This window comes from Taudactylus pleione, unplaced genomic scaffold, assembly GCF_031769625.1.
Source record: "Taudactylus pleione unplaced genomic scaffold, aTauple2 ptg000715l, whole genome shotgun sequence".
Lineage (NCBI taxonomy): Eukaryota > Metazoa > Chordata > Amphibia > Anura > Myobatrachidae > Taudactylus > Taudactylus pleione.
The window spans coordinates 551327-623415 of record NW_028285117.1 but is presented as its reverse complement, the minus strand read 5'-3'; the positions used below and the strand labels follow the sequence as shown (position 1 = coordinate 623415).

The 72089-nt window shown below is 48.1% G+C and overlaps 1 protein-coding gene across 1 annotated transcript; it reads right to left on the bottom strand.

Moving 5' to 3' along the window:
- Positions 1-30028: 30028 nt before the first annotated feature.
- On the bottom strand, positions 30029-60005 carry LOC148477425 (uncharacterized). The gene is made up of 2 exons (XM_088456767.1): positions 59567-60005; positions 30029-30457 (listed from the first exon to the last, which is right to left on the bottom strand). The coding sequence occupies exons 1-2, from the start codon at positions 60003-60005 to the stop codon at positions 30216-30218; spliced, it is 681 nt and encodes a 226-aa protein (XP_088312893.1). The 3' UTR covers positions 30029-30215.
- Between the last annotated feature and the right edge of the window lie 12084 nt (positions 60006-72089).

Genomic DNA, 72089 nt, shown 5'->3' with positions numbered 1-72089 from the left:
ATGGTTATCAATGTACAGCACTGACGGTTATCATTATACAGCACTGACGGTTATCATTGTACAGCACTGACGGTTATCATTGTACAGCACTGACGGTTATCATTGTGCAGCACTGACGGTTATCAATGTACAGCACTGACGGTTATCAATGTACAGCACTGACGGTTATCATTATACAGCACTGACGGTTATCAACGTGCAGCACTGACGGTTATCATTGTACAGCACTGACGGTTATCATTGTACAGCACTGACGGTTATCATTATACAGCACTGACGGTTATCAACGTGCAGCACTGACGGTTATCATTGTACAGCACTGACGGTTATCATTGCACAGCACTGACGGTTATCATTGTACAGCACTGACGGTTATCATTACACAGCACTGACGGTTATCATTATACAGCACTGACGGTTATCATTGTACAGCACAGACGGTTATCATTATACAGCACTGACGGTTATCAACGTGCAGCACTGACGGTTATCATTATACAGCACTGACGGTTATCATTGTACAGCACTGACGGTTATTATTGTACAGCACTGACGGTTATCATTATACAGCACTGACGGTTATCATTATACAGCACTGACGGTTATCGTTGTACAGCACTGACGGTTATCATTATACAGCACTGACGGTTATCATTGTACAGCACTGACGGTTATCAATGTGCAGCACTGACGGTTATCATTATAGAGCACTGATGGTTATCATTATACAGCACTGACGGTTATCATTATACAGCACTGACGGTTATCATTGTGCAGCACTGATGGTTATCATTATACAGCACTGACGGTTATCATTATACAGCACTGACGGTTATCATTGTACAGCACTGACGGTTATCATTATACAGCACTGACGGTTATCATTGTACAGCACTGACGGTTATCAATGTACAGCACTGACGGATATCATTATACAGCACTGACGGTTATCAATGTGCAGCACTGACGGTTATCATTACAGAGCACTGACGGTTATCATTGTACAGCACTGACGGTTATCATTGTACAGCACTGACGGTTATCATTGTACAGCACTGACGGTTATCATTGTACAGCACTGAAGGTTATCATTATACAGCACTGACGGTTATCATTGTACAGCACTGACGGTTATCAATGTGCAGCACTGACGGTTATCATTATAGAGCACTGACGGTTATCAATGTGCAGCACTGAAGGTTATCATTATAGAGCACTGACGGTTATCATTGTACAGCACTGACGGTTATCATTATACAGCACTGACGGTTATCATTGTACAGCACTGTCGGTTATCATTGTACAGCACTGACGGTTATCATTGTACAGCACTGACGGTTATCATTATACAGCACTGACGGTTATCAATGTGCAGCACTGACGGTTATCATTGTACAGCACTGACGGTTATCATTGTACAGCACTGACGGTTATCAATGTGAAGCTCTGACGGTTATCATTATAGAGCACTGACGGTTATTAATGTGCAGCACTGACGGTTATCATTATACAGCACTGACGGTTATCATTATACAACTCTGACGGTTATCAATGTGCAGCACTGACGGTTATCATTATACAGTACTGACGGTTATCAACGTGCAGCACTGACGGTTATCATTGTACAGCACTGACGGTTATCAACGTGCAGCACTGACGGTTATCATTATACAGCACTGATGGTTATCATTGTACAGCACTGACAGTTAACATTATACAGCACTGACGGTTATCATTATACAGCACTGACGGTTATCATTATACAGCACTGACGGTTATCAATGTGCAGCACTGACGGTTATCATTATAGAGCACTGACGGTTATCATTATACAGCACTGACGGTTATCATTATACAGCACTGACGGTTATCATTGTGCAGCACTGATGGTTATCATTATACAGCACTGACGGTTATCATTATACAGCACTGACGGTTATCATTGTACAGCACTGACGGTTATCATTGTACAGCACTGACGGTTATCAATGTACAGCACTGACGGTTATCATTATACAGCACTGACGGTTATCATTATACAGCACTGACGGTTATCATTGTACAGCACTGACGGTTATCATTGTACAGCACTGACGGTTATCATTGTACAGCACTGAAGGTTATCATTATACAGCACTGACGGTTATCATTGTACAGCACTGACGGTTATCAATGTGCAGCACTGACGGTTATCATTATAGAGCACTGACGGTTATCAATGTACAGCACTGACGGTTATCATTATACAGCACTGACGGTTATCATTGTACAGCACTGACGGTTATCATTATACAGAACTGACGGTTATCATTATACAGCACTGACGGTTATCAATGTGCAGCACTGACGGTTATCATTGTACAGCACTGACGGTTATCATTGTACAGCACTGACGGGTATCATTATACAGCACTGACGGTTATCATTGTACAGCACTGACGGTTATCATTATACAGCACTGACGGTTATCAATGTGCAGCACTGACGGTTATCATTGTACAGCACTGACGGTTATCATTGTACAGCACTGACGGTTATCATTGTACAGCACTGACGGTTATCAATGTACAGCTCTGACGGTTATCAATGTGCAGCATTGACGGTTATCATTGGACAGCACTGACGGTTATCATTGTACAGCACTGACGGTTATCAATGTGCAGCACTGACGGTTATCAATGTGCAGCACTGACGGTTATCATTATAGAGCACTGACGGTTATTAATGTGCAGCACTGACGGTTATCATTATACAGCACTGACGGTTATCATTATACAACACTGACGGTTATCAATGTGCAGCACTGACGGTTATCATTATACAGTACTGACGGTTATCAACGTGCAGCACTGACGGTTATCATTGTACAGCACTGACGGTTATCATTGTACAGCACTGACGGTTATCATTGTACAGCACTGACGGTTATTATTATACAGCACTGACGGTTATCAACGTGCAGCACTGACGGTTATCATTGTACTGCACTGACGGTTATCATTGTACAGCACTGACGGTTATCATTATACAGGACTGACGGTTATCAACGTGCAGCACTGACGGTTATCATTGTACAGCACTGACGGTTATCATTGCACTGCACTGACGGTTATCATTATACAGCACTGACGGTTATCAACGTGCGGCACTGACGGTTATCATTATACAGCACTGACGGTTATCATTGTGCAGAACTGACGGTTATCAATGTGCAGCACTGACGGTTTTCATTCTGCAGAACTGACGTTTATCAATGTGCAGCACTGACGGTTATCATTGTGCAGAACTGACGGTTATCAATGTACAGCACTGACGGTTATCAATGTGCAGCACTGACGGTTATCAATGTGCAGCACTGACGGTTTTCATTCTGCAGAACTGACAGTTATCAATGTGCAGCACTGACGGTTATCATTGTGCAGAACTGACGGTTATCAATGTGCTGCACTGACGGTTATCATTGTGGAGCACTGACAGTTATCAATGTGCAGCACTGACAGTTATCAATGTACAGCACTGACGGTTATCATTGTGTAGCACTGACGGTTATCATTGTACAGCACTGACGGTTATCATTGTGTAGCACTGACGGTTATCAATGTACAGCACTGACGGTTATCAATGTACAGCACTGACGGTTATCATTGTACAGCACTGACGGTTATCATTGTGCAGCACTGACGGTTATCAATGTACAGCACTGACGGTTATCATTGTACAGCACTGACGGTTATCATTGTGCAGCACTGACGGTTATCAATGTACAGCACTGACGGTTATCAATGTACATCACTGACGGTTATCAATGTGCAGCACTGACGGTTATCATTATACAGCACTGACGGTTATCAACGTGCAGCACTGACGGTTATCATTGTACAGCACTGACGGTTATCATTGTGCAGCACTGACGGTTATCATTGTGCAGCACTGACGGTTATCAATGTGCAGCACTGACGGTTATCATTATAGAGCACTGACGGTTATTAATGTGCAGCACTGACGGTTATCATTATACAGCACTGACGGTTATCATTATACAACACTGACGGTTATCAATGTGCAGCACTGACGGTTATCATTATACAGCACTGACGGTTATCAACGTGCAGCACTGACGGTTATCATTATACAGCAGTGACGGTTATCATTGTACAGCACTGACGGTTATCATTGTACAGCACTGACGGTTATCATTGTACAGCACTGACGGTTATCATTATACAACACTGACGGTTATCAATGTGCAGCACTGACGGTTATCATTATACAGTACTGACGGTTATCAACGTGCAGCACTGACGGTTATCATTGTACAGCACTGACGGTTATCATTGTACAGCACTGACGGTTATCATTGTACAGCACTGACGGTTATTATTATACAGCACTGACGGTTATCAACGTGCAGCACTGACGGTTATCATTGTACTGCACTGATGGTTATCATTGTACAGCACTGACGGTTATCATTATACAGCACTGACGGTTATCAACGTGCAGCACTGACGGTTATCATTGTACAGCACTGACGGTTATCATTGCACTGCACTGACGGTTATCATTATACAGCACTGACGGTTATCAACGTGCGGCACTGACGGTTATCATTATACAGCACTGACGGTTATCATTGTGCAGAACTGACGGTTATCAATGTGCAGCACTGACGGTTTTCATTCTGCAGAACTGACGTTTATCAATGTGCAGCACTGACGGTTATCATTGTGCAGAACTGACGGTTATCAATGTACAGCACTGACGGTTATCAATGTGCAGCACTGACGGTTATCAATGTGCAGACTGACGGTTTTCATTCTGCAGAACTGACAGTTATCAATGTGCAGCACTGACGGTTATCATTGTGCAGAACTGACGGTTATCAATGTGCTGCACTGACGGTTATCATTGTGGAGCACTGACAGTTATCAATGTGCAGCACTGACAGTTATCAATGTACAGCACTGACGGTTATCATTGTGTAGCACTGACGGTTATCATTGTACAGCACTGACGGTTATCATTGTGTAGCACTGACGGTTATCAATGTACAGCACTGACGGTTATCAATGTACAGCACTGACGGTTATCATTGTACAGCACTGACGGTTATCATTGTGCAGCACTGACGGTTATCAATGTACAGCACTGACGGTTATCATTGTACAGCACTGACGGTTATCATTGTGCAGCACTGACGGTTATCAATGTACAGCACTGACGGTTATCAATGTACATCACTGACGGTTATCAATGTGCAGCACTGACGGTTATCATTATACAGCACTGACGGTTATCAACGTGCAGCACTGACGGTTATCATTGTACAGCACTGACGGTTATCATTGTGCAGCACTGACGGTTATCATTGTGCAGCACTGACGGTTATCAATGTGCAGCACTGACGGTTATCATTATAGAGCACTGACGGTTATTAATGTGCAGCACTGACGGTTATCATTATACAGCACTGACGGTTATCATTATACAACACTGACGGTTATCAATGTGCAGCACTGACGGTTATCATTATACAGCACTGACGGTTATCAACGTGCAGCACTGACGGTTATCATTATACAGCAGTGACGGTTATCATTGTACAGCACTGACGGTTATCATTGTACAGCACTGACGGTTATCATTGTACAGCACTGACGGTTATCATTATACAGCACTGACGGTTATCAACGTGCAGCATTGACGGTTATCATTGTACAGCACTGACGGTTATCATTGTACAGCACTGACGGTTATCATTATACAGCACTGACGGTTATCAACGTGCAGCACTGACGGTTATCATTCTACAGCACTGACGGTTATCATTGCACAGCACTGACGGTTATCATTGTACAGCACTGACGGTTATCATTGTACAGCACTGACGGTTATCATTATACAGCACTGACGGTTATCAACGTGCAGCACTGACGGTTATCATTCTGCAGAACTGACGTTTATCAATGTGCAGCACTGACGGTTATCATTGTGCTGAACTGACGGTTATCAATGTACAGCACTGACGGTTATCAATGTGCAGCACTGACGGTTATCAATGTGCAGCACTGACGGTTTTCATTCTGCAGAACTGACAGTTATCAATGTGCAGCACTGACGGTTATCATTGTGCAGAACTGACGGTTATCAATGTGCTGCACTGACGGTTATCATTGTGGAGCACTGACAGTTATCAATGTGCAGCACTGACAGTTATCAATGTACAGCACTGACGGTTATCAATGTGCAGCACTGACGGTTATCATTGTACAGCACTGACGGTTATCATTGTGCAGCACTGACGGTTATCAATGTACAGCACTGACGGTTATCAATGTACAGCACTGACGGTTATCATTGTACAGCACTGACGGTTATCATTGTACAGCACTGACGGTTATCATTGTGCAGCACTGACGGTTATCAATGTACAGCACTGACGGTTATCAATGTACAGCACTGACGGTTATCAATGTGCAGCACTGACGGTTATCATTATACAGCACTGACGGTTATCAACGTGCAGCACTGACGGTTATCATTGTACAGCACTGACGGTTATCATTATACAGCACTGACGGTTATCAATGTGCAGCACTGACGGTTATCATTATAGAGCACTGACGGTTATCATTATACAGCACTGACGGTTATCATTATACAGCACTGACGGTTATCATTGTGCAGCACTGATGGTTATCATTATACAGCACTGACGGTTATCATTATACAGCACTGACGGTTATCATTGTACAGCACTGACGGTTATCATTATACAGCACTGACGGTTATCATTGTACAGCACTGACGGTTATCAATGTACAGCACTGACGGTTATCATTATACAGCACTGACGGTTATCAATGTGCAGCACTGACGGTTATCATTATAGAGCACTGACGGTTATCATTGTACAGCACTGACGGTTATCATTGTACAGCACTGACGGTTATCATTGTACAGCACTGACGGTTATCAATGTGCAGCACTGACGGTTATCATTATAGAGCACTGACGGTTATCAATGTACAGCACTGACGGTTATCATTATACAGCACTGACGGTTATCATTATACAGCACTGACGGTTATCATTATACAGAACTGACGGTTATCATTATACAGCACTGACGGTTATCAATGTGCAGCACTGACGGTTATCATTGTACAGCACTGACGGTTATCATTGTACAGCACTGACGGGTATCATTATACAGCACTGACGGTTATCATTGTACAGCACTGACGGTTATCATTATACAGCACTGACGGTTATCAATGTGCAGCACTGACGGTTATCATTGTACAGCACTGACGGTTATCATTGTACAGCACTGACGGTTATCATTGTACAGCACTGACGGTTATCATTATACAGCACTGACGGTTATCAATGTGCAGCATTGACGGTTATCATTGTACATCACTGACGGTTATCATTGTACAGCACTGACGGTTATCAATGTGCAGCACTGACGGTTATCAATGTGCAGCACTGACGGTTATCATTATAGAGCACTGACGGTTATTAATGTGCAGCACTGACGGTTATCATTATACAGCACTGACGGTTATCATTATACAACACTGACGGTTATCAATGTGCAGCACTGACGGTTATCATTATACAGTACTGACGGTTATCAACGTGCAGCACTGACGGTTATCATTATACCGCACTGACGGTTATCATTGTACAGCACTGACGGTTATCATTGTACAGCACTGACGGTTATCATTATACAGCACTGACGGTTATCAACGTGCAGCACTGACGGTTATCATTGTACTGCACTGACGGTTATCATTGTACAGCACTGACGGTTATCATTATACAGCACTGACGGTTATCAACGTGCAGCACTGACGGTTATCATTGTACAGCACTGACGGTTATCATTGCACTGCACTGACGGTTATCATTATACAGCACTGACGGTTATCATTGTGCAGAACTGACGGTTATCAATGTGCAGCACTGACGGTTTTCATTCTGCAGAACTGACGTTTATCAATGTGCAGCACTGACGGTTATCATTGTGCAGAACTGACGGTTATCAATGTACAGCACTGACAGTTATCAATGTGCAGCACTGACGGTTATCAATGTGCAGCACTGACGGTTTTCATTCTGCAGAACTGACAGTTATCAATGTGCAGCACTGACGGTTATCATTGTGCAGAACTGACGGTTATCAATGTGCTGCACTGACGGTTATCATTGTGGAGCACTGACGGTTATCAATGTGCAGCACTGACGGTTATCAATGTGCAGCACTGACGGTTATCATTGTGCAGCCCTGACGGTTATCATTGTGTAGCACTGACGGTTATCAATGTACAGCACTGACGGTTATCAATGTACAGCACTGACGGTTATCATTGTACAGCACTGACGGTTATCATTGTGCAGCACTGACGGTTATTAATGTACAGCACTGACGGTTATCATTGTACAGCACTGACGGTTATCATTGTGCAGCACTGACGGTTATCAATGTACAGCACTGACGGTTATCAATGTACAGCACTGACGGTTATCAATGTGCAGCACTGACGGTTATCATTATACAGCACTGACGGTTATCAACGTGCAGCACTGACGGTTATCATTGTACAGCACTGACGGTTATCATTGTACAGCACTGACGGTTATCATTATACAGCACTGACGGTTATCAACGTGCAGCACTGACGGTTATCATTGTACAGCACTGACGGTTATCATTGCACAGCACTGACGGTTATCATTATACAGCACTGACGGTTATCAACGTGCAGCACTGACGGTTATCATTACACAGCACTGACGGTTATCATTATACAGCACTGATGGTTATCATTGTACAGCACAGACGGTTATCATTATACAGCACTGACGGTTATCAACGTGCAGCACTGACGGTTATCATTATACAGCACTGACGGTTATCATTGTACAGCACTGACGGTTATTATTGTACAGCACTGACGGTTATCATTATACAGCACTGACGGTTATCATTATACAGCACTGACGGTTATCGTTGTACAGCACTGACGGTTATCATTATACAGCACTGACGGTTATCATTGTACAGCACTGACGGTTATCAATGTGCAGCACTGACAGTTATCATTATAGAGCACTGACGGTTATCATTATACAGCACTGACGGTTATCATTATACAGCACTGACGGTTATCATTGTACAGCACTGACGGTTATCATTATACAGCACTGACAGTTATCATTGTACAGCACTGACGGTTATCAATGTGCAGCACTGACGGTTATCATTATAGAGCACTGTCGGTTATCAATGTGCAGCACTGACGGTTATCATTATAGAGCACTGACGGTTATCAATGTGCAGCACTGACGGTTATCATTATAGAGCACTGACGGTTATCATTGTACAGCACTGACGGTTATCATTATACAGCACTGACGGTTATCATTGTACAGCACTGACGGTTATCATTATACAGCACTGACGGTTATCAATGTGCAGCACTGACGGTTATCATTGTACAGCACTGACGGTTATCATTGTACAGCACTGACGGTTATCATTATACAGCACTGACGGTTATCAATGTGCAGCACTGACGGTTATCATTATACAGCACTGACGGTTATCATTGTACAGCACTGACGGTTATCATTGTACAGCACTGACGGTTATCATTGTGCAGCACTGACGGTTATCAATGTGCAGCACTGACGGTTATCATTATAGAGCACTGACGGTTATTAATGTGCAGCACTGACGGTTATCATTATACAGCACTGAGGGTTATCATTATACAACACTGACGGTTATCAATGTGCAGCACTGACGGTTATCATTATACAGTACTGACGGTTATCAACGTGCAGCACTGACGGTTATCAACGTGCAGCACTGACGGTTATCATTATACAGCAGTGACGGTTATCATTGTACAGCACTGACGGTTATCATTGTACAGCACTGACGGTTATCATTGTACAGCACTGACGGTTATCATTATACAGCACTGACGGTTATCAACGTGCAGCATTGACGGTTATCATTGTACAGCACTGACGGTTATCATTGTACAGCACTGACGGTTATCATTATACAGCACTGACGGTTATCAATCTGCAGCACTGACGGTTATCATTGTACAGCACTGACTGTTATCAATGTGCAGCACTGACGTTTATCATTATACAGCACTGACGGTTATCAATGTGCAGCACTGACTGTTATCATTATACAGCACTGACGGTTATCAATGTGTAGCACTGACTGTTATCATTGTACAGCACTGACGGTTATCATTGTGCAGCACTGACGGTTATCATTATACAGCACTGACGGTCGGTCATCAATGTGCAGCACTGACGGTTTCAATGTGCAGCACTGACGTTTATCATTATACAGCACTGACGGTTATCATTGTGCAGCACTGACGGTTATCATTGTGCAGCACTGACAGTTATCATTGCACAGCCCTGACGGTTATCATTATACAGCACTGACGGTTATCAATGTGCAGCACTGACGGTTATCATTGTACTGCACTGACGGTTATCATTGTACAGCGCTGACGGTTATCATTGTACAGCACTGACGGTTTCATTGTGCAGCACTGACGGTGATCATTATACAGCACTGACGGTTATCAATGTGCAGCACTGACGGTTATCAATGTACAGCACTGACGGTTATCAATTTACAGCACTGACGGTTATCATTGAACAGCACTGACGGTTATCATTGAACAGCACTGACGGTTATCATTGTACAGCACTGACGGTTATGAATGTGCAGCACTGACGGTTATCAATGTGCAGCACTGACGGTTATCAATTTACAGCACTGACGGTTATCATTGAACAGCTCTGACGGTTATCATTGTACAGCACTGACGGAGATCATTGTACAGCACTGACGGTTATCATTGTACAGCACTGACGGTTATCATTGTACAGCACTGACGGTTATCAATGTGCAGCACTGACGGTTATCAATGTGCAGCACTGACGGTTATCATTGTACAGCACTGACGGTTATCATTATACAGCACTGACGGTTATCATTGTGCAGCACTGACGGTTATCAATGTACAGCACTGACGGTTATCAATGTACAGCACTGACGGTTATTATTATACAGCACTGACGGATATTAAAGTACAGCACTGACGGTTATCAATGTACAGCACTGACGGTTATTAATGTACAGCACTGACGGTTATCAATGTGCAGCACTGACTGTTATCATTGTACAGCACTGACGGTTATCATTGTGCAGCACTGACGGTTATTATTGTACAGCACTGACGGTTATCATTATACAGCACTGACGGTTATCATTGTACAGCCCTGACGGTTATCATTGTACAGCACTGACGGTTAGTATTGTACAGCACTGACGGTTATCAATGTACAGCAGTGACGGTTATCATTGTACAGCACTGATGGTTATCAATGTGGTGCACTGACGGTTATCATTGTACAGCACTGACGGTTATCAATGTACAGCACTGATGGTTATCAATGTGGTGCACTGACGGTTATCATTGTACAGCACTGACGGTTATCAATGTACAGCAGTGACGGTTATCATTGTACAGCACTGATGGTTATCAATGTGGTGCACTGACGGTTATCATTGTACAGCACTGACGGTTTTCAATGTGCAGCACTGATGGTTATCAATGTGGTGCACTGACGGTTATCATTGTACAGCACTGACGGTTATCAATGTACAGCAGTGACGGTTATCATTATACATCACTGACGGTTATCATTGTACAGCACTGACGGTTATCATTATAGAGCACTGACGGTTATCATTGTACAGCACTGACGGTTATCATTATAGAGCACTGACGGTTATCATTGTACAGCACTGACGGTTATCAATGTACAGCACTGACGGTTATCATTGTACAGCACTGACGGTTATCAATGTACAGCACTGACGGTTATCATTGTACAGCACTGACGGTTATCATTGTTCTGCACTGACGGTTATCATTGTACAGCACTGACGGTTATCAATGTACAGCACTGACGGTTATCATTGTTCTGCACTGACGGTTATCATTGTACAGCACTGACGGTTATCAATGTGCAGCACTGACGGTTATCATTGTACAGCACTGACGGGTATCATTGTACAGCACTGACGGTTATCATTGCACTGCACTGACGGTTATCATTGTACAGCACTGACGGTTATCATTGTGCAGCACTGACGGTTATCAATGTAGTGCACTGACGGTTATCATTGTACAGCACTGACGGTTATCAATGTAGTGCACTGATGGTTATCATTGTACAGTACTGACGGTTATCATTGTACAGCGCTGACGGTTATCAATGTAGTGCACTGACGGATATCATTATACAGCACTGACGGTTATCATTGTACAGCTCTGACGGTTATCAATGCACAGCTCTGACGGTTATCAATGTGCAGCACTGACGGTTATCAATGTAGTGCACTGACGGTTATCATTGTACAGCACTGACGGTTATCAATGTGCAGCACTGATGGTTATCAATGTAGTGCACTGACGGATATCATTGTACTGCACTGACGGTTATCAATGTGCTGCTCTGACGGTTATCATTGTACAGCACTGACAGTTATCATTGTTCTGCACTGACGGTTATCATTGTTCTGCACTGACGGTTATCAATGTGCTGCTCTGACGGTTATCAATGTGCAGCACTGCCTGTTATCATTGTGCACCACTGACGGTCATCATTGTTCAGCACTGACGGTCATCAATGTACAGCATTGACGGTTAACAATGTGCAGCACTGACGGTTATCATTGTACAGCACTGACGGTTATCATTGTACAGCACTGACGGTCATCAATGTGCAGCACTGACGGTCATCATTGTGCAGCACTGATGGTTATCATTGTGCAGCACTGACGGTTATCATTGCACAGCACTGACGGTTATCATTATACAGCACTGACGGTTATCAACGTGCGGCACTGACGGTTATCATTATACAGCACTGACGGTTATCATTGTGGAGCACTGACAGTTATCAATGTGCAGCACTGACAGTTATCAATGTACAGCACTGACGGTTATCAATGTGCAGCACTGACGGTTATCATTGTACAGCACTGACGGTTATCATTGTGCAGCACTGACGGTTATCAATGTACAGCACTGACGGTTATCAATGTACAGCACTGACGGTTATCATTGTACAGCACTGACGGTTATCATTGTACAGCACTGACGGTTATCATTGTGCAGCACTGACGGTTATCAATGTACAGCACTGACAGTTATCAATGTACAGCACTGACGGTTATCAATGTGCAGCACTGACGGTCATCATTGTACAGCACTGACGGTTATCATTGTGCAGCACTGACGGTTATCAATGTACAGCACTGACGGTTATCATTGTACAGCACTGACAGTTATCAATGTGCAGCACTGACGGTTATCATTATACAGCACTGACGGTTATCATTGAACAGCACTGACGGTTATCATTATAATGCACTGACGGTTATCATTATACAGCACTGACGGTTATCAATGTGCAGCACTGACAGTTATCAATGTACAGCACTGACGGTTATCAATGTGCAGCACTGACGGTTATCATTGTACAGCACTGACGGTTATCATTGTGCAGCACTGACGGTTATCAATGTACAGCACTGACGGTTATCAATGTACAGCACTGACGGTTATCATTGTACAGCACTGACGGTTATCATTGTACAGCACTGACGGTTATCATTGTGCAGCACTGACGGTTATCAATGTACAGCACTGACGGTTATCATTGTACAGCACTGACAGTTATCAATGTGCAGCACTGACGGTTATCATTATACAGCACTGACGGTTATCATTGAACAGCACTGACGGTTATCATTATAATGCACTGACGGTTATCATTATACAGCACTGACGGTTATCAATCTGCAGCACTGACGGTTATCATTGTACAGCACTGACTGTTATCAATGTGCAGCACTGACTGTTATCATTGTACAGCACTGATGGTTATCATTGTGCAGCACTGACGGTTATCATTGTACAGCCCTGACGGTTATCATTATGCAGTACTGACGGTCGGTCATCAATGTGCAGCACTGACGGTTTCAATGTGCAGCACTGACGGTTATCATTATACAGCACTGACGGTTATCATTGAGCAGCACTGACGGTTATCATTATACAGCACTGACGGTTATCATTATACAGCACTGACGGTTATCATTGTACAGCACTGACGGTTATCATTATACAGCACTGACGGTTATCATTGTAAAGCCCTGACGGTTATCATTATACAGCACTGCCGGTTATCATTATATATCACTGACGGTTATCAATGTGCAGCACTGACGGTTATCAATGTACAGCACTGACGGTTATCATTATACAGCACTGACGGTTATCAATGTGCAGCACTGACGGTTATCATTGTACTGCACTGACGGTTAATATTGTACAGCGCTGACGGTTATCATTGTACAGCACTGACGGTTATCATTGTGCAGCACTGACGATTATTATTGTGCAGCACTGACGGTTATGAATGTGCAGCACTGACGGTTATCAATGTGCAGCACTGACGGTTATCAATGTACAGCACTGACGGTTATCAATTTACAGCACTGACGGTTATCATTGAACAGCACTGACGGTTATCATTGTACAGCACTGACGGTGATCATTGTACAGCACTGACGGTTATCATTGTACAGCACTGACGGTTATCATTGTACAGCACTGACGGTTATCATTATACAGCACTGACGGTTATCATTATACAGCACTGACGGTTATCATTGTACAGCACTGACGGTTATCAATGTGCAGCACTGACGGTTATCAATGTGCAGCACTGACGGTTATCATTGTGCAGCACTGACGGTTATCATTATACAGCACTGACGGTTATCATTGTGCAGCACTGACGGTTATCAATGTACAGCACTGACGGTTATCAATGTACAGCACTGACGGTTATTATTATACAGCACTGACGGTTATCAATGTACAGCACTAGCGGTTATCAATGTGCAGCACTGACTGTTATCATTGTACAGCACTGACGGTTATCATTGTGCAGCACTGACGGTTATCATTGTACAGCACTGACGGTTATCATTATACAGCACTGACGGTTATCATTGTACAGCCCTGACGGTTATCATTGTACAGCACTGACGGTTAGTATTGTACAGCACTGACGGTTATCAATGTACAGCAGTGACGGTTATCATTGTACAGCACTGACGGTTTTCAATGTGCAGCACTGATGGTTATCAATGTGGTGCACTGACGGTTATCATTGTACAGCACTAGCGGTTATCAATGTGCAGCACTGACTGTTATCATTGTACAGCACTGACGGTGATCATTGTGCAGCACTGACGGTTATCATTGTACAGCACTGACGGTTATCATTATAGAGCACTGACGGTTATCATTGTACAGCACTGACGGTTATCAATGTACAGCACTGACGGTTATCATTGTACAGCACTGACGGTTATCATTGTACAGCACTGACGGTTATCATTGTGCAGCACTGACAGTTATCAATGTACAGCACTGACAGTTATCAATGTACAGCACTGACGGTTATCAATGTGCAGCACTGACGGTCATCATTGTACAGCACTGACGGTTATCATTGTGCAGCACTGACGGTTATCAATGTACAGCACTGACGGTTATCATTGTACAGCACTGCCAGTTATCAATGTGCAGCACTGACGGTTATCATTATACAGCACTGACGGTTATCATTGAACAGCACTGACGGTTATCATTATAATGCACTGACGGTTATCATTATACAGCACTGACGGTTATCAATGTGCAGCACTGACAGTTATCAATGTACAGCACTGACGGTTATCAATGTGCAGCACTGACGGTTATCATTGTACAGCACTGACGGTTATCATTGTGCAGCACTGACGGTTATCAATGTACAGCACTGACGGTTATCAATGTACAGCACTGACGGTTATCATTGTACAGCACTGACGGTTATCATTGTACAGCACTGACGGTTATCATTGTGCAGCACTGACGGTTATCAATGTACAGCACTGACGGTTATCATTGTACAGCACTGACAGTTATCAATGTGCAGCACTGACGGTTATCATTATACAGCACTGACGGTTATCATTGAACAGCACTGACGGTTATCATTATAATGCACTGACGGTTATCATTATACAGCACTGACGGTTATCAATCTGCAGCACTGACGGTTATCATTGTACAGCACTGACTGTTATCAATGTGCAGCACTGACTGTTATCATTGTACAGCACTGATGGTTATCATTGTGCAGCACTGACGGTTATCATTGTACAGCCCTGACGGTTATCATTATGCAGTACTGACGGTCGGTCATCAATGTGCAGCACTGACGGTTTCAATGTGCAGCACTGACGGTTATCATTATACAGCACTGACGGTTATCATTGAGCAGCACTGACGGTTATCATTATACAGCACTGACGGTTATCATTATACAGCACTGACGGTTATCATTGTACAGCACTGACGGTTATCATTATACAGCACTGACGGTTATCATTGTAAAGCCCTGACGGTTATCATTATACAGCACTGCCGGTTATCATTATATATCACTGACGGTTATCAATGTGCAGCACTGACGGTTATCAATGTACAGCACTGACGGTTATCATTATACAGCACTGACGGTTATCAATGTGCAGCACTGACGGTTATCATTGTACTGCACTGACGGTTAATATTGTACAGCGCTGACGGTTATCATTGTACAGCACTGACGGTTATCATTGTGCAGCACTGACGATTATTATTGTGCAGCACTGACGGTTATGAATGTGCAGCACTGACGGTTATCAATGTGCAGCACTGACGGTTATCAATGTACAGCACTGACGGTTATCAATTTACAGCACTGACGGTTATCATTGAACAGCACTGACGGTTATCATTGTACAGCACTGACGGTGATCATTGTACAGCACTGACCGTTATCATTGTACAGCACTGACGGTTATCATTGTACAGCACTGACGGTTATCATTATACAGCACTGACGGTTATCATTATACAGCACTGACGGTTATCATTGTACAGCACTGACGGTTATCAATGTGCAGCACTGACGGTTATCAATGTGCAGCACTGACGGTTATCATTGTGCAGCACTGACGGTTATCATTATACAGCACTGACGGTTATCATTGTGCAGCACTGACGGTTATCAATGTACAGCACTGACGGTTATCAATGTAGAGCACTGACGGTTATCATTATACAGCACTGACGGTTATCATTGTACAGCACTGACGGTTATCATTGTGCAGCACTGACGGTTATCATTGTACAGCACTGACGGTTATCATTATACAGCACTGACGGTTATCATTGTACAGCCCTGACGGTTATCATTGTACAGCACTGACGGTTAGTATTGTACAGCACTGACGGTTATCAATGTACAGCAGTGACGGTTATCATTGTACAGCACTGACGGTTTTCAATGTGCAGCACTGATGGTTATCAATGTGGTGCACTGACGGTTATCATTGTACAGCACTAGCGGTTATCAATGTGCAGCACTGACTGTTATCATTGTACAGCACTGACGGTTATCATTGTGCAGCACTGACGGTTATCATTGTACAGCACTGACGGTTATCATTATAGAGCACTGACGGTTATCATTGTACAGCACTGACGGTTATCATTGTACAGCACTGACGGTTATCAATGTACAGCACTGACAGTTATCATTGTACAGCACTGACGGTTATCAATGTACAGCACTGACGGTTATCATTGTACAGCACTGACGATTATCATTGTTCTGCACTGACGGTTATCATTGTACAGCACTGACGGTTATCATTGTTCTGCACTGACGGTTATCATTGTACAGCACTGACGGTTATCAATGTGCAGCACTGACGGTTATCATTGTACAGCACTGACGGGTATCATTGTACAGCACTGACGGTTATCATTGCACTGCACTGACGGTTATCATTGTACAGCACTGACGTTTATCATTGTGCAGCACTGACAGTTATCAATGTAGTGCACTGACGGTTATCATTGTACAGCACTGACGGTTATCAATGTAGTGCACTGACGGTTATCATTGTACAGTACTGACGTTTATCATTGTACAGCGCTGACGGTTATCAATGTAGTGCACTGACGGTTATCATTGTACAGCACTGACGGTTATCATTGTACAGCTCTGACGGTTATCAATGCACAGCTCTGACGGTTATCAATGTGCAGCACTGACGGTTATCAATGTAGTGCACTGACGGTTATCATTGTACAGCACTGACGGTTATCAATGTGCAGCACTGATGGTTATCAATGTAGTGCACTGACGGTTATCATTGTACAGCACTGACGGTTATCATTGTACAGCACTGACGGTTATCATTGTTCTGCACTGACGGTTATCATTGTTCTGCACTGACGGTTATCAATGTGCTGCTCTGACGGTTATCAATGTGCAGCACTGCCTGTTATCATTGTGCACCACTGACGGTCATCATTGTTCAGCACTGACGGTCATCAATGTACAGCATTGACGGTTATCAATGTGCAGCACTGACGGTTATCATTGTACAGCACTGACGGTCATCAATGTACAGCATTGACGGTCATCATCGTACAGCACTGACGGTTATCATTGTGCAGCACTGACGGTTATCATTGTACAGCACTGACGGTCATCAATGTGCAGCACTGACGGTCATCATTGTGCAGCACTGACGGTTATCATTGTGCAGCACTGACGCTTATTGTACAGCACTGACGGTTATCAATGTTCAGCTGACGGTTATCATTGTGCAGCACTGTCTGTTATCATTGTACAGCACTGACGGTTGTCATTGTACAGCACTGACGGTTATCATTGTACTGCACTGACGGTCATCAATGTGCAGCACTGACGGATATCATTGTGCAGCACTGACGGTTATCATTTTACAGCACTGACGGTTATCAATGTGCAGCACTGACGGTTATCATTGTGCACCCCTGACGGTCATCAATGTACAGCATTGACGGTTATCAATGTGCAGCACTGACGGTCATCATTGTACAGCACTGACGATTATCATTTATCAGCACTGACGGTTATCATTGTACAGCACTGATGGTCATCAATGTGCAGCACTGACGGTCATCATTGTGCAGCACTGACGGTCATCATTGTGCAGCACTGACGGTCATCATTGTGCAGCACTGACGGTTATCAATGTTCAGCTGACGGTTATCATTGTGCAGCACTGACGGTTATCATTGTGCAGCACTGTCTGTTATCATTGTGCAGCACTGACAGTTGTCATTGTACAGCACTGACGGTTATCAATGTACAGCACTGACGGATATTATTATACAGCACTGACGGTTATCATTATACAGCACTGACGGTTATTAAAGTACATCACTGACGGTTATCAATGTGCAGCACTGACTGTTATCATTGTACAGCACTGACGGTTATCATTGTGCAGCACTGACGGTTATCATTGTGCAGCACTGACGGTTATCATTATACAGCCCTGACGGTTATCATTGTACAGCCCTGACGGTTATCATTGTACAGCACTGACGGTTAGTATTGTACAGCACAGGATGGTTTTCAATGTGCAGCACTGATGGTTATCAATGTGGTGCACTGACGGTTATCATTGTACAGCACTGACGGTTATCAATGTACAGCTCTGACGGTTATCATTGTACAGCAGTGACGGTTATCATTGTACAGCACGGACGGTTATCATTGTACAGCACTGACGGTTATCAATGTACAGCACTGACGGTTATCATTGCACAGCACTGACGGTTATCATTGTTCTGCACTGACGGTCATCATTGTACAGCACTGACGGTTATCAATGTTCAGCTGACGGTTATCATTGTGCAGCACTGACGGTTATCATTGTGCAGCACTGTCTGTTATCATTGTACAGCACTGACGGTTGTCAATGTACAGCACTGTCTGTTATCATTGTACAGCACTGACGGTCATCATTGTGCAGCACTGACGGTTATCAATGTTCAGCTGACGGTTATCATTGTGCAGCACTGACGGTTATCATTGTGCAGCACTGACGGTTATCATTGTGGAGCACTGACGGTTATTAATGTTCAGCACTGATGGTTAACATTGTACAGCACTGACGGGTATCATTGTACAGCACTGACGGGTATCATTTTACAGCACTGACGGTTATCATTGTACAGCACCTGACAGTTATCATTGTACATCCCTGATGGTTATCATTGTACAGCACTGACGGTTATCATTGTACAGCACTGACGGTTATCATTATACAGCACTGACGGTTAACATTGTACAGCACTGACGGTTATCAGTGTACAGCACTGTCGGTTATCATTGTACAGCACTGACGGTTATCAATGTACAGCACTGACGGTTATCAATGTTCAGCACTGACGGTTATCATTGTACAGCACTGACGGTTATCAATGTACAGCACTGACGGTTATCAATGTTCAGCACTGACGGTTATCATTGTACAGCACTGACGGTTATCAATGTGCAGCACTGACGGTTATTATTGTACAGCACTGACGGTTATAATTGTACAGTACTGACGGTTATCATTGTACAGCACTGACGGTTAACATTGTACAGCACTGACGGTTTTCATTGTACAGCACTGACGGTTATCAATGTACAGCGCTGACGGTTATCATTGTACAGTGCTGACGGTTATCATTGTACATCGCTGACGGTTATCATTGTACAGCGCTGACGGTTATCAATGTACAGCACTGACGGTTATCAATGTACAGCACTGATGGTTATCATTTTACAGCAGCTTCACTTAAACCAAAACTTTTACCAAATGTCACTATTATGAAACTTGTTGGGTCAGTACTGGGTTCTAATCAATACATCTACACTAAAAAGTTTGACAATGTCTAGATGGAATCGGTATGTTTTACCACTAGACCCATGCCCGGCGGTTCAAATCCTGACTGCGGCAGCCAGACAAGTATGAAAATCCCGATCGTCCCCAGGTATGTATTCACTAACCTATTCTACTCCCTAAGACAGCCTTTGGGAAGATAGACAACGTCTTCATCCCTTCTGGGATAAAAATCCACTCCCAGCAGCCGCAGCAGCAGGCATAGTGCTCAAGGATTTTAATGAAAGTCTCAACATAAGACTTAAACTTTAAATCTTGCATTTGCTCTGTTCAGCTTGTCCACATATCTGTGGTTAAGGGGACAGTGGGTACAACTGCATTTTGGAGGCCACTAATTAAGTTTTTTTAATGTCCCTGTACAGGTTGGGAAATGCTTTGTTAGTGAAGTGGAATCTTTGCAAAGGATTGTTTAACAGTCAATTGTTTATTTAAAGCACTACTAGTAGTCTTCCTGGTCCCCTTCTGGGATAAAAATCCACTCCAAGCTGCAGTAGGCATAGCACTCAAGGATCCTTGTGGGGCAAGAACTGATGTGAAAGAGTAAAATATTTTTTATAATGCCTCCTCCCCTCCTCCCTCATAAATTTGCTTCAGAATAAAGAAAAAAAAATGTACTACTAATCAAATCTTTCTTTCCCTGCTTTCAACTACATACATACTCCAACTCCCTAAGGCCTCTTGAATAATAAAAACATTTGTTTCCTGATGTGCCATGTTGGGGGTTGAACTGCCACTTGTTTGTGCCGCCCACTGCTGCCACTTATCTTAGTCAGCCAGCTAGCCTGGTACAAAGTTTGGGCCTAAACCAGATTAAAACAATATTGTGAGCTGTGAGGTGATCAAAATTGACTGGAAACTAGTGGAAATTAATGTTATTGAGGTTATTAATACTGTAGGAACAAAAAAAAACAAGTTATGTGATTTTATCAATTTTTTTACATAAAATACAGATCCAAAACCAAAACATAGAAGGGGCGGTTTTGGCAAAACCAAATCCAGATCCAAAAAACAAGGAGATAAAGATCCAAAAACAAACTAAAACCAAAACATGGGTGTCGGTGCTTATCCCTACACAAAACACATTTACTTCCAGTCTTTGGCATTAGGTGATTTATTCATTAGTCAGACCACATGGAATCACCAAAAATTATAATGAGCATGATGATTGTGTCTAGCACTCCTGTCCTGGCTGATAATGATGATGGCTATGATCAGGACCATATTAAGCGTTCGGTGGGGCCTTCAGACAGGACGGCTGGTCCCCCGGCTCTCCCCCTCTTCTCAGTAGATTAAAACAAAAAAAGGAAACACAAACGCTTCCTAGAAATAATCCATCTGGCACTGTGGCATCATCATTGTGATGTGACCACAAGAGGTTATAACCCAGCGGACACTAATGGGCACGATGAAGGGAGGGACGCAGCGCCAATGATTACGTAGCTGAGCGATTTTTGCTACTGCGTATGCACAAAAAATCTGGGAAACCTTTACTGCTTACGCATTACCCCAAGTTTTACACTTACGTACAACATCGCTAACACTTTAGGGTTTCTAAGTGGGAACTGGGAGGTGACCTAAAGTCATTGTGAAAAGTGGGCAATTTATGGGCGTGTTATGGGAGTGATAAGAGCTTATCTTGCTGCGATCTCAGTCAGAAAACCAATGCCTCAGGGACCATAGGTAGTTGTATATGAGGAGAGTAGATAGAGTAGTCCCTGGGCTACCACAAATGGTCATGGTGGCACCAATGTTGCATCAATGTTTTTGTTTACAATCTCCATAGAAAAGGCGCAGATGGCGCAGCCTGAAAGTGGCCGTCTCAGCGCTCGTACGCTCCATCACACAGGGAAGGCTGAGATTATCCATATTCCTGTAACCGGTATAGGGAGAGCGGCTGTGACCGGGGCTCCATTACCAACCATCCTGAGTGAGACCATCGGGTCTGTGTACAGCTCTGAAACAGGCCCATACTTACAATCACTTGTCTCCATTTTCTTCCTAAGTAATTTTATTTTGACTGTATTTTATCAACTACACTACATAGATCCATATCAGGCGTAAACAGGACCGGCGCCAGGGGTAGCCGCACCCTGTGGCAGATCAGGATAAACAGCCCTAAGTGACATTATTTGGGGGCATGCCTGCATGGCACACCTCCCGTGTAACGTCAGGCTGGAGGAGAACCCAGCACTCCGTCACTAGCTGGGCTACCCCAGCAGCATCCATTCAGCTACTCTGGGCTCTGGCACCACCACACAGCTGCGGCGGTGGGGGTGTCCAACCTCCCGACTAAACCACCCACGGGATACTACGGACAGTACCGTCCCGCTGAAATCCGGATGTTGGGAGGGGTGCGCCCTCTACGGGGTCTAACCCTAACCTCTACCCTAGTGTCTGACCCTAACCTCCCCCCTAGTGTCTGACCCTAACCTCCCCCCTAGTGTCTGACCCTAACCTCCCCCCTAGTGTCTGACCCTAACCTCCCCCCTAGTGTCTGACCCTAACCTCCCCACTAGTGTCTGACCCTAACCTCCCTCCTAGTGACTGACCCTAACCTCCCCCCTAGTGTCTGACCCTAACCTCCCCCCTAGTGTCTGACCCTAACCTCCCCCCTAGTGACTGACCCTAACCTCCCCCCTAGTTTCTGACCCTAACATCACCCCTAGTGTCTGACCCTAACCTCCCTCCTAGTGTCTGAATCTAACCTCCCCCTAGTGTCTGACCCTAACCTCCCCCCTAGTGTCTGACCCTAACCTCCCCCCTAGTGTCTGACCCTAACCTCCCCCCTAGTGTCTGACCCTAACCATCCCCCTTAGTGTCTGACCCTAACCTTCCCCCTAGTGTCTGACCCTAACCTCCCCCCTAATGTCTGACCCTAACATCCCCCCTAGTGTCTGACCCTAACCTTCCCCCTAGTGTCTGACCCTAACCTCCCCCCTAGTGTCTGACCCTAACATCCCCCCTAGTGTCTGACCCTAACCTCCCCCCTAGTGTCTGACCCTAACCTCCCCCTTAGTGTCTGACCCTAACCTCCCCCCTAGTGTCTGACCCTAACATCCCCCCTAGTGTCTGACCCTAACCTCCCTCCTAGTGTCTGACTCTAACCTCCCCCCTAGTGTCTGACCCTAACCTTCCCCCTAGTGTCTGACCCTAACCTTCCCCCTAGTGTCTGACCCTAACCTCCCCCCTAGTGTCTGACCTTAACTTCCCCACTAGTGTCTGACCCTAACCTCCCCCCTAGTGTCTAACCCTAACCTCCCCCCTAGTGTCTGACCCTAACCACCCCCCTAGTGTCTGACCCTAACATCCACCTAGTGTCTGACCCTAACCTCCCCCCTAGTGTCTGACCCTAACCTCCCCCCTAGTTTCTGACCCTAACCACTCCCTCCACATGCCCTAAACCTGACCCTCCCCCCTTAGTGTCTAACCCTAACCATCCCTCTGGTGCCTAACCTCCCCCCACCCCGCTACTTACCTTCGGTATTCCAGCGGTCAGGATGTCGGTGCCGGGATTGGGATGAGCATCATGATTCTGGTACCAGTAATATCAGTGTCCACATCGCGGCCGCCGGGATACTGACTGTCCCCCATTTACTCTTCTTGCTTCCCTGTTGGGTGAATTTCTGTCCATGCCAGGAATCGCTGACATCTGCTGGCTCAGTGCTTCTTCTTGACAACCAAGATTAAATCACATCTTCTGATTCCATATTTGACTCACAGTAAACACGCTGCATGGCGTCGTTCATCCCATCATCCCATCTGCTGTGCTGCGACCCGTGGGCATGCGCAATCGGGCATACACGGTATGCAATCCGCGCAATATATCGTTCTGATCTGCGTCGGTATGATATAAAGTGCAATAGTTCCTGTAGCGTGTACCCAGCTTTGATCATTTGTGTCCCAGATCAAAGGGATACTACAGAAGCCCTAATTACACTTCTTTTAGTGTAACAGAAGTGGGACTGATATATTCTCTGTACAGCGCTGTGGAATGTGTGTGCGCTATATACAAAATGGTTTCTAAATAGTGATCTGATTGGGTCCAGTTCTGATTGGCTCTAATGCTCTAATGTTCTGATTGGCTACAAGTTTGTCTAGCCCAGATAATATTCTGACTCTGTGATTGGCTACAGGTTGGTCTACGCAAATGACTGTTGCAATGCTGTCTGGTTGGTACTTTATCTCTCCCCAAGGCTTAGGGCCTTATTCAGGATGGTTCGCACACAGCCGGTCAATGTTCGTGTTCTACGCATGCATATACATCGCAGTGCACGTACGCGAACCGGCCGCTGCGATTGGCAAGCGATCACAGTGAGCAGGCAGTCCAATAGCATAGTGATTGACATGAAGTGACCGTTTAGGGGTGGTGTGAGGAGGTTGGTCAGCGGAACGCAGGTGTGTCTGTGTGTTTAAACGCCGTTACAGGGGCATGCATAATTAGTCCCTGTGATTGTATACGCTGGCAGAGGTCTAGATGGCGGTGAAAAAAGGGAGAGTGATTAAATATCATTCTGGCCAGAGTATAAGGCCAAAAAATATACTGGTAGGTTAATTGGGTCCCAACAAAATTAACCCTAGTGTGTAAGTGTGTGAGAATGTGGTAGGGAACATAGGCCCTCATTCAGAGCCGTACGCTCTGAGCAGAGCGCACGCTCTGATTGAGGGCCGGCCTCCATGAAAATGGAGCGTCCTTCTGGACGCTCGTATAGCTGTGGTCACCACCCACAGGCTATACGAGCGTGCATTTTGATGGCCGTGATGGTCGAGACCATCGCGACCATCGAAATTGCGAGCCGGAGCCTGCGGTTGAGGTTTTCAACCGCAAGCTCCAGAGTGATTTTGGCTCTATCAGACCCAAAATCACTCCCACTGACATCACTAGTGATGTCAGTGGGCCGGCTTTTGACGGGAGGTGTTCCTGTGGGAACGCCCCCGTCAGGGAGGCACGCCCCCGGCACGCCTACCAAAGGGGGCGTGCTGTCAATCAACATTGACAGCACGCCCCCTTTGATCGGACACAACGAGCGAAGGACTTTCCTTCGCTAGTCGCGTCTGGCGCATGCGCACGACGGAGCTCCCCTAGAGTTTGTATACAATGTAGTAGAAAAGAGGACAGAAAAGTATTTTTTCTGGGGACACAAACTTAGGCCCTCATTCAGAGCCGTACGCTCTGAGCAGAGCGCACGCTCTGAATGAGGGCCGGGCTCCATTTTCATGGAGCGTCCTCCTGGACGCTCGTATAGCTGTGGGTCACCACCCACAGCTATACGAGCGTGCATTGTGATGGTCGCGATGGTCGAGACCATCGCGACCATCGAATTTGCGAGCCGGAGCCTGCGGTTGAGGTTTTCAACCACAAGCTCCGGAGTGATTTTGGCTCTATCAGAGCCAAAATCACTCCCACTGACATCACTAGTGATGTCAGTGGGCCGGCTTCTGACGGGAGGCGTTCCCGTGGGAACGCCCCCGTCAGGGAGGCACGCCCCCGGCACGCCCACCAAAGGGGGCGTGCTGTCAATCAACATTGACAGCACGCCCCCTTTGATCGGACACAACGAGCGAAGGACTTTCCTTCGCTCGTCGCGTCTGGCGCATGCGCACGACGGAGCTCCCTCCGTCGTGCGCATGCTCAGTCCATAACATCGACCCACTTGCGAGCGGACAGCCGCTCGCGAGTGGGTCTGAATCAGGCCCTTAATTATAACTGTTAAAAACTATTTTTATTATATTGCATTTGAAAATGAAACATATATTTTCAAAGATTTTAAGCACACAGAATGTCTCATAGGAGAAAAATTATATCATCAAAAATAATCATCGCAAATCTCCACATTGCTATCATTATTCATTTCCTATTCATCATATATACATTTGTCCCTAGAGATTATTCGTCAGCGTGATCACAGTAATTGTCAAAGGGCGAGATCTAGATGGCGACAGGAAGTTTAGCAGTTTGTGAGGTAGAGTCAGGACAACCACAACTGTGCGAATGGTTCCGATGTTACTCGATGGTACTGATGTTTTTGATGACTTGCGAATGGCTGTCATGGGAAGTGGGCAGCTTTATACAGTGATGGGCGTCTTGGTATAGTGCTGCAGTTGCCGTGCGATTGCATTCATTAGCATATTTTCACAGCAGCGGGTGCATGCGAACGCAGCCGTGTGATCCGTGCTGAATTAGGCTCTTAGTACATAGGGCCTCATTCAGACCTGGTCGCAAGCGCTGAGCGCTCGCAACCGGGTCGATGTTATGGCCCTGCGCACGCGCAGCGGCCGCACTGCACATGCGCAAGCCCCGGAGTGAGAGAGAAAATCTCTCGCTCCGGAGCTCTCAACAAAAGGGGTGGCTGTCGATGGTTTTGTAGGCGGGGCGGGGGGGTGGCTACACAAACGGAGGCGTTCCTTGCGGAACGCCTGCCGTTTTGTGGGCGGCCACACTGACATCAGCAGTGATGTCAGTGGGGAGCTTCCTGCTCGATCAGAGCGGGAAGCTCCCTGGGGCTTGCGGTTGTCGAGACCCAACCTTAGGGTCTCGTCGCAAGCACCGATGGTCGCGATGGTCTTGACCATCGCGACCATCACACTGGTCGGTCGCTAAGCTGTGGGTGGTAACCCACAGCTTAGCTAGCGACCAGGAGGCTGCACTTAAAAATCAAAGAGTCCGCCCTCATTTAGAACGAGCGCTCGCTTCTTGCGACCGCCTCTGAATGAGATCCTTAGACCCCATGTTTCATGGTATGAGATCAGGTTACAGAAACACAAACTTCCTCATAATAAAATGTTTAAAGGTGAAGTTCGAAACTCTCTTTATTTTATCATCTGCCTATATAACATGTATCTATAATCTCCCTGTGTAACATGTATCTATAATCTCCCTGTGTAACATGTATCTATAATCTCCCTGTGTAACATGTATCTATAATGACCCTGTGTAACCTGTATGTATAATCTCCCTGTGTAACATGTATCTATAATCTCCCTGTGTAACATGTATCTATAATCTCCCTGTGTAACATGTATCTATAATCTCCCTGTGTAACATGTATCTATAATCTCCCTGTGTAACATGTATCTATAATGACCCTGTGTATCATGTATCTATAATCTCCCTGTGTAACATGTATCTATAATCTCCCTGTGTAACATATATCTATAATCTCCCTGTGTAACATGTATCTATAATCTCCCTGTGTAACATATATCTATAATCTTCCTGTGTAACATGTATCTATAATCTCCCTGTGTAACATGTATCTATAATCTCCCTGTGTAACATGTATCTATAATCTCCCTGTGTACTGCCTGGGCCCTGCCACAATGATCTGTATATGTAACATGTATCTATAATCTCCCTGTGTAACATGTATCTATAATCTCCCTGTGTAACATGTATCTATAATCTCCCTGTGTAACATGTATCTATAATCTCCCTGTGTAACATGTATCTATAATCTCCCTGTGTAACATGTATCTATAATCTCCCTGTGTAACATGTATCTATAATCTCCCTGTGTAACATGTATCTATAATCTCCCTGTGTAACATGTATCTATAATGACCCTGTGTATCATGTATCTATAATCTCCCTGTGTAACATGTATCTATAATCTCCCTGTGTAACATATATCTATAATGACCCTGTGTATCATGTATCTATAATCTTCCTGTGTAACATGTATATATAATCTCCCTGTGTAACATGTATCTATAATCTTCCTGTGTAACATGTATCTATAATCTTCCTGTGTAACATGTATATATAATCTCCCTGTGTAACATGTATCTATAATGACCCTGTATACTGCCGGGGCCCTGCCACGATGATCTGTCTTCTTGCGCCCCTCTGTGTACAGGTGAGAGAGAAGCCGCCATGATTAGAGTCATGTTCTTTTCCCATAACCTTACACTAGTAACACCAGGAAAAATAAATGCTGGGAGAACAAACTTCCAGAAATATATGGCAGTAAGTAGATCAAGCTGTGCTTTGTTTGTAATACACAAAAGTATTTCTGAGACCCTTGGAGAAGTGACGCAGGTTGATTTTCATTAATATATCAACTTTTTCTTTTCTGGACAATTTTAATGGTGCCATAACGGATACTGAGAATTTACATTTCATACAAATTTACAACAGTCGTTTGTCATCCGCATTTTCGAGGAGTGGATATTTATTACAATTCAATTATTCCACAAAATGATTATAACCCAATGCAATTGCCCCTTACAGGAGCGTATTCTGGGCCTGATTCAGATCTGCTCGCTAAGCCGCGGACGCACGCTTTGGGCGATAGTCGCCCGTTTGCACATGCATATGCGTCAATATGCGCATGCGTGTGTCACTCAGTACAATCGGGAATCATGCGGTCGTAGTACACAGACTGGACGCTATTTTGAGTGACAGATAGCGCCGTATGTGGGTGGTAACAGGGGAAGGTGCTTGTGAACGGGGGAGTGGTACTGTGAACGCAGGCGTGTCTGGGTGTCAAAGCTCAGTTTCATGGGTGAGCATAATTAGCAAAGAGGCGTCATTGTACACGTCACTTGGTTGTTTTTCAGCCTGCAGTAATCGCTGTGCTTGGGGCGGGGTAAGGTCTACCTCAAGCGCTGCGTGCAGCTCTGATGGCTCTCGATGGTTCCGACTGTTCCTACACTTGCTGGAGATGACGTATTTAAAGAGAGAAAAGTGGGCGTTTTTATACCGGCGTGCGTTCGCTCTGCCGTCGCTCTCTAAGACATAGAGGGCGTCCAAACACCAGACAGTGCGATTGCAGCATTTGCATACCCGTCCCCTTTTAGCTGTGTGAGAGCGCAGCTTAGCGTCGGGGTCTGAATGAGCTCCTCTGCTCAGAGTTCTAGTCTCATAACTGAGTTGGAAATTGTAACTTATATAGCCTTAAAAATTAAATTTGGGCCATTACAATATATGGCATAGAAATGAGAATCCTGTCGATTTTTTCGCTCCTTCTTTACATTCTGTTCCGGTAGAGTAGATGTAAATGTTAAATGTCATCCTCTTGGCTCCCCCAGGCTGCAGTGCACTGAACAACAGAGAAAGCGACTATTGAGAGATTGTATTCTGGTTGCAGTGCCCCCGCAGGTATAATGAGATAAGCGCAGCTGCTGACACGATTTGGATCCGCAACATTGTATATTTGTATTCGCACAAATCTGGCCTCCATGTCATTGCACGATCATTTCCATTTCACACCATCCGCCATGTCCGGCACTGAGTTGGGGACATGACTCCTCACCGGCGGTATCTGTTTGGTGGTAACATCTTCAACTTCCGGTGTCTCTGTGGATTCCGGTTCTTTACTTGGAGCCCGAAGAGCACAAGTAGGATGAGGAAGGTGGATGAGAGGCGGCTGCTGAGGAAGATCCAGGCTGTGGTGGCCACATGGACAGTACTGTTGGTACTGGGACAAATGCAGTGACCCTCTGTGACTGGTCCCTTCTCCACCTCCAGCTTCTCCTGATCAATTCCGTGTTCTGCAATAAGAGACAGATCATTAATACACACAGCGTGGGGGGGTCATTGTCCATATTCCCTGTGTGACTGGTCTGCATTAGGCTTAGCTACAAAACCCACTCTCCTCCGACTTACCCCTATAACACTGAGATATATGATCTTCACTTAAACCCCACTTCCCTACCGGGCGGCCTCTCACCAGGTGGACATGATATAAATGTACTGAAGAATGAAAGAGGAATGCTAAATAAAATGGAGAAAAGATGGATATGAGCTACAGTAAGTAATTAAATAGACAGGTGAAGGACAGACATCTCAGTGTCTGGATGGTCGGCTGCTTTGTCATCTGATCATGGATGTAGGCGATATACTGTCATGAGTAGAGGTGTCAGTTTGTGACCTTTTCCCAGACATCATCTTGATCTTTGATATGAGGTCAGGTGGGGCGCTGCCAGGGCTGGTGCTAGGTTGTTCGGTGCATCCCCTGCAATCTATACATTTTCACCCTCCTACTAATACTGTATGTCCTCTTGACATGTTTCTTTACAATGTTTTATATTAACGTTACACCGCACAGTAGTACCCCTCGCAATTCACTGAGGAATCACCCGCCTGGAATCCCAATGCCCACCGGCAGTAGGAGCCACCACCGGCACTGTGCAATAAAGGTTATTTTTTGGTGACAGTGCATGTGATGAGAGGAGCCGCGTCGCATGAGGAGGAGTCAGAGCAACAAGCAGAAGGTAAGTAAGGGGGCTGGCTGTGGCTGGAGACAAGAGTAGGAAAAAGCAGGGCTGGGCTGGAGGCACAGAAGTGGAGCTGGCTGGAGACACAGAATGAAGGCTGGTTGGGGATTCAGAGGGGGGGCTGCATGGAGCCTCAGAAGGGAGGCTGGCTAGAGACACAGAAGTGGGACTAGCTGGAGACATAGAAGGGGGGGCTGGATGGAGACTCAGAAGGGGGGCTTGCTGTGGACAGAGAATGGTGGCTGGCTGGGGACAGAGAATGGGGGCTGGCTGGGGACACAGAAGGGTGGCTGGCTGAAGACACAGAAGGGTGGCTGGCTGGAGACACAGGAGGGGGGCTGTCTGGGGACACAGGAGGGGGGCTGTCTGGGGACACAGGAGGGGGGCTGTCTGGGGACACAGGAAGGGGGCTGTCTGGGGACACAGGAGGCGGGCTGGCTGGAGACAGTAGGGGTTCTGACTGGGGAGTCAGAATGGGAGCTGGCTGTTGACTCAGAAGTAGGGCTGACTGGGGACACAGAAGGGGTCTGGTTGAGGGCACAGAAGGAGGGCTGGCTGGGGACACAGAAGGAGGGCTGGCTGGGGGCACAGAAGGGGTCTGGTTTAGGACACAGAAGGGGGGCTGGCTGGGGACACAGAAGAGGGGCTGGCTGGGGAGACAGAAGAGGGGCTGGCTGGGGACACAGAATGAGGGGTGGCTGGAGACCCAGAAGGAGGCTGGCTGGGGACATAGAAGGGGGGCAGGATGGAGAATAAGAATGGGGGCTGGCTGGGGACACAGAAAAGGTGCTGGCTGGAAACACAGAAGTGGAGCTGGCTGGAGACACAGAAGTGGAGCTGGCTGGAGACACAGAATGGAGGCTGGTTGGGGATACAGAGGGGGGCTGCATGGAGCCTCAGAAGGGAGGCTGGCTAGAGACACAGAAGGGGGACTAGCTGGAGACATAGAAGGGGGGCTGGCTGGAGAAACAGAAGGGCGGCTGGCTGGGGACACAGAAGGGGGGGCTGGATGGAGACTCAGAAGGGGGGCTTGCTGTGGACAGAGAATGGTGGCTTGCTGGGGACAGAGAATGGGGACTGGCTGGAGACACCAAAGGGGGGCTGGCTGGAGACACCAAAGGGGGGCTGGCTGAAGACACAGAAGGGGGACTGGCTGGGGACACAGGAGGGGGGCTGTCTGGGGACACAGGAGGGGGCTGTCTGGGGACACAGGAGGGGGGCTGGCTGGAGACACAGAAGAGGGGCTGGCTGGGGACACAGAATGAGGGGTGGCTGGAGACACAGAAGGGGTCCTGGCTGAAGACATAGAAGGGGGGACACAGTAGGAAGCTCTATGGGGACACAGGAGGGGGGCTGTCTGGGGACACAGAAGGGGGGCTGGCTGGAACAGTAAGGGTGCTGACTGGGGAATCAGAATGGGGGCTGGCTGTTGACTCAGAAGTAGGACTGGCTGGAGACACAGAAGGGGGCTGGCTAGAGACACATAAAGAGATATGGCTGGAGACACATAAGAGGGGCTGGCTGGGGACAGGAAGGGGTATGGCTGGAGATGCAGAAAGGGGGCTGGCTGGGAACACAGAAGGGGGCTGGCAGGGCACACAGAAGGGGGGCTGGCTGAGGAGACACAAGAGCCATTGGCTGGGGAGACAGGAGGGGGGCTGACTGAAACTGGAGAGACACTGCAGGGCTGGAGGCAGGGGGGCTGCCTATTTTGTCAGTCCAGTAAATTTTATGTTCTACATTCATTGTCGTGTCACCTGGTGACAGGACAGCTCTGGTATAAAACTTATTCCCACACACCTGGATAATGCTGTGTTTGAGAAGTAATCTAAATACTGTTAGACCCAGCACTAAAAGGAAAAGCCATGACCCGTATGTAGCAGACATTGGGCTGAACTTAATGATAAATGTTAAATTGTGTCTCCACACTTACGTCTCGGAGACTGTATTTTGCATTGAATGTATATAAAGATCTGCATGACATCAAATTTAGCAAAGAGATACATATGGCAGAAAAATGCCCATCATCATCTGCCCCAAAACTGGCACCAAAAATCTAAATCAGAGACATCTCTAAGGAACTTGGTAACTTCCATCTCCATGCTCACAAAACTGAACTTACCAGTAACGGATAAAGGGCCTGATTCAGAGCCGTTCGCTATTTGCGGTCGTTCGTTCAAAAACAAGGGGTGGCTATTCAAATGATCCGTTCGCAAATTGCAGTCTGTTCACACCTCTAAGTCTGAACGAGCGAGCAAAACATACGCTCGTTTATTTGTTAAAAACGCCCCCTGGCCGCTCGCACCATACGTCATGTCCGCTATTTATTAGATTAATCGAGTACATCGACCAGCGTATGAACTGCTCGCTATTCTTGTGGTTGGTTTTTGCTACCACAATTTTGCGAACAGTTCTGGCTTAAAAAAAACCCAGTGACGTGGTCAATGACGCTGCTGTTTTAAATATGCACACCCATAAAATGCCCGTTTTGAACTTTAAGCACGCCTGCGTTCTGATTTCCACTCCCCGTTTTCAAGCACCTTCCCCTGTTACCACCCACATACACCTCATCCTGTCACTCAAATTATCAGGCATTCGCTATTTTGCGAGCACATGAATTTCGGCCGCACTGACTGGGTCGCGCATGCGTATAACGATCCGTACGCATGCGCAGATGTGCGAACATCGCTCGGAACGAGCGTACTGCCGCTAGCGAGTGGCTCTGAATGAGGGCCAAAGTGTACTGAGAATATGAGCACAAATTCTGCACAAGTCACACAGACTTTATTATAAGGGCAATAAATGGCATTCTCCCAATGGGAATCCCTGATAGGGGGGCATGGTGTTTAAGGGGCTACACCTCAAAAGTTATTTGATGTACTGAGCTGAAATTTTGTATAGATGCACAGAACCATCGCCCGGTGCTGCTTACCAAATTTCAGGTCAGACAATTTAAAAGTGAGTAATTGGGAACAATCTAAAGTTGAAAATGACAGCACTTTTCTTACATGGTCTGGTTAAACACTGCCACTTTTCTGTTGTAGTCTATGGGGAGTTTCGGGAAGGCATTACTCAGGGTAGAGGACGAATTAGGACTTGGGGTTTGTTTTGTTTTAGTTTTTTAACATTTGCCCAAAATTTGTCCCATTTTAGAGATAGGGCGTTTCAACTTGCTGCACATGCTCAGTAGGTGCCCCTGCAGGGGCTGTACAGTGGCTTCACTTGGGTGCAGCCGCCTTTTAGCCCGCATCCCAGTACTGGCGTTAGCGGCGGGGGACCCAGCAAAGGTGCGGGCATTAGCAGCGGCGGGACCCTGTCGAGGTAGCTGGCATGTTGGCAGATCTGGAACTGAGAGGATCCAGGGGCTGATTCAGAGCCGCTCGTAAGCGGACGCTCGTTCGCTCCGAGCGATGTTCGCACATATGCGTATGGGTTGTAATGCGCATGCGCCAACCAGTCAGTGCGGTCAGAAATCGTGTGCTCGCAAAATAGCGAATGCCTGCTAATTTGAGTGACAGGATGAGGCGTTTGTGGGTGGTAACAGGGGAAGGTGCTTGAAAACGGGGAGTGGTGATCCGAACGCAGGCGTGCCAAACGGTCAAAACGGGTGTTTTAAGGGTGTGCATAATTAACAAAGCAGCGCCATCGACCACGTCACTTGGTTGTCTTTTAGCCTGAACTGCTCGCATGATTGCGGTAGGAAAATGCTACCACAAGAATAGCGAGCAGTTCATACGCCTTTCGATGTACTCGATTAATCTAATAAATAGCGGAGATGACGTGTGATGCGAGCGGCCAAGGGGCGTCTTTACAAAATAGTGAGCGCATGTTTCGTTCGCTCGCTCAGACATAGAGGCGTCAACAGACCGCAAAGAGCGAGCGCTCAATTTAAATAACCGGCCCCTATTTCAGAACGAGCGAGCGCAAATAGCGTCCGGCTCTGAAACAGGCCCCCAGTCCCTAAACAAAAAATATGGCAGTTGCTCAAATCAGCTAAATTACATACCACAGGTGCTTGTAAAGGGCGGGGTTTACACTGAACACAGAAAAAAAGAGATTTGCCCCCCAGCACACTGCAGCAAAATCAAAAATACTTATATCCTACATGATAATAGAGATTCAGAGGTATTAGTTACATACATTTGCAAATATATGAATAAGCACCAGGCCAATCATCAAGGCTCCTCTATACCAGTGTCCCTAACATTAAGGGGTTCACGTCCGAGAAGCAAGGCACCCCAAAAATTTCCAGCCAAGGACCATCCCCAGAGCATCACACGAAATGGGAAAAAAGGTGCCTTAGCACCATTTTTGAAATTCAAGATAGCCACCTTGAGTCAATCATGGCTCGCGATGTCATAAGCCGGTGCAAGGCAATGGCTGGTAGTCTGCTGGCAGGTAATGAGCATGCAAGAGCTCCTGTAGATAGAAGATGCCGGAAGCCCTGGGGAGGCAGCAGTCATGTAAAAGAGCTTTAAGGCCGCCGCTGGTACTTGTGGTTCTCAAAGTACCAGGGGGAGGCTTGCTGGGACCTGTACTTCACCTGCAAAAGACAATATTTTACCATCTATTTTTACACCACATTTTACACAAATCAACCGGGCACCCACCGCTCTGGAAAGGGGCTCCCCTTTATTGGGGGTCCCCACCTCCCCAGGGATCCCTGGGCTGACTAGTTGTCAGGGGTAATGCCTTGGTTGGGGGACCTGGTGAAAGGGTTCTCCTGGCTGTGGCATTACCCCCCATTAGAAAGAGCCAAGTGCTGGTTAGAGATAATACAGGGGACCCCTACTCTACTTGTCCCCTGTATTTCCAAAACCAGGACTGGTTCGGCAGACCCCAGTGCTGGTTGTGCTAAATACAGGTGACCCCTAAGTCTTTTGTCCCCTGTATTTTGACAACCAGGACTAGCTCCGAACAGCCTGGTGCTGGTTGTGCTAAATACAGGGGACCTCTATATCATTTGTCCCCTGTATTTTCACAACCAGCGCCGGCAGTGAAAAGCCCAGGGCTGGTTGTGTTTTGGGAGGAGCACGCCATTTTTTAAAACATTTTACTTATATTATTAAATTTTCAACACAGTTGCATGGACGGACCTCACTGATCTGTTCATGTATCTGTGTCTTATTAATAATTTTTTCTCAGAAGCATTCCGCAAGGATAGCACTGATCTGTGTGTGCATCTTTGAATTATTATTTTTTACACAGATACCTGCATCATGGATTTTACTGATCCGTGCATGCAGTCAGCTATCATGAACAATCTAAAGATATGCAAATCTTTAAATCGTGCATGATAGCTCTAATTTCAAAGGCCCTCATTCAGAGTTCTAATGTCAAATGCCCTCATTCAGAGTTCTAATGTCAAATGCCCTCATTCAGAGTCCTAATGTCAAAGGCCCTCATTCAGAGTTCTAATGACAAATGCCCTCATTCAGAGTTCTAATGACAAAGTCCCTCATTCAGAGTTCTAATGTCATATGCCCTCATTCAGAGTTCTAATGACAAAGGCCCTCATTCAGAGTTCTAATGTCATATGCCCTCATTCAGAGTTCTAATGACAAAGGCCCTCATTCAGAGTTCTAATGACAAAGGCCCTCATTCAGAGTTCTAATGTCAAAGGCCCTCATTCAGAGTTCTAATGACAAATGCCATCATTCAGAGTTCTAATGACAAAGGCCCTCATTCAGAGTTCTAATGTCAAAGGCCCTCATTCAGAGTTCTAATGTCAAATGCCCTCATTCGGAGATCTAATGTCAAATGCCCTCATTCAGAGTTCTAATGTCAAATGCCCTCATTCAGAGTTCTAATGACAAAGGCCCTCATTCAGAGTCCTAATGTCAAAGGCCCTCATTCAGAGTCCTAATGTCAAATGCCATCATTCAGAGTTCTAATAACAAAGCCCTCATTCAGAGTTCTAATGACAAATGCCCTCATTCAGAGTTCTAATGACAAATGCCCTCATTCAGAGTTCTAATGACAAAGGCCCTCATTCAGAGTTCTAATGTCAAATGCCCTCATTCAGAGTTCTAATGTCAAATGCCCTCATTCAGAGTTCTAATGACAAATGCCCTCATTCAGAGTTCTAATGACAAATGCCCTCATTCAGAGTTCTAATGACAAATGCCCTCATTCAGAGTTCTAATGACAAAGTCCCTCATTCAGAGTCCTAATGTCAAATGCCCTCATTCAGAGTTCTAATGTCATATGCCCTCATTCAGAGTTCTAATGACAAAGGCCCTCATTCAGAGTTCTAATGTCAAAGGCCCTCATTCAGAGTTCTAATGTCAAATGCCCTCTTTCAGAGTTCTAATGTCAAATGCCCTCATTCAGAGTTCTAATGTCAAATGCCCTCATTCAGAGTTCTAATGACAAATGCCCTCATTCACAGTTCTAATGTCAAATGCCCTCATTCAGAGTTCTAATGTCAAATGCCCTCATTCAGAGTTCTAATGACAAAGGCCCTCATTCAGAGTTCTAATGACAAATGCCCTCATTCAGAGTACTAATGACAAAGGCCCTCATTCAGAGTTCTAATGACAAATGCCCTCATTCAGAGTTCTAATGTTAAAGGCCCTCATTCAGAGTTCTAATGTCAAATGCCTTCATTCAGAGTTCTAATGTTAAAGGCCCTCATTCAGAGTTCTAATGTTAAAGGCCCTCATTCAGAGTTCTAATGACAAAGGCCCTCATTCAGAGTTCTAATGTTAAAGGCCCTTATTCAGAGTTCTGAATGAGGGCGGCCGCTTTGAATTTTAAGTGCGGCCTCCGGGTCGCTAGCTACGCTGCGGGTTACCACCCACAGCTTTAGCGACCGACCAGGTCGATGGTCAAGACCATCGCGACCATCGGGGCTTGCAACGAGACCCTAAGGTTGGGTCTCAGCAACCGCAAGCCCCAGGGAGCTTCCTGCTCTGATCGAGCAGGAAGCTCCCCACTGACATCACTGATGATGTCAGTGCGGACGCCCACAAAATGGTATTCATTCCTTAAGGAACGCCTCCGTTTTTGAAACCACCCCTGGCCCGCCTACAAAACCGGGCGAGCTGTTGATCAACATCGACAGCCGCCCCTTTTTTAGTGAGCTCCGGAGTGAGAGAGTTTCTCTCTCGCTCCGGGGCATGCACACGCGCTGTGCGGCCGCTGCGTGTGCGCAGGGCCTTAACATCGACCCGGTTGCGAGTGCTCAGCTCTTGTGACCAGGTCTGAATGAGACCCAAAATGTGCTGTTTAAGCACCATAACGCGTCCTGGAGTGCCGGGGGGTTTCCAGAGAGAGTTCAAGGGAAATCGTTCATGATATCGCATCGTGAGCATATAGGACCTCATTCAGACCCGGTCGCAAGCACCGATGTGCTCGCAACCAGGTCGATGGGTAGCCCTGCAAACTCGCAGCAGCCGCACTGCGCGTGCGCAAGCCCAGGAGCGAGAGAGAAACTCTCTCGCTCCAGAGCTCGCTACAAAAGGGGCGGCTGTCATTGTTGATCGACAGCTCGCCCGGTTTTGTAGGCGGGCCAGGGGTGGTTTCAAAAACGGAGGCGTTCCTTAAGGAATGCCTACCATTTTGTGGGCGTCCGCACTGACATCATCAGTGATGTCAGTGGGGAGCTTCCTGCTCGATCAGAGCAGGAAGCTCCCTGGGGCTTGCGAGTGCCCAGACCCAACCTTAGGGTTTGGTCACAAGCCCCGATGGTCGCGATGGTGATCACCATCGTGACCATCACCCTGGTCGCTAGCTATGCTGTGGGTGGTAACCCACAGCTTAGCTTGCAACCAGGAGGCCACACAAAAAAAAAAGAAGCGCCCGCCCTCATTCAGAGAGAGCGATCGCTTCTTGCGACCTCCTCTGAATGAGGGCCATTGTTCCATGTGTAGGGGCCTTAGAAGTAGTTCAGGGCTGGGACCATCAGTGCCAGTGAGCCCCTCTGTCCCCTGTGCTGCCCCTGTGCACTGTCCTGCTGCCACCCCTGCCCTGCACATCTGCAGCCTGCCCCCGCAACTCTGTCTCTCCCTCTTTACCACCGAAACACCTGCTGTGTGCTGGCCCTCCTCCACCCATGCTAGTGTACATTTTGTTGCCCTTCTCTCCTGCAGCTGGCCCGGATTGCTGCTCCTGTCCCTAATGGTTAATAAATTATAAAAAAGCTATGAATTTCCATAGACAAAAAACCCTTATGGTTTCACATGTCCCATTAAAGGCTTCTTAGACATAATCTGACATTTCACAAAACCTACTGAATTTCTGCCACTCAAACTCAAAAAAGCGATGAAATTCCGATCATTAAGGCTGACACCTTAACCACTTAACTGACCAATTTTTTTTTAAAACGCCCCCAAAAATGTTGGGGGTTTTTATTAGCAAATTATGTAAATAAGAGCTATTTATACATAATTCTGTATAATTTTTTTAACAAAAATGTAAAACCGCGTTTAAATAGTGAATAATTACAGTACTTAATGTGATAATAAAAAAAAAAAATACTATTTTGGGGATATTTTTGAAAAAAATTACTTTCCAGTTTAAAAAAAAAGGTGGGGATAGACAGAGCGATTATTTAGAATACCCTGGGGTCCAGCAGCATAGGCTGGGGTTCCAGCTTGCATTGCGGGGATCTGGGGGCATCCACAGTGGGGGTGTGGGGGTCCAGCGGTATCCAACCCGGGATGCGGAGGGTTTTGCCTTTGGCGAGGTGCGGCACAGTCTGGCAGTGATGTATATTAGGGGTGTGCACCGGCCACTTTTCGTGTTTTGTGTTTTGGTTTTGGATCTGGATCTTTCTTCGTGTTTTGGATCTGGATTGGTTTTGCCAAAACCACCCTTCCGTGTTTTGGGTTCTGGGTTTTGTGTTTTGGATCTGTATTTTTTTGAAAAAAAGCATAAAAACAGCTAAAATCACAGAATTTGTAGGTTTTTCTGCTCCTATGCTATTATTAACCTCAATAACCTTAATTTCCACTCATTTCCAGTCTATTCTGAATACCTCAAACCTCACAATAGTGTTTTTATGTCCAAAAGGTTGCACCGAGGTAGCTGGATGACTATGCTAAGCGACACGAGTGGGCGGCACAAACACGTGACCCATCTAGGCGTGAAACTGCAGTGGCAGACAGGATGGCATTGAAAAACTAGGCCCCAAACTGTACATAATGCAAAGAAAAAAAAGAGGTGCAAGATGGAATTGTCCTTGGGCCCTCCCACCCACCCTTATGTTGTATAAACAGGACATGCACACTTTAACAAACCAATCATTTCAGCGCCAGGGTCTGCCACACAACTGTGGCTGAAATGATTGGTTCGTTTGGGCCCCCACAAAACAAGCTGGCAATTTATCTGTCCCTGCACAAACTGGCTCTACGGAGGCAAGATGTCATCCTCATCCTCCTCATCCACCGATTCCTCACCCTCTTCAGTGTGTACATCCTCATCCTCACAGAGTATTAATTCGTCCCTGCTGGAACCACAGGTCCCTCTGTACGTTCTGGAGGCTGGTCTCCCTGGAAGAGTTGATAATTCATTTTATGAACATCATCTTCTCCACATTTTGTGGAAGCAACCTCCTACGCCTTTCGCTGACAAGGTTCCCGGCTGCACTAAACACTCTTTCGGAGTACACACTGGAGGGGGGGCAACTCAGGTAAAATAGAGCCAGTTTGTACAGGGACCTCCAAATTGCTTCTTTTTCCTGCCAGTACAGGTACGGACTGTCTGACATGCCTACTTGGATGCTGTCACCGATGTAATCCTTTAACAGACAGACGCACGCTTGTCGCTGCTGCTTTGAGGATTCAAGTGCGGCTACAGCCCACACAATTCACAAAGACAGAAAAAAATAAAGAATATTTTTATTGTTTGTGGAGCACACTTTGAGGGTTACACCACCCTTTAACAGACAGACGCACGCTTGTCGCGCTGTCTTTGAGGATGCAAGTGCGGCTACAGCTCACACAATTCACAAAGACAGAAAAAAGAAGAAGAATATTTTTATTGTTTGTGTAGCACACTTTGAGGGTGTCACCACCCTTTAACAGACAGACGCACGCTTGTCGCTGCTGCTTTAAGGATACAGGTGCGGCTACAGCCCACACATTTCACAAAGACCGAAAAAAAAAGAACAATATTTTAATTGTTTGTGTAGCACACTTTGAGGGTGTCACCACCCTTTAACAGACAGACGCACGCTTGTCGCTGCTGCTTTAAGGATGCAGGTGCGGCTACAGCCCACACAATTCACAAAGACAAAAAAGAAGAATATTTTTATTGTTTGTGTAGCACACTTTGAGGGTGTCACCACCCTTTAACAGACAGACGCACGCTTGTCGCTGCTGCTTTAAGGATGCAGGTGCGGCTACAGCCCACACAATTCACATAGACAGAAAAAAGAAGAAGAATATTTTTATTGCTTGTGTAGCACACTTTGAGGGTGTCACCACCCTTTAACAGACAGACGCACGCTTGTCGCTGCTGCTTTAAGGATGCAGGTGCGGCTACAGCCCACACAATTCACAAAGACAGAAAAAAGAAGAAGAATATTTTTATTGTTTGTGTAGCACACTTTGAGGGTGTCACCACCCTTTAACAGACAGACGCACGCTTGTCGCTGCTGCTTTCAGGATGCAAGTGCGGCTACATCGCACACAAGTCACAAACACATTAAAAAAATAGTTTTTTATTTTTTGGAGCACTTTGAGAGTTGCACCACCCTTTAACAGACAGACGCACGCTTGTCGCTGCTGCTTTAAGGATGCAGGTGCGGCTACAGCCCACACAATTCACAAAGACAGAAAAAAAAAGAACAATATTTTAATTGTTTGTGTAGCACACTTTGAGGCTGTCACCACCCTTTAACAGACAGACGCACGCTTGTCGCTGCTGCTTTGAGGATGCAGGTGGAATCTAGACGGGATTTGGAACCGAGGACACACTACCTCCATCAATTGTCTAAATCCCACTGCACTAATGTCGGATACCGGACGCACGTCTAACACCAACATAGCAGTCAAGGCCTCAGTTATACGTTTTGCTTCAGGATGACTGCTGTCGTACTTCATCCTCATCGCTAGGGACTGTTGGAGGGTCAATTGTTTAGTAAAAGTAGTGATGTTCCTACTTCCTCTCTGGGATTATGAACAACTCCCAGCAGCAGCAACAGCACTAGGAGGAAGTGGTTCTTGATCTTTCCCTATTTTATTTTTATCGGAGAAAGTTTGGTCCTCCATTTATGTTATATTGATATATATACGTGCGGCTAAAGCGCACACAAACACAGAAAATATTTTTTTATTTTTGCTGGAGAGTAGTGCACTTTGTGGGTTACACCACCCTTTAAGAAATGAGCCAGCCAGCTCTTTACTTATGGGACACAGGCGCACGCTTGGCGCTGCTCCTTTGTTGATGCACGTGCAGCCACAGTGCACACAAGTCACAAACACAGAAAATATATATTTTTTTGGTTTGGAGTGTACTTTGGGGGTTACAGAACCCTTTAACGGTCAAGCCTGCTGGCCCTTTACTTATGACACAGGCGCACGCTTGGCACTACTTTGTTGATGCACGTGCGGCTACTGCGCACACAATTCACAAACACAGAAAATAATTTTTTTTTTGGTTTGGACTGGAGTGTACTTTCGGGGGTTACAGCACCCTTAACGGTCAAGCCAGCCGGCCCTTTACTTATGACACAGGCGCACGCTTGGCACTACTTTGTTGATGCACGTGCGTCTACTGCGCACACAATTCACAAACACAGAAAATATATTATTTTTTTAGCACTTGGGGGGAGCACCCCTGATGGACAGAGCACCCCCTGGACAACACTACAGCACCCCTTTAGGACTGGGACACTGCACAGGACTTTGGAGTGGACACAGCCCCTATGGAGAACTGACTGCACAACACAGTCCAGCCAGCCCCTATGGACTTTGAAGTAGTGGACACAGCCCCTATTAACAACAGCAGCACAGCACAACACAGCCAGCCCCTATGGACTTTGAAGTAGTGGACAACAGCAGCACAGCGCAGCACAGCACAACACAACACTACACTACACTACACAGCCCTAACTCCCACCCTCCCTCTTCACTGTCCACAGCCGAGTGAGAAAATGGCGCCGACGCGGGTACCTTATATAGGATCCAAAACCCGCGAGACTCGGAAGGCGGGATGATGACGTTTTGCCTCGATTTCAGATCCGAGTCAGGCGGGAAAAGTCGAGCCTGATTCGGATCGGACTCGGATCGGCGGGGCTCGGGGGGGTTCGGATTTCAGAAATCCGAACCCGCTCACCCCTAATATATATATATATATATATATATATATACATACATATATATAAGTACATACACACACATATATATATATATATATATATATATACATTGATTACAAAAGGTGAAGGAACGGCACATTCAGTGTACCAGTACTGATTATTAGTGGTTTATATAGCTGAGATCTTTAGGCAAAGTACCAATGAGTCTATAGATGAGTCTTTCAAAAGTCTTCGTGTGGTCCCCACGATGCAATTCTCAAAAGAAACAAAGAGAAACAAAAACAAACATAGTGTAGTCTGAAACAATACATAAATATATAGATATAAAAGTGCTAGCATGCATGGATGGGGGAAATAAACACAAACACCATCGTGTGTTAGAAGCACTTCACTCGTGTTAATATCATAAAACTCCAGCACCCAGAGTAAGAAATAGCCTCGTACCAGCTATAGCATTTCATATGTCAGTATCTATAGGATCTCTCCTTTTCTCCTCTTTCCATCGCTATATCCACTCCTGAAGATGTCCCCAGAGACCACAGCGGGACGAAACGCATTGAGCTGGACCTGAGCTGGACCTCCTGTTACGCTTCCATATTATTGGACAGATAAGCCTTTTAATCATTGTTACATTGTACGAGTCTACATTTTATTTTCATTAAAGTGTGTGTTATTTCAACTTACTACATTATTGGAGGCCTTTTCTTGCTGTATCTTTATGTACATTTGGACCTGGTCCCTGGTTCTGGAAAGAGGAGAAAAGGAGAGATCCTATAGATACTGACATATGAAATGCTATAGCTGGTACGAGGCTATTTCTTACTCTGGGTGCTGGAGTTTTATGATATTAAGACGAGTGAAGTGCTTCTAAAGGGGGGTATCCACTAGACGATAAAGTTGAACGATTGAACGATAATGATAAAATCGTTTGATAATCGTTCAAACATCGTTTGAACATCGTTTGCAAATTGTGCAGTAATTGTTTCTAACGATGTACGATGCGCTCTCCCGCTGGTCGTTTGATCGTCTCCCCCAGCGACTGAACATGCAGGTCAATTTCACTTGATTGCTTACAAATCGTTTACACATCGTTTACACATCGTTCAACAGAACGATCAAACGATGAACCACTATCTGCCCACTATAGCAGAAAGCTCTCAATCACAGATTGAAACAACACAGTTTATCGTTAGATCTTTTGCAAATTGTTCAGAGTGGAAGATCAAATTTCAAGGGAAACTTCAAGGGAAAATCGTTAAGAGGTTGGACAGGGATAAAATCGTCTAGTGGATGCCGACCCATTACACACGATGGTGTTTGTGTTTATTTCCACCATCTATGCATGCTAGGACTTTAATATCTATATATTTATATATTGTTTCAGACTACACTATGTTTGTTTTTGTTTCTCTTTGTTTCTTTTGAGAATTGCATCGTGGGGACCACACGAAGATTTTTGCAAAGACTCATCTGTAGACTCATTGGGACTTCGCCTAAAGATCTCAGCTATATAAACCACTAATCAGTACTGGTACACTGATGGCGCCGTTCCTTCACCTTTTGTAATCAATTTCTTTTGTGATTTGTTTGAATACTTCACCTGTTGGAAGGTTTGGCAGCCACCTAACATAGGGAGTGTGTACAAATATCAATGCACAAGTCACGTGTTTTATTTCATTTGTTTTTACACATGTATTAGTTATGAGCTTTGGGCCTGATTCAGAGCCGGATGCTATTTGCGGTCGTTCGTTCAGAAAAAAGGGGTGGCTATTTAAATGAACCGATCGCTCTTTCCGGTCTGTTGACGCCTCTATGAATGAACGAGCGAACAAAACTTGCAGTAGTTTTTTGGATAACTACGCCCCCTGGCCGCTCGTATCCTACGTCATGTCCGCTATTTATTAGATTAATCGAGTACATCGACCAGGGTATGAGCTGCTCGCTATTCTTGGGGTTGATTTTTGCTACCACAATCTTGCGAGCAGTTCTGGCTATAAAATAACCCAGTGACGTGGTCAATGACGCTGCTTTATTAATTATGCACACCCATAAAACGCCCGTTTTGACCTTTAAGCACGCCTGCGGTCGGATCTCCACTCCCCGTTTTCAAGCACCTTCCCCTGTTACCACCCACATACGCCTCCTCCCATCACTCAAAATAGCAGGCATTCACTATTTAGCGAACAAACGATTTTCGGCTGCACTGACTGGTTCGCGCATGCGTATTATGATCCGTACGCATGCGCAGTTGGGAAAACATCGCTCCGAACGAGCAGCCGCTTACGAGCGGCTCTGAATCAGGCCCTTTGTGCGCCACTTACACTAATTTGTATCATATATATATATATATATATATATATATATATATATATGACAGGCTTAATCCACGGCACTCAACCATCTGGGGTGCCCTTGGTATGTGACCACACCATCTACATAACATATATCATACAACCTCGGCACTCACTTGTTTTCAAACTGCAACTCCTTTGAATACAGGGAATGTTGGTTCCAAAATATTGCAATCATTTGTTAAGCTGACACCGCTTCCCGGTCATTCCCACCTGGCCAGTCCCTACACTGACTCTCAGATAAATGATCTTGGTCTGACACCTTGGGCTCAAGCGTGCACACATTTTACACATGAATATGGGTCCTGGCTTAAAGAAACCGGACCACACCCAGGGATATCATATATATGAAAGAAGTGGTGGATGCTGCGCCAGATTGTTGATCTATCGGTGATTAATAAATATTTGTATGTATACACGCCCTTATGTGGTGTATGTTAAGGTGGCAGCTGTGTCCAAGTAGAATAGGGCAGTGGTTGACCAGCCCTGTGTATAACGATAGACTTGGATATTAGCGCCTACTGGTGTTTTTTAATATATATATATATATATATATATATACATATATATAATATATATATATATATATATATATATGTATGTATACAGGGCCGCAACTAGGGGGGGGCTGAGGGGTCATGTGCACCGGGCGCCTCACTGATGTCCACTCTGGTGCCACAAGTATCAGTAGCGGTGGGCCCGGCTCTTCCTCTGCTGTGCGCACCACTACCATAACACATGGCAGCAGGCAGCTTGCTGCTGCTGTTCCCCCACCCCTGTCTCCTGCAGTGTCTCTTGGGACTGGGAGAGATGTCATGACATCTCTCCCAGTCCATACTCACAGTGCACTGCGCTGAGGATGGCCGCGGCATTAGGCCCGTCCATCACGATTGAAGCGTCTCCAGTCCACACGTCGCTGCCGCCACCTCCAATTTGCTGCTGTGCAAGAGCCAGCAGGTAAGTATGCTGTTGCTGGTGGGGAAATGAGAGGGGCTTTTCAGTGAGGGGGCTGTTTGGTGAGGGGGGCTGTTCAGTGAAGGAGCGCTGTGTGTAGTGAGGGGCTGTGTGTAGTGAGGCAGTGCTGTGTGTAGTGAGGGGCTGTGTGTAGTGAGGCAGTGCTGTGTGTAGTGAGGGGCTGTGTGTAGTGAGGCAGCGCTGTGTAGTGAGGGGCTGTGTGTAGTGAGGCAGCGCTGTGTGTAGTGAGGGGCTGTGTGTAGTGAGGCAGCGCTGTGTAGTGAGGGGCTGTGTGTAGTGAGGCAGCGCTGTGTAGTGAAGGGCTGTGTGTAGTGAGGCAGCGCTATGTGTAGTGAGGGGCTGTGTGTAGTGAGGCAGCGCTGTGTAGTGAGGGGCTGTGTGTAGTGAGGGGCTGTGTGTAGCGAGGCAGCGCTGTGTAGTGAGGGGCTGTGTGTAGTGAGGGGCTGTGTGTAGCGAGGCAGCGCTGTGTAGTGAGGGGCTGTGTGTAGTGAGGCAGCGCTGTGTAGTGAGGGGCTGTGTGTAGTGAGGCAGAGCTGTGTGTAGAGAGGGGCTGTGTGTAGTGAGGCAGCGCTGTGTAGTGAGGGGCTGTGTGTAGTGAGGCAGCGCTGTGTAGTGAGGGGCTGTGTGTAGTGAGGGGCTGTGTGTAGTGAGGGGCTGTGTGTAGTGAGGGGCTGTGTGTAGTGAGGCAGCGCTGTGTGTAGTGAGGGGCTGTGTGTAGTGAGGCAGCGCCGTGTAGTGAGGGGCTGTGTGTAGTGAGGCAGTGCTCTGTAGTGAGGGGCTGTGTGTAGTGAGGGGCTGTGTGTAGTGAGGCAGCGCTGTGTAGTGAGGCAGTGTTGTGTAGTTAGGGGCTTTGTGTAGTGAGGGGCTGTGTGTAGTGAGGCAGCGCTGTGTAGTGAGGCAGCGCTGTGTAGTGAGGGGCTGTGTGTAGTGAAGGAGCGCTGTGTAGTGAGGAGCTGGGTGTAGTGAGGCAGCGCTGTGTGTAGTGAGGGGCTGTGTGTAGTGAGGCAGCGCTGTGTAGTGAGGGGCTGTGTGTAGTGAGGCAGCGCTGTGTGTAGTGAGGGGCTGTGTGTAGTGAGGCAGCGCTGTGTAGTGAGGGGCTGTGTGTAGTGAGGCAGCGCTGTGTAGTGAGGGGCTGTGTGTAGTGAGGCAGCGCTGTGTAGTGAGGGGCTGTTCAGTGAAGGAGCGCTGTGTGTAGTGAGGGGCTGTGTGTAGTGAGGCAGCGCTGTGTAGTGAGGGGCTGTTCAGTGAAGGAGCGCTGTGTGTAGTGAGGGGCTGTGTGTAGTGAGGCAGCGCTGTGTGTAGTGAGGGGCTGTGTGTAGTGAGGCAGCGCTGTGTAGTGAGGGGCTGGGTGTAGTGAGGCAGCGCTGTGTAGTGAGGGGCTGGGTGTAGTGAGGCAGCGCTGTGTAGTGAGGGGCTGGGTGTAGTGAGGCAGCGCTGTGTAGTGAGGGGCTGTGTGTAGTGAGGCAGCGCTGTGTAGTGAGGGGCTGTGTGTAGTGAGGCAGCGCTGTGTAGTGAGGGGCTGTGTGTAGTGAGGCAGCGCTGTGTGTAGTGAGGGGCTGTGTGTAGTGAGGCAGCGCTGTGTAGTGAGGGGCTGTGTGTAGTGAGGCAGCGCTGTGTGTAGTGAGGGGCTGTGTGTAGTGAGGCAGCGCTGTGTGTAGTGAGGGGCTGTGTGTAGTGAGGCAGCGCTGCGTAGTGAGGGGCTGGGTTTAGTGAGGCAGCGCTGTGTAGTGAGGGGCTGTGTGTAGTGAGGCAGCCCTGTGTAGTGAGGGGCTGGGTTTAGTGAGGCAGCGCTGTGTAGTGAGGGGCTGTGTGTAGTGAGGGGCTGTGTGTAGTGAGGGGCTGTGTGTAGTGAGGCAGCGCTGTGTAGTGAGGGGCTGTGTGTAGTGAGGGGCTGTGTGTAGTGAGGCAGCGCTGTGTAGTGAGGGGCTGTGGTGTGAGGGACCCTTGATAAGGAGGGATGTGAAGAGGGCTTTGCAGTGAGGGGCTGTGATGAGGAGGGCTGTGAGGTGAGAGGCCTTTTCTGTGCTTTTATGGGTAAGTAAAATTATTGTAAAGAGAGGGTGTTTGGGGGGTGCAGTAAAACAATCAGTAATTACAAAACATGGAGGGGGGGGCGTCAAATTACTGCCTTGCCCTGGGTGACTAAAATCCTAGTCTCGGCCCTGATGTGTGTATATATATATATATATATATATATATATATAGAACATTGATTATCACATCAAATATAAATAAAGAAAGGCATCTAGTGTAGTGTTGAACTCAAAAAAGTGCTGGGTATAAAAACAATTATTAGTTGATATTTTCAAAAAACATGTATCTGATAGTGAAAGTGCTAATGTGCAATATTTTGAATTTCAGAAATAAATATGAATTAATAGTAAATATACTATATATAAAGTGGCAAGTGTCTGTCACACCCTTGTCACATTATGTTAGTATCACCTATAGTTATTACAGGGCAATTGGAGTATAATTCATAAAAGTCTACTCCAACCCCCAGTATCACTTATTATTAGTAATCAGATCACATTTCCCATAATTGTAATAGGAAATGTGATCCGACCAGAGAGACTAAAAATAAAATGTGAAAAAATACCGGGGAATGCCCTGTGATAATAACGCCACCTGGAGGTGATGTTATCCAGGGTCTCCCCCGGTTACCGGACTCCTGCTCCCCTATAACGGGGAGATCAGAGCCCAGAGCCGGCCCCAGCTGGGCCGGATTTACCGCTACCCATCCAAGGTGGCCGCTAGGGCCTGATGGGTTCCAAGGGGCCTGTTGCTGGGCACCGCTGAAATACGACCCTGGAGAAGTACTTGCTGGTTGCGCTGGCATACACAGGCACAATAAGCACTGCAGCAGTACGTGGGAGCAGGAAGGGAAAAGGCGGGGGGAGGAGGAGGCGGAGTTGCAGGCCAGGCCTGCATCAATCATTAGGCAGGGTAGAGCGCCAGTGAGTCACGTGTCTAACCCCTCTCCCTGCGCTATCAGGAGACTCTGCTCCGTAATTCGATGTGACATCATCATGTCACACCGCAATTTACACTTACGGAGGCAGAGCCTGAAAGAACCGCTAGAGGAGCCATGGAGGTCAGCGGCGCAAATACAAACGCCCCCGGCAGGTACGTTTGGCGAGGACTTGAGAAAGGTGCTGCTAAAGTGGTTTGTGTAGTGGCTGTGAGGGCAGAGGAGTCTGGGTTAGTAGAGGTGGGACGTTGTACACTGGCTGATGACAAAATGGTCAATATACGGAAGGGGATCTAGCTGCTTCCGTGGAGGTGGGACCTGTGGAGAGGGGGGGTCTATGCTGAGAGGTGAGGGGGGTCTGTGCTGAGAGGTGAGGGGGGTCTGTGCTGAGAGGGTGAGGGGGGTCTGTGCTGAGAGGGTGAGGGGGGTCTGTGCTGAGAGGGTATTGGGGTCTGTGCTGAGAGGGTGAGGGGGGTCTATGCTGAGAGGTGAGGGGGGTCTGTGCTGAGAGGGTAGTGGGGTCTGTGGTGAGGGGGGTCTGTGCTGAGAGGGTGAGGGGGGTCTGTGCTGAGAGGGTGGGGGGTCTGTGCTGAGAGGTTACAGGGGTCTGTGCTGAGAGGGTGAGGGGGGTCTGTGCTGAGAGGGTAGTGGGGTCTGTGCTGAGAGGGTGAGGGGGGTCTGTGCTGAGAGGGTGAGGGGGTCTATGCTGAGAGGATGAGGGGGGTCTGTGCTGAGAGGGTAGTGGGGTCTGTGCTGAGAGGGTGAGGGGGGTATGTGCTCTTAGGGGGAGAGTTGTCTGTGCTATGAGGGGAGAGTGGTTCTGAGAGGGGGGAGGGGTTCTGTGATGTGAGGGGGGCAATATATGGTGCTGTAGTAAAAGATGGTAATGTCTAGATGCCCTTCGCGGACAGGACCCTGACGTCATCAGCTTCTGTCCAATGCCATTCATTCCCTACCATCCATGTGTGCATAGAGGGGGAATATAACCTTGTGGAGAGCGTAGCGAACCACCGAGGCCGAAGTCTGGCGAGCGCAGCGAGCCCGCGAGGGGACAAGTTTGTTCTTTAGGTGGCCTTTATGAGCAGGAAAGCTCTACCATAGTAAGATGGGCAGTAACTGGGTCAGTGTGTGTGCTATGGGGGCAATGAGTGAGCTAGGGTGGAAGTCAGTGTGCTGAGTGAGTGATTGCTGTGAGAGGGCAGTGGGTCAGTGTGTGTGCTATGAGGGGCAATGAGTGAGCACGGATGGATGTCAGTGTGCGGAGTGAATGATTGCTGTGAGAGGGCAGTGGGTCAGTGTGTGTGCTATGGGGGGCAATGAGTGAGCTGGGATGGAGGTCAGTGTGCTGAGTGAGTGATTGCTGTGAGAGGGCAGTGGGTCAGTGTGTGTGCTATGAGGGGCAATGAGTGAGCTGGGATGGAGGTCAGTGTGCTGAGTGATTGCTATGAGAGGGCAGTGGGTCAGTGTGTGTGCTATGGGGGGCAATGAGTGAGCTGGGATGGAGGTCAGCGTGCTGAGTGAGTGATTGCTGTGAGAGGGCAGTGGGTCAGTGTGTGTGCTATGAGGGGCAATGAGTGAGCGGGGATGGAGGTCAGTGTGCTGAGTGATTGCTGTCAGAGCGCAGTTGATCAGTGTGTGTGCTACGGGGGGCAATGAGAGAGCTGGGATGGAGGTCAGTGTGCTGAGCGAGTGATTGCTGTGAGAGGGCAGTGGGTCAGTGTGTGTGCTATGGGGGGCAATCAGTGAGCAGGGAGGGAGGTCAGTGTGCTGAGTGAATGATTGCTGTAAGAGGGTAGTGGGTCAGTGCGTGTGCTATGGGGGCAATGAGTGAGCGGGGATGGAGGTCAGTGTGCTGAGTGATTGCTGTGAGAGGGCAGTAGGTCAGTGTGTGTGCTATGGGGGGCAAAGAGTGAGCTGGGATGGAGGTCAGTGTGTGCTATGGCGGATAATGACTGAGCAGGGATGGAGGTCAGTGTGCTGAGTGAGTGATTGTTGTGAGAGGGCAGTGGGTCAGTGTGTGTGCTATAGGGTGCAATATGTGAACTGGGATGGAGGTCAGTGTGCTGAGTGAGTGATTGCTGTGAGAGGGCAGTGGGTCAGTGTCTGTGCTATGGGGGGCAATGAGTGAGCTGGGATGGAGGTCAGTGTACTGAGTGATTGCTGTAAGAGAGCAGTGGGTCAGTGTGTGTGCTATGGGGGATAATGAGTGAGCTGGGATGGAGGTCAGTGTGCTGAGTGAGTGATTGTTGTGAGAGGGCAGTGGGTCAGTGTGTGTGCTATAGGGTGCAATATGTGAACTGCGATGGAGGTCAGTGTGCTGAGTGAGTGATTGCTGTGAGAGGGCAGTGGGTCAGTGTCTGTGCTATGGGGGGCAATGAGTGAGCTGGGATGGAGGTCAGTGTACTGAGTGATTGCTGTGAGAGAGCACTGGGTCAGTGTGTGTGCTATGGGGGATAATGAGTGAGCTGGGATGGAGGTCAGTGTGCTGAGTGAGTGATTGCTGTGAGAGGACAGTGGGTCAGTGTGTGTGCTATGGGGGGCAATGAGTGAGCTGGGATGGAGGTCAGTGTGCTGAGTGAGTGATTGCTGTGAGAGGGCAGTGGGTCAGTGTGTGTGTTATGGGGGGCAATGAGTGAGCTGGGATGGAGGTCAGTGTATGTGCTATGGGGGGCAATGAGTGAGCTGGCATGGAGGTCAGTGTGTGTGCTATGGGGGGCAATGAGTGAGCTGGGATGGATGTCAGTGTGCTGAGTGAGTGATTGCTGTGAGAGGGCAGTGGGTCAGTGTGTGTGCTATGGGGGGCAATGAGTGAGTGGGGATGGAGGTCAGTGTGCTGAGTGATTGCTGTCAGAGCGCAGTTGATCAGTGTGTGTGCTACGGGGGGCAATGAGTGAGCTGGGATGGAGGTCAGTGTGCTGAGCGAGTGATTGCTGTGAGAGGGCAGTGGGTCAGTGTGTGTGCTATGGGGGGCAATCAGTGAGCAGGGATGGAGGTCAGTGTGCTGAGTGAATGATTGCTGTAAGAGGGTAGCGGGTCAGTGCGTGTGCTATGGGGGCAATGAGTGAGCGGGGATGGACGTCAGTGTGCTGAGTGATTGCTGTGAGAGGGCAGTGGGTCAGTGTGTGTGCTATGGGGGCAATGAGTGAGCGGGTATGGAGGTCAGTGTGCTGAGTGATTGCTGTGAGAGGGCAGTGGGTCAGTGTGTGCGCTATGGGGGGCAAAGAGTGAGGTGGGATGGAGGTCAGTGTGTGCTATGGGGGATAATGAGTGAGCAGGGATGGAGGTCAGTGTGCTGAGTGAGTGATTGCTGTGAGAGGGCAGTTGGTCAGTGTGTGTGCTATAGGGTGCAATATGTGAACTGGGATGGAGGTCAGTGTGCTGAGTGAGTGATTGCTATGAGAGGGCCGTGGGTCATTGTGTGTGCTATGGGGGGCAATGAGTGAGCTGGGATTGAGGTCAGTGTGCTGAGCGAGTGATTGCTGTGAGAAAGCAGTGGGTCAGTGTGTGTGCTATGGGGGATAATGAGTGAGCTGGGATGGAGGTCAGTGTGCTGAGTGAGTGATTGCTGTGAGATGGCAGTGGGTCAGTGTATGTGCTATGGGGTGCAATGAGTGAGCGGGGATGGAGGTCAGTGTGCTGAGTGATTGATGTGAGAGGGCAATGGGTCAGTGTGTGTGCTATGGGGGGCAATCAGTGAGCAGGGATGGAGGTAAGTGTGCTGAGTGAATGATTGCTGTGAGAGGGTTGTGGGTCAGAGCATGTGCTATGGGGGCAATGAGTGAGCGGGTATGGAGGTCAGTGTGCTGAGTGATTGCTGTGAGAGGGCAGTGGGTCAGTGTGTGCGCTATGGGGGGCAAAGAGTGAGGTGGGATGGAGGTCAGTGTGTGCTATGGGGGATAATGAGTGAGCAGGGATGGAGGTCAGTGTGCTGAGTGAGTGATTGCTGTGAGAGGGCCGTGGGTCATTGTGTGTGCTATGGGGGGCAATGAGTGAGCTGGGATGGAGGTCAGTGTGCTGAGTGATTGCTGTGAGAGGGCAGTGGGTCAGTGTGTGTGCTATAGGGTGCAATATGTGAGCTGGGATGGAGGTCAGTGTGCTGAGTGAGTGATTGCTGTGAGAGGGCCGTGGGTCATTGTGTGTGCTATGGGGGGCAATGAGTGAGCTGGGATGGAGGTCAGTGTGCTGAGTGATTGCTGTGAGAGGGCAGTGGGTCAGTGTGTGTGCTATGGGGGGCAATGAGTGAGCTGGGATGGAGGTCAGTGTGCTGAGCGAGTGATTGCTGTGAGAGGGCAGTGGGACAGTGTGTGTGCTATGGGGGGCAATCAGTGAGCAGGGATGGAGGTCACTGTGCTGAGTGAATGATTGCTGTGAGAGGGAAGTGGGTCAGTGTGTGTGCTATGGGGGTAATGAGTGAGCGGGGATGGAGGTCAGTGTGCTGAGTGATTGCTGTGAGAGGGCAGTGGGTCAGTGTGTGTGCTATGGGGGGCAATGAGTGAGCTGGGATGGAGGTCCGTGTGCTGAGTGAGTGATTGCTGTGAGAGGGCAATATATGGTGCTGTAGTAAAAGTTGGTAATGTCTAGATGCCCTTCGCGGACAGGACCCTAACGTCATCAGCTTCTGTCCAATGTCATTCATTCCCTACCATCCATGTGGGCATAGAGGGGGAATATAACCTTGTGGATAGCGTAGCGAGCCACCGAGGCCGAAGGTAGGTGGCCTTTATGAGCAGGAAAGCTCTACCATAGTAAGATCGGCTGTAACTGGGTCAGTATGTGTGCTATTCGGGGCAATGAGTTAGCTAGGATGGAAGCAAGTGTGCTGAGTGAGTAATTGCTGTGAGAGGGCAGTGGGACAGTGTGTGTGCTATGGGGGGCAATGAGTGAGCTGGGATGGAGGTCAGTGTGCTGAGTGATTGCTGTGAGAGAGCAGTGGGTCAGTGTGTGTGCTATGGGGGATAATGAGTGAGCTGGGAAGGAGGTCAGTGTGCTGAGTGAGTGATTGCTGTGAGAGGGCAGTGGGTCAGTGTGTGTGCTATGAGGGACTATGAGAGAGCTGGGATGGAGGTCAGTGTGCTGAGTGATTGCTATGAGAGGGCAGTGGGTCAGTGTGTGTGCTATGGGGGGCAATCAGTGAGCAGGGATGGAGGTCAGTGTGCTGAGTGAGTGATTGCTGTGAGAGGGCAGTGGGTCAGTGTGTGTGCTTCTAGTGGGCAATGAGTGAGCTGGGATGGAGGTCAGTGTGCTGAGTGAGTGATTGCTGTGAGAGGGCAGTGGGTCAGTGTGTGTGCTATGGGGGGCAATCAGTGAGCAGCGATGGAGGTCAGTGTGCTGAGTGACTGATTGCTGTGAGAGGGCAGTGGGTCAGTGTGTGTGCTATGGGGGCAAAGAGTGAGCTGGGATGGAGGTCAGTGTGCTGAGTGAGTGTTTGCTGTGAGAGGGCAGTGGGTCAGTGTGTGTGCTATGGGGGGCAATGAGTGAGCTGGGATGGAGTTCAGTGTGCTGAGTGATTGCTGTGAGAGGGCAGTGGGTCAGTGTGTGTGCTATGGGGGGCAATGAATGAGCTGGGATGGAGGTCAGTGTGCCTATCGAGTGATTGCTGTGAGAGGGCAGTGGGTCAGTGTGTGTGCTATGGGGGACAATCAGTGAGCAGGGATGGAGGTCAGTGTGCTGAGTGAGTGATTACTGAGAGAGGGCAGTCGGTCAGTGTGTGTGCTATGGGGGCAACGAGTGAGCTGGGATGGAGGTCAGTGTGTGTGCTATGGGGGCAATGAATGAGCTGGGATGGAGGTCAGTGTGCCTATCGAGTGATTGCTGTGAGAGGGCAGTGGGTCAGTATGTGTGCTATGGGGGCAACGAGTGAGCTGGGATGGAGGTCAGTGTGTGTGCTATGGGGGGCAATGAGTGAGCAGGGATGGAGGTTAGTGTGCTGAGTGAATGATTACTGAGAGAGGGTAGTGTGTCAGTGTGTGTGCTATGGGGGCAAAGAGTGAGCTGGGATGGAGGTCAGTGTGTGTGCTATGGGGGGCAATGAGTGAGCGGGGATGGAGGTCAGTGTGCTGAGTGATTGCTGTCAGAGCGCAGTTGATCAGTGTGTGTGCTACGGGGGGCAATGAGAGAGCTGGGATGGAGGTCAGTGTGCTGAGCGAGTGATTGCTGTGAGAGGGCAGTGGGTCAGTGTGTGTGCTATGGGGGGCAATCAGTGAGCAGGGAGGGAGGTCAGTGTGCTGAGTGAATGATTGCTGTAAGAGGGTAGTGGGTCAGTGCGTGTGCTATGGGGGCAATGAGTGAGCGGGGATGGAGGTCAGTGTGCTGAGTGAGTGATTGCTGTGAGAGGGCAGTGGGTCAGTGTGATAAGGATAGGACTGGCAGTGAGACCTAATAGAGGGGGCAATCAACAGGGCCAAACTTGGAAAAGCTTAGCAATAGCTAGCGAAGATTAAGTGTATTGTAAATACATAGGCATATATTTACTAAGGTGAGAGTTTTTAGAAGTGGATATGTTGCCGGTAGCAACCGATCAGATTCTAGCTATTATGTTTTAAAAAGTGCTAGTTACATGTTAAGTAGATTCTGATTGGTTGCTATGGGCAATATCTCCACTTCTAAAAACTCTCACTTTAGTAAATATACCCCTTAGGCTAAGTTTCAAGACCGCGGTGGACCTTTCCTTCAGGATTCTGTACAGCGTCATGAGTTGGAATGAAAATGTAATGCTATGGATTGTTTGAGGGAGGGGGGCCCCAAAACTGGTATTTTGCCCAGGGCCCCATGAGGTCTAAATCCGGCTCTAAAAAGACCACACACTGATCACTGCTACACACACCACACGCTGATCACTGCTACACACACCACACGCTGATCACTGCTACACACACCACACGCTGATCACTGCTACACACACCACACGCTGATCACTGCTACACACACCACACGCTGATCACTGCTACACACACCACACGCTGATCACTGCTACACACACCACACGCTGATCACTGCTACACACACCACACGCTGATCACTGCTACACACACCACACGCTGATCTCTGCTACACACACCACACGCTGATCACTGCTACATACACCACACGCTGCTCACTGCTACACACACACCACGCTGATCTCTGCTACACACACCACACGCTGATCACTGCTACATACACCACACGCTGCTCACTGCTACACACACACCACGCTGATCACTGCTACACACACCACACGCTGATCACTGCTACACACACTACACGCTGATCACTGCTACACACACCACACGCTGATCACTGCTACACACACTACACGCTGATCACTGCTACACACACCACACGCTGATCACTGCTACACACACCACACACTGATCACTGCTACACACACCACACGCTGATCACTGCTACACACACCACACGCTGATCACTGCTACACACACCACACGCCGATCACTGCTACACACACCACACGCCGATCTCTGCTACACACACCACACGCTGATCACTGCTACACACACCACACGCTGATCACTGCTACACACACCACACGCTGATCACTGTACACACACCACACGCTGATCACTGCTACACACACCACACGCTGATCACTGCTACACACACCACACGCTGATCACTGCTACACACACCACACGCTGATCACTGCTACACACACCACACGCTGATCACTGCTACACACACCACACTCTGATCACTGCTACACACACCACACGCTGATCACTGCTACACACACCACACTCTGATCACTGCTACACACACCACACGCTGATCACTGCTACACACACCACACGCTGATCTCTGCTACACACACACCACACACTGATCACTGCTACACAGACCTCCCGCTGATCACTGCTACACGCACCACACGCTGATCACTGCTACACACACCACACGCTGATAACTGCTACACACACCACACGCTGATCACTGCTACACACACCTCACGCCGATCATTGCTACACACACTACACGCTGATCACTGCTACACACACCACACGCTGATCACTGCTACACACACCACACGCTGATCACTGCTACACACACCACACACTGATCTCTGCTACACACACCACACGCTGATCACTGCTACACACACCACACGCTGATCACTGCTACACACACCACACGCTGATCACTGCTACACACACACCACACGCTGATCACTGCTACACACACCACACGCTGATCACTGCTACACACACCACACGCCGATCATTGCTACACACACTACACGCTGATCACTGCTACACACACCACACGCTGATCACTGCTACACACACCACACGCTGATCACTGCTACACACACCACACGCTGATCACTGCTACACACACCACACGCTGATCACTGCTACACACACCACACGCTGATCACTGCTACACACACCACACGCTGATCACTGCTACACACACCACACGCTGATCACTGCTACACACACCACACGCTGATCACTGCTACACGCACCACACGCTGATCACTGCTACACACACCACACGCTGATCACTGCTACACACACCACACGCTGATCACTGATACACACACCACACGCTGATCACTGCTACACACACCACACACTGATCACTGCTACACACACCACACGCTGATCACTGCTACACACACCACACGCTGATCTCTGCTACACACACCACACGCTGATCTCTGCTACACACACCACACGCTGATCACTGCTACACACACCACACGCTGATCACTGCTACACACACCACACGCTGATCTCTGCTACACACACCACACGCTGATCACTGCTACACACACACCACACGCTGATCTCTGCTACACACACCACACGCTGATCACTGCTACACACACCACACGCTGATCACTGCTACACACACCGCACGCTGATCTCTGCTACACACACCACACGCTGATCTCTGCTACACACACCACACGCTGATCACTGCTACACACTCCACACGCTGATCACTGCTACACACACCACACGCTGATCTCTGCTACACACACCACACGCTGATCACTGCTACACACACCACACGCTGATCACTGCTACACACACCACACGCTGATCACTGCTACACACACCACACGCTGAACACTGCTACACACACTACACGCTGAACACTGCTACACACACTACACGCTGAACACTGCTACACAGACCACACGCTGATACACTGCTACACACACACCACACGCTGATCTCTGCTACACACACCACACGCTGATCACTGCTACACACACCACACGCTGATCACTGCTACACACACCACACGCTGATCACTGCTACACACACCACACGCTGATCTCTGCTACACACACCACACGCTGATCTCTGCTACACACACCACACGCTGATCTCTGCTACACACACCACACGCTGATCACTGCTACACACACCATAACGCTATAACGTCAGCCACCCAGCTATAGCACCAGCCTCCCTGCTATAGTGTCATCCTCCCAACTATAGCGTCATCCTCCTAGCTGGCTCAGCCTGGTGCTGGTTATTGAAACATACTGGAAACCATGCACCGTTTTGTCCCCTTATTTTTCAATACCACCCTAGGCCGGTCCAGGGCTGGTTATGGATTTGTGGGGAGACCCCACACTTTTTTCTCCCCTCTAGTTTTAACCATTTATTTACTTTTGCCACTAGCAAAGCTTCACCTCAGCAGCCACAGTATAGAGCTTTGAAAGCTGTTGGGTATCAACACTGGCATAACTGATGCGTAGTAAATGCTGGTTATTTAGACTGCAAACCGACATCAATAGTCGTCGACAACCAATTGCTATAAAAAGAAAAATCAAAAGCCGACGTTTAGTAAATGTATCGGCTTACCATCTGACATGACTCCATTCATGGGGACACTGATGAAAGAGGAAACAGTGAGATTGATTTTGATGGAGACGGTGAGATTGGAGTCCAGTACTGATACTTTATATGTTCCACTGTCTGTCATCTTCAGGTGTTGGATTATGAGAGACCCATTATCGGGAATAACACTCATGCGTTTCTCAAAGCCACTTGGTGGGAATGTTTTGATGTCTGTACCCTCTTTGGAGGAATTCAGCGATTGTATGGTGCAAATAACCAACGGGAAAGGTTTTGGATGGCTGAGGAGCTCCCATCTAATTTGAAGCCACTGTATTTTTTCCTTACGTACTTCATAGGACACAGCCAGCATGGTGGAACCATTTTCATATCCTGTCACTTGGGATTGAGCAGCAAAAATATTCAGAGCTCCATTTGAACCTGGAATAGAAAACACTGTCATCATCTGAAGAGTACAAAGAGTTTCTAGCAAAACACGAGCACTGTATGGCGCACTGAGAATGGTCAAAACTACAACAATCGCCTTTTCTTACCCCCAAATACCTGTCCCATCCATACAGCCCCCCAAATACCTGTCCCATCCATACAGCCCCTCAAACACATGCCCCATCCATACAGCCCCTCAAATACCTGTCCCATCCATACAGCCCCCCAAACACATGTCCCATCCATACAGCCCCTCAAATACCTGTCCCCTCCATACAATCTCTCAAATACCTGTCCATCCATACAGCTCCCCAAAATACCTGACCCAGTACTTTATCCCCATTTTCCAACACTTTTTACATTTTCACCCCAAAAATGACATGTCATTATTAGGGGGAATTAAGCTATTTATTCTCCCTAATTAGTCATTAGGGGAAGGTTTCCAAAGTTTTCTGAACTATGGACCTCATTCAGAGTCGGTCGAAGCGGCCGCACGGTCGTACGCCACTGATGTTCGCTATACTGCGCATGCGTAAAGTTCGCAATGCGCGTGCGCAAACTAGCCGCTACGATCAGAAATTTCTCTCTCCTTGAACACAGCCAAGTCGGTAGTTTGAGTGACAGATTTAGGCGTTTGTGGGTGGTAACAGGGGAAGGTGCTTGAAAACGGGGGAGTGGAGATCTGAACGCAGGCGTGCCTCATTATGCGAACGGCGTTTTATGGGAGTGCATAATTAACAAATAGCGTCATAGCACATGTGACATGGGAGGTTTTACACTGACATGATCGTAGAGCTTAAGACAGGGTATGGTCAACCTTACGCTCTACGACCAGCTCCGATGGTTCCCGATGGTCTCGATTAATCCTTATATGCCCGGAGATGACGTGCAATGCGCACGAGAAGGGGGCGTATTTTTTTAATTCCGGCCGCTTCATCCCCTTGGTTGGCCAGCTACCGATCCGAACTTAGGGACGCAACTTGCGAGGGAATCATTTGCATATCCGGCCCCTTTTCCCATACGACCGTGCGGCCGCTTCAACCGACTCTGAATGAGGTCCTAAGTCCCCACATTTTTCGCCGATAATTGGGATTTTGCCCATTTTTTCAACTGCCTGTGAGGTGGTGAAACCTCTTTGCCAGTTTCTGCCTATGGAGTTGTTGCACATGTGAACACTCTGGGAATTGAATAGCGCGATACACTGGTATGCGCGAAAAGGTCGCATCGGCTAATGCTATTCACCAAATGCGACATATCGCACCTAATTGGTAAGGGGTAAATTTACTAATCGTCGGGTTGGCCATCGTTTAGAAACCAATGGGCATCACCAACAGCTTTGGGGGCAAAAATACAGGATGTGCAAGGCAACGGATCTTATGCTGTTTGTACGTCGTCGTCATTGTGCATCAGTGTCTACACCCCGATCCCGCCACAATTCCAGCAGCAAAAATGTGCAAGACTGATGGGGCAAAGCTCAGCCATTGACCCAAGTAGGATTTTAAAGAATATACCGCAAAAATAAAAAAAGCTATTTGGAGGACGTCCCCAAATTGCATGGGAGTATTCTGGCCAATCAGAGTGGTTCCCTTCTTGTCTATGGTGGTGACCGTGAATCACCCGCCAATGGCAATGGGCTCATTATGGGCAGGTTGTACACAGAAAAATGCGGTAAAACCCCTGAATATGCAGTTTTCCCATATGTACTAAGCCCCGGAATGCATCGTCCCGGTGGGTAGAGCCATCTTCAGGTTGCGTTTCCCAATAAAAGCCTATAGGCTTCTTTTTGGGCTGCTCCCCCTGAGAAGTATCTCTCCCATCTCCCTCCGCCGCGGCGCACATCCTTCTGCGCATGTACAGAAGGACGCCAGAGGGACTGGTAAACCCAGAAGTCCCTCTATCCGGGGGCATCATAAAGGCCAGATCTTATTGGGAGAGCTGTACTTTGCTATGTACATCACATTTCTAGGTACATACTGTGGTAATTATGGCGGTATGCACCATAAGTGGTAGGATGTGCCGCACTACGAATGCGATGCTTAGTACATACCGCCCTGTAGGAGAAGTGCAGTGTTGTGTCATACTGTACGATTTTGTATTTGGGAAAGTTTGTGAGATGTCTATATGGACTGAAAGGGGACTGTCCCAAAAGATTTAAGTGAGTAATAAAGTGGTTAATGAGGGGTCTTGGGGGGGGGGCATTTTTTTACAATGGTGTTTGCACTGTGTCATTGTCATTTTAAATTACATTACGTCTCAGTCTGGGTGTCGTATTTTACTGGGGGTGTTGCTGCCCTTCAGCCCCTAGGTAAAACCCACCACTGCTACTTACTTACAGGACTTTCAGAGAACTCAGTGGACCGTCAATTATAACTGTAGATGTACTTGTATTATAGTACTTTGTATCTTTTGTGAAGCATAACTTATAGGAGGAAATGCACAGGAACATTATAGGGGCACCCGCCCAGCCATCGCCTGCTGTGTAAGATGGGCTGAGAGGGTGGAGGGGAGCGAAGACTTGGGGGAAGCCCCCATACAGGAAATGTTTCCAAAGTATATCACCACTTATTATTTATGCAAATCTTCCATGTGTGTGGGGAGCAGTGCGGGTATTGCAGTCATCCTTTGTTCATTTACTTTTATGAAGCATTTCTGTATTTTTGGGTGATGAATGATCGGATTTTTCTTTGACTATTTCACTTGTACCTTTGTCTTGAATATTTGTCTATAGAAAAGCTAATTGTGATAGTTTGGGAGGGGATCACAAGTGATGTAAGACCAGTAAGGCAATGGATTTACTCTGTGCCAGACAGAACCTTCTGCTTTATATACAGTATATCTATCTCCTGTAAAGAAAACAAGGGGGAGTTCATAGTGTACCACAGCAATGAGCAGACAGTAATCTCATTACAGCCAAATGAAAAAGAAATGTTATTAATAAGCTGATCTGATATCTCCAACACATCATAAAAATGTAAAATCTTTGATTGCAGCAACCTCACTGCTCTATCCAGGGTAATGTGGTACAGTATGTGACCAGACCACATTATTTAAATAAAAATAGTCATCATAAAATATCTATCTATCTATCTATCTATCTATCTATCTATCTATCTATCTATCTATCTATCTCATATCTATCTATCTCATATCTATCTATCTATCTATCTATCTATCTATCTATCTATCTATCTATCTATCTCATATCTATCTATCTCATATCTATCTATCTATCTATCTATCTATCTATCTATCTATCTATCTATCTATCTATCTATCTCATATCTATCTATCTATCTATCTCATATCTATCTATCTATCTATCTATCTATCTATCTATCTATCTATCTATCTAAAACCAGATGTGGCTTTTCCTAAACTGCACAGCGCATACGTCAAATAGCCAATGAAGCTTCTGTTGTGCCGTCTGCTGATTGGCTGACGGAACCTGTCAATCATTACTTTATACAGTAGTAGTGAACTGCGTTTTGTCATTAATGCAGGATTAAATAAAGAATTAAACCACTTGGTGTGTGTTACATATCAGCATTGGCCAGAAGACACAAGCCCAGTATTAAATAAAGACAGAACAATTCAGGTTCTATATTCTTAACAGGGATGAGCAGGTTCTGTTCCCTGAGAACTAAACCCGCCCGAACTACGGGGATCCGAGGCAGGTCCAAGCCGGCTCGGGTTTTCTCGCCTGACTCGGATCTGAAAACGAGGCAAAACGTCATCATCCCGCTGTCAGATTCTCGTGGGTTTTGGATCCTATAAAGGTCCCGTGATCGCCGCCATTTTTCATTCTGGCTGTGGAGAGTGCATAGGGAAGGAGTCGGGATCTATTGGTGACACTGACCATAGAGGCTGTCTGGATACTGTTGTCCATATAGGGGCTGGCTGGCTACTGTAGTCCATATAGTGACTGGATGGTTACTGTTGTCCATATAGGGGATGGCTGGCTACTGTTGTCCATATAGGGGCTGGCAGGCTACTGTTGTCCATATAGTGATTGGATGGCTACTGTTGTCCATATAGGGGCTATCTGGCTACTGTTGTTCATATAGTGGGTGGATGGCTACTGTTGTCCATATAAGGGCTGGCTGGCTACTGTTGTCCATATAGGGTCTGGCTGGCTACTGTTGTTCATAAGGGCTGGCTGGCTACTGTTATCCATATAGTGGCTGGCTGGCTACTGTTGTCCATATAGGGACTGGCTGGCTACTGTTATCCATATAGGGGCTGGCTGGCTACTGTTATCCATATATGGGCTGGCTACTGTTGTCCATATAGGGGCTGGTTGGCTACTGTTCTCCTTATAGGGACTGTCTGGCTACTGTTGTCCATATAGGGGCTGGCTGGCTACTGATATCCATATAGGGGCTGGCTGGCTACTGTTATCCATATAGGGGCTGGCTGGCTACTGTTGTCCATATATGGGCTGGCTGGCTACTGTTGTCCATATAGGGGCTGGCTGGCTACTGTTGTCCATATAACGGCTGGCTTGCTACTGTTGTCCATATAGGGTCTGGATGGCTACCGTTGTCCATATAGGGGCTGGCTGTCTACTGTTGTCCATATAGGGGCTGGCTGGCTACTGTTGTCCATATAGGGGCAGGCTGGCTACTGTTGTCCATATAGGGGCTGGCTGGCTACTGTTGTCCATATAGGGGCTGGCTGTAGTGCTGTGTTTTCCAGGGGGTGCTCTGTCCTTCAGGGGTGCTCTTCACCCACCTCCAGTGTGAATTTTATTTTTTTTCTATGTGCGTGTTAGCCACATTTATCAGCAACGTAGGTGTGCAGGGATGCTGTGCTGCCTGTGTCGTTTAGCAAGAGGCTGTTGCCTCTTTCGGGTGCTCTAAATAAATAATTAATAAATCAATGTGGTTTTTTTTCTGTGTGTGTGTGCGTGTTAGCCATGGCATCACAAAACGCCTCTGCTGAGATTTGCATAAACATTTTCAAAGGTGAAAATAGAGGATATGATTTAAAAAATGGAATAAAGCAGCTAAAACTGTATTCTCTGATATAGGCCCTCATTCAGAGCCGCTCGCTAGCGGCCGTACGCTCGTTCCGAGCGATGTTCGCACATCTGCGCATGCGTACGGTTTTTAGTACGCATGCGCGAACCAATCAGTGCGGCCGAAAATCGTTTGTATGCTATATAGCGAGTGCCTGCTATTTTGAGTGACAGAATGAGGCGTATGTGGGTGGTAACAGGGGGAGGTGCTTGTAAACGGGGGAGTGGAATTCGAACACAGGCGTGCTTAAAGGTCAAAACGGGCGTTTTAAGGGAGTGCATAATTAATACAGCAGCGTCATTGACCACGTCACTGGGTTATTTTTAACTCAGAACTGCTCGCAAAATAGCGGTTGAAAAAACCAACCACAAGAAGAGCGAGCAGTTCATACGCTGTACGATGTACTCGATTAATCTAATAAATAGCGGACATGACGTATGGTGCGAGCGGCCAGGGGGCGTTTTTAACAAATAAACGAGCGTATGTTTTGCTCGCTCGTTCAGACTTAGAGGTGTGAACAGACTGCAATTTGTGAACGGATCATTTGAATAGCCACCCCTTGTTTTTGAACGAACGACCGCAAATAGCGAACGGCTCTGAATGAGGGCCATAGTGTCCCTACTCCCAGTCCCTACCTATGGCCCCTCTACCTGAATTTCAGAGAGTCAGAGGGGAAACTCCATGCAACTGTATTCCAGAGTGCAGCTGCTCCTCCTGTAGCCCAGGTCAGATGATGTGTAGGGGGTGTGGTGATGATATGGACTAAAATGGAGCTCACATCCACTAAAGTGTACAATGAATCCCCAATCTAACAGGGAGCACAGCTGTAATTTATACACAATACGGGATGGCAGGGCTGTAACTAGGGTAGTGTAACCAGGGCAGGGGTGCTGTTCAGGCCTGTCAGTTTTCCTGTTTACTATCGTTCTCACTTGTAGCTTCCTCTTCTTTTATCCTCAGCATCTCCTGGCCTCCCCTATCTCTTCCCTGGCCCTTCCCCATGAGGCCATGGCCTTCTCTCAGGTGCACTATAGTATGTCCCTTATTATCCCCAGCATCTCCTGGCCTCCCCTATCCCTTCCCTGGCCCTTCCCCATGAGGCCATGGCCCTCTCTCAGGTGCACTATATTATGTCCCTATTTATCCACAGCATCTCCTGGCCTCCGCTATCTCTTCCCTGGCCCTTCCCCATGAGGCCATGGCCCTCTCTCAGGTGCACTATATTATGTCCCTATTTATCCCCAGCATCTCCTGGCCTCCGCTATCTCTTCCCTGGCCCTTCCCCATGAGACCATGGCCCTCTCTCAGGTGCACTATATTATGTCCCTATTTATCCCCAGCATCTCCTGGCCTCCCCTATCCCTTCCCTGACCCTTCCCCATGAGGCCATGGCCCTCTCTCAGGTGCACTATATTATGTCCCTATTTATCCCCAGCATCTCCTGGCCTCCCCTATCTCTTCCCTTGCCCTTCCCCATGAGGCCATGGCCCTCTCTCAGGTGCACTATATTATGTCCCTATTTATCCCCAGCATCTTCTGGCCTCCCCTATCTCTTCCCTGGCCCTTCCCCATGAGGCCATGGCCTTCTCTCAGGTGCACTATAGTATGTCCCTTATTATCCCCAGCATCTCCTGGCCTCCCCTATCCCTTCCCTGGCCCTTCCCCATGAGGCCATGGCCCTCTCTCAGGTGCACTATATTATGTCCCTATTTATCCCCAGCATCTCCTGGCCTCCGCTATCTCTTCCCTGGCCCTTCCCCATGAGACCATGGCCCTCTCTCAGGTGCACTATATTATGTCCCTATTTATCCCCAGCATCTCCTGGCCTCCCCTATCCCTTCCCTGACCCTTCCCCATGAGGCCATGGCCCTCTCTCAGGTGCACTATATTATGTCCCTATTTATCCCCAGCATCTCCTGGCCTCCCCTATCTCTTCCCTGGCCCTTCCCCATGAGGCCATGGCCCTCTCTCAGGTGACTATAGTATGTCCCTTATTATCCCCAGCATCTCCTGGCCTCCCCTATCCCTTCCCTGGCCCTTCCCCATGAGGCCATGGCCCTCTCTCAGGTGCACTATATTATGTCCCTATTTATCCCCAGCATCTCCTGGCCCCTATCTCTCCCTGGCCCTTCCCCATGAGGCCATGGCCCTCTTTCAGGTGCACTATATTATGTCCCTATTTATCCCCAGCATCTCCTGACCTCCGCTATCTCTTCCCTGACCCTTCCCCATGAGGCCATGGCCCTCTCTCAGGTGCACTATATTATGTCCCTATTTATCCCCAGCATCTCCTGGCCTCCGCTATCTCTTCCCTGGCCCTTCCCCATGAGGCCATGGCTCTCTCTCAGGTGCACTATATTATGTCCCTATTTATCCCCAGCATCTCCTGGCCTCCCCTATCTCTTCCCTGGCCCTTCCCCATGAGGCCTTGGCCCTCTCTCAGGTGCACTATATTGTGTCCCTATTTATCCCCAGCGTCTCCTGGCCTCCCCTATCTCTTCCCTGGCCCTTCCCCATGAGGCCATGGCCCTCTCTCAGGTGCACTATATTATGTCCCTATTTATCCCCAGCATCTCCTGGCCTCCCCTATCCCTTCCCTGACCCTTCCCCATGAGGCCATGGCCCTCTCTCAGGTGCACTATATTATGTCCCTATTTATCCCCAGCATCTTCTGGCCTCCCCTATCTCTTCCCTGGCCCTTCCCCATGAGGCCATGGCCCTCTCTCAGGTGACTATAGTATGTCCCTTATTATCCCCAGCATCTCCTGGCCTCCCCTATCCCTTCCCTGACCCTTCCCCATGAGGCCATGGCCCTCTCTCAGGTGCGCTATATTATGTCCCTATTTATCCCCAGCATCTCCTGGCCTCCCCTATCTCTTCCCTGGCCCTTCCCCATGAGGCCATGGCCCTCTCTCAGGTGCACTATATTATGTCCCTATTTATCCCCAGCATCTCCTGGCCTCCGCTATCTCTTCCCTGACCCTTCCCCATGAGGCCATGGCCCTCTCTCAGGTGCACTATATTATGTCCCTATTTATCCCCAGCATCTCCTGGCCACCGCTATCTCTTCCCTGGCCCTTCCCCATGAGGCCATGGCCCTCTCTCAGGTGCACTATATTATGTCCCTATTTATCCCCAGCATCTCCTGGCCTCCCCTATCTCTTCCCTGGCCCTTCCCCATGAGGCCTTGGCCCTCTCTCAGGTGCACTATATTATGTCCCTATTTATCCCCAGCGTCTCCTGGCCTCCCCTATCTCTTCCCTGGCCCTTCCCCATGAGGCCATGGCCCTCTCTCAGGTGCACTATATTATGTCCCTATTTATCCCCAGCATCTCCTGGCCTCCCCTATCCCTTCCCTGACCCTTCCCCATGAGGCCATGGCCCTCTCTCAGGTGCACTATATTATGTCCCTATTTATCCCCAGCATCTCCTGGCCTCCCCTATCTCTTCCCTGGCCCTTCCCCATGAGGCCATGGCCCTCTCTCAGGTGCACTATAGTATGTCCCTTATTATCCCCAGCATCTCCTGGCCTCCCCTATCCCTTCCCTGGCCCTTCCCCATGAGGCCATGGCCCTCTCTCAGGTGCACTATATTATGTCCCTATTTATCCCCAGCATCTCCTGGCCTCCGCTATCTCTTCCCTGACCCTTCCCCATGAGGCCATGGCCCTCTCTCAGGTGCACTATATTATGTCCCTATTTATCCCCAGCATCTCCTGGCCTCCCCTATCTCTTCCCTGGCCCTTCCCCATGAGGCCTTGGCCCTCTCTCAGGTGCACTATATTATGTCCCTATTTATCCCCAGCGTCTCCTGGCCTCCCCTATCTCTTCCCTGGCCCTTCCCCATGAGGCCATGGCCCTCTCTCAGGTGCACTATAGTATGTCCCTTATTATCCCCAGCATCTCCTGGCCTCCCCTATCTCTTCCCTGGTCCTTCCCCATGAGGCCATGGCCCTCTCTCAGGTGCACTATATTATGTCCCTATTTATCCCCAGCATCTCCTGGCCTCCGCTATCTCTTCCCTGGCCCTTCCCCATGAGGCCATGGCCCTCTCTCATTTGTCCCTATTTATCCCCAGCATCTCCTGGCCTCCCCTATCTCTTCCCTGGCCCTTCCCCATGAGGCCTTGGCCCTCTCTCAGGTGCACTATATTATGTCCCTATTTATCCCCAGCGTCTCCTGGCCTCCCCTATCTCTTCACTGGCCCTTCCCCATGAGGCCATGGCCCTCTCTCAGGTGCACTATAGTATGTCCCTTATTATCCCCAGCATCTCCTGGCCTCCCCTATCCCTTCCCTGGCCCTTCCCCATGAGGCCATGGCCCTCTCTCAGGTGCACTATATTATGTCCCTATTTATCCCCAGCATCTCCTGGCCTCCGCTATCTCTTCCCTGGCCCTTCCCCATGAGACCATGGCCCTCTCTCAGGTGCACTATATTATGTCCCTATTTATCCCCAGCATCTCCTGGCCTCCCCTATCCCTTCCCTGACCCTTCCCCATGAGGCCATGGCCCTCTCTCAGGTGCACTATATTATGTCCCTATTTATCCCCAGCATCTCCTGGCCTCCCCTATCTCTTCCCTGGCCCTTCCCCATGAGGCCATGGCCCTCTCTCAGGTGACTATAGTATGTCCCTTATTATCCCCAGCATCTCCTGGCCTCCCCTATCCCTTTACTGGCCCTTCCCCATGAGGCCATGGCCTTCTCTCAGGTGCACTATATTATGTCCCTATTTATCCCCAGCATCTCCTGGCCTCCGCTATCTCTTCCCTGACCCTTCCCCATGAGGCCATGGCCCTCTCTCAGGTGCACTATATTATGTCCCTATTTATCCCCAGCATCTCCTGGCCTCCGCTATCTCTTCCCTGGCCCTTCCCCATGAGGCCATGGCCCTCTCTCAGGTGCACTATATTATGTCCCTATTTATCCCCAGCATCTCCTGGCCTCCCCTATCTCTTCCCTGGCCCTTCCCCATGAGGCCTTGGCCCTCTCTCAGGTGCACTATATTATGTCCCTATTTATCCCCAGCGTCTCCTGGCCTCCCCTATCTCTTCCCTGGCCCTTCCCCATGAGGCCATGGCCCTCTCTCAGGTGCACTATATTATGTCCCTATTTATCCCCAGCATCTCCTGGCCTCCCCTATCCCTTCCCTGACCCTTCCCCATGAGGCCATGGCCCTTTCTCAGGTGCACTATATTATGTCCCTATTTATCCCCAGCATCTTCTGGCCTCCCCTATCTCTTCCCTGGCCCTTCCCCATGAGGCCATGGCCCTCTCTCAGGTGACTATAGTATGTCCCTTATTATCCCCAGCATCTCCTGGCCTCCCCTATCCCTTCCCTGACCCTTCCCCATGAGGCCATGGCCCTCTCTCAGGTGCGCTATATTATGTCCCTATTTATCCCCAGCATCTCCTGGCCTCCCCTATCTCTTCCCTGGCCCTTCCCCATGAGGCCATGGCCCTCTCTCAGGTGCACTATATTATGTCCCTATTTATCCCCAGCATCTCCTGGCCTCCGCTATCTCTTCCCTGACCCTTCCCCATGAGGCCATGGCCCTCTCTCAGGTGCACTATATTATGTCCCTATTTATCCCCAGCATCTCCTGGCCTCCGCTATCTCTTCCCTGGCCCTTCCCCATGAGGCCATGGCCCTCTCTCAGGTGCACTATATTATGTCCCTATTTATCCCCAGCATCTCCTGGCCTCCCCTATCTCTTCCCTGGCCCTTCCCCATGAGGCCTTGGCCCTCTCTCAGGTGCACTATATTATGTCCCTATTTATCCCCAGCGTCTCCTGGCCTCCCCTATCTCTTCCCTGGCCCTTCCCCATGAGGCCATGGCCCTCTCTCAGGTGCACTATATTATGTCCCTATTTATCCCCAGCATCTCCTGGCCTCCCCTATCCCTTCCCTGACCCTTCCCCATGAGGCCATGGCCCTCTCTCAGGTGCACTATATTATGTCCCTATTTATCCCCAGCATCTCCTGGCCTCCCCTATCTCTTCCCTGGCCCTTCCCCATGAGGCCATGGCCCTCTCTCAGGTGCACTATAGTATGTCCCTTATTATCCCCAGCATCTCCTGGCCTCCCCTATCCCTTCCCTGGCCCTTCCCCATGAGGCCATGGCCCTCTCTCAGGTGCACTATATTATGTCCCTATTTATCCCCAGCATCTCCTGGCCTCCGCTATCTCTTCCCTGGCCCTTCCCCATGAGGCCATGGCCCTCTCTCAGGTGCACTATATTATGTCCCTATTTATCCCCAGCATCTCCTGGCCTCCCCTATCTCTTCCCTGGCCCTTCCCCATGAGGCCTTGGCCCTCTCTCAGGTGCACTATATTATGTCCCTATTTATCCCCAGCGTCTCCTGGCCTCCCCTATCTCTTCCCTGGCCCTTCCCCATGAGGCCATGGCCCTCTCTCAGTTGCACTATAGTATGTCCCTTATTATCCCCAGCATCTCCTGGCCTCCCCTATCTCTTCCCTGGTCCTTCCCCATGAGGCCATGGCCCTCTCTCAGGTGCACTATATTATGTCCCTATTTATCCCCAGCATCTCCTGGCCTCCGCTATCTCTTCCCTGGCCCTTCCCCATGAGGCCATGGCCCTCTCTCAGGTGCACTATATTTTGTCCCTATTTATCCCCAGCATCTCCTGGCCTCCCCTATCTCTTCCCTGGCCCTTCCCCATGAGGCCTTGGCCCTCTCTCAGGTGCACTATATTATGTCCCTATTTATCCCCAGCGTCTCCTGGCCTCCCCTATCTCTTCCCTGGCCCTTCCCCATGAGGCCATGGCCCTCTCTCAGGTGCACTATAGTATGTCCCTTATTATCCCCAGCATCTCCTGGCCTCCCCTATCCCTTCCCTGGCCCTTCCCCATGAGGCCATGGCCCTCTCTCAGGTGCACTATATTATGTCCCTATTTATCCCCAGCATCTCCTGGCCTCCGCTATCTCTTCCCTGGCCCTTCCCCATGAGGCCATGGCCCTCTCTCAGGTGCACTATATTATGTCCCTATTTATCCCCAGCATCTCCTGGCCTCCGCTATCTCTTCCCTGGCCCTTCCCCATGAGGCCATGGCCCTCTCTCAGGT

What these genes read in the sequence shown, in the direction of transcription:
- LOC148477425 (XM_088456767.1), bottom strand. Translation starts at nt 60,005, where the DNA reads ATGATGACAGTGTTTTCTATTCCAGGTTCAAATGGAGCTCTGAATATT. An exon ending in GAATGGAGTCATGTCAGATG is followed by an intron (nt 30,458 to 59,566) that starts GTAAGCCGATAC and finishes CTCTTATTGCAG; the next exon opens with AACACGGAATTGATCAGGAG.